The sequence below is a fragment of the Miscanthus floridulus genome, chromosome 19 (assembly GCF_019320115.1).
Source record: "Miscanthus floridulus cultivar M001 chromosome 19, ASM1932011v1, whole genome shotgun sequence".
Taxonomy (NCBI): Eukaryota; Viridiplantae; Streptophyta; class Magnoliopsida; order Poales; family Poaceae; genus Miscanthus; species Miscanthus floridulus.
The window spans coordinates 98,186,410-98,257,047 of NC_089598.1; the positions used below are offsets into that span (position 1 = coordinate 98,186,410).

General features: G+C 45.1%; 5 protein-coding genes and 3 pseudogenes across 8 annotated transcripts; 7 read left to right on the forward strand and 1 right to left on the reverse strand.

Moving 5' to 3' along the window:
* The first annotated feature begins 2,160 nt into the window (after positions 1–2,160).
* Positions 2,161–7,842, forward strand: LOC136527669 (EH domain-containing protein 1-like). The gene is made up of 16 exons (XM_066520458.1): positions 2,161–2,373; positions 2,475–2,554; positions 2,657–2,725; positions 2,824–2,881; positions 2,968–3,020; positions 3,113–3,155; positions 3,235–3,296; positions 3,814–3,927; positions 4,086–4,188; positions 4,278–4,327; positions 5,670–5,798; positions 5,877–6,128; positions 6,226–6,305; positions 6,555–6,681; positions 6,772–6,915; positions 7,336–7,842. The coding sequence occupies exons 1-16, from the start codon at positions 2,289–2,291 to the stop codon at positions 7,519–7,521; spliced, it is 1,635 nt and encodes a 544-aa protein (XP_066376555.1). The 5' UTR covers positions 2,161–2,288; the 3' UTR covers positions 7,522–7,842.
* Positions 7,843–10,998: 3,156 nt separating this feature from the next.
* Positions 10,999–15,669, forward strand: LOC136527077 (probable beta-1,4-xylosyltransferase IRX14). The gene is made up of 3 exons (XM_066519698.1): positions 10,999–12,101; positions 12,189–12,737; positions 15,240–15,669. Exons 1-3 carry the CDS (start codon positions 11,245–11,247, stop codon positions 15,652–15,654), a joined length of 1,821 nt encoding a protein of 606 aa, XP_066375795.1. The 5' UTR covers positions 10,999–11,244; the 3' UTR covers positions 15,655–15,669.
* A 579-nt stretch (positions 15,670–16,248) lies between these two features.
* LOC136528521 (oryzain alpha chain-like) lies at positions 16,249–19,090 on the forward strand. Of its 2 annotated transcripts, XM_066521498.1 has the most exons (4): positions 16,249–18,071; positions 18,174–18,406; positions 18,499–18,639; positions 18,730–19,090. In XM_066521498.1, exons 1-4 carry the CDS (start codon positions 17,609–17,611, stop codon positions 18,946–18,948), a joined length of 1,056 nt encoding a protein of 351 aa, XP_066377595.1. In that variant the 5' UTR covers positions 16,249–17,608; the 3' UTR covers positions 18,949–19,090. The 2 variants fall into 2 exon arrangements, with proteins under 2 accessions (XP_066377595.1, XP_066377594.1); XM_066521497.1 differs by having other exon boundaries at positions 18,499–19,090.
* Positions 19,091–26,637: 7,547 nt separating this feature from the next.
* On the forward strand, positions 26,638–27,441 carry LOC136526454 (oryzain alpha chain-like; annotated as a pseudogene).
* A 1,875-nt stretch (positions 27,442–29,316) lies between these two features.
* On the forward strand, positions 29,317–30,980 carry LOC136529034 (oryzain alpha chain-like; annotated as a pseudogene).
* Positions 30,981–44,478: 13,498 nt separating this feature from the next.
* Positions 44,479–44,968, reverse strand: LOC136529751 (polyubiquitin 11-like; annotated as a pseudogene).
* A 7,265-nt stretch (positions 44,969–52,233) lies between these two features.
* Positions 52,234–57,379, forward strand: LOC136526455 (zingipain-2-like). The gene is given in 5 exon segments (XM_066519118.1): positions 52,234–52,762; positions 52,893–53,083; positions 53,086–53,131; positions 56,812–56,954; positions 57,131–57,379. Coding segments are annotated over 5 exon segments (1,158 nt in total).
* Positions 57,380–59,372: 1,993 nt separating this feature from the next.
* LOC136527624 (uncharacterized) lies at positions 59,373–67,415 on the forward strand. Of its 3 annotated transcripts, none has more exons than XM_066520414.1 (16): positions 59,373–59,488; positions 59,570–59,716; positions 61,485–61,589; positions 61,685–61,756; positions 61,832–61,903; positions 61,991–62,227; positions 62,705–62,812; positions 62,894–63,007; positions 63,148–63,252; positions 64,898–64,966; positions 65,081–65,193; positions 65,614–65,697; positions 65,803–65,899; positions 66,046–66,165; positions 66,277–66,461; positions 66,777–67,415. In XM_066520414.1, the coding sequence occupies exons 2-16, from the start codon at positions 59,621–59,623 to the stop codon at positions 67,063–67,065; spliced, it is 1,866 nt and encodes a 621-aa protein (XP_066376511.1). In that variant the 5' UTR covers positions 59,373–59,488; positions 59,570–59,620; the 3' UTR covers positions 67,066–67,415. The 3 variants fall into 3 exon arrangements, with proteins under 3 accessions (XP_066376511.1, XP_066376513.1, XP_066376512.1); XM_066520415.1 differs by lacking the exon at positions 59,373–59,488 and adding an exon at positions 60,844–60,968 and having other exon boundaries at positions 59,577–59,716; XM_066520416.1 differs by lacking the exon at positions 66,277–66,461 and having other exon boundaries at positions 66,777–66,941.
* The last annotated feature ends 3,223 nt before the right edge of the window (positions 67,416–70,638 follow it).

Below are 70,638 nucleotides of genomic sequence, written 5' to 3' on the forward strand. Positions count from 1 at the left end.
TTAAAACCACATTTTATTTTGACCCCCATATCCCATCGCATCCGCGGTGTGGCGGACCACCCAAACAAGCAAAGAGTACAAAATCATGGCGGAGATCAAAGCACATCTGTGTCAGGTCCCATCTCCAAGAGACTGATAATATGAATTCGTATGGATAAGTCGGTCTCCGCTAACTGTATCTGCAATACGCCTATCATTGATGTTAGATTAGATTAGATGTACATATATCATTATATACTTTAGTACCAAAAATACGAGAGCACAACAAAAACAATTTGACATTTACATATAAATCTACTATTCGTCGACCGACACAACTATTTCACATATAAAACTAATTGCAACAAAAAAAAAATAAAAGAATTGTTCATCGACCGACACATTTATACATGATTTTTTTATACACCCTTCATCCAGTCATAGCTAGGTGCCTAGGTTAGGGTTACCTCTACCAAATGCCAGGGCTAGCCTCAGGCGGCTGGGTGTTATCCGATACGAAAGTTATATACGAGTTGGAGTTGGAGAGGAGTTTTAGAAACTTTTTTTTTAAAAAGGAATTGTTGTTTGAGAAAAAAAAAACCAAGGAATTGTTCTACCAAGATGTTGGATGGGTATTTTTTCCCTTTTTCTTGTAAAAATGTTAAATTGGGAGCTCATTTAGAGCATCTCCAATAGTTTCCAAAAAAATTGATAAATCAATGAGTTTTTCAAGTGCCTAAAAAGAGTTAGCCACATATTTGTTGGTTCTTCAACGGTTTTCAAAATTTGAATCCTAAAATATAGAAGATAATTTTGCATAAAAAATTTCAGACTATTTGTAAGTCGTCCTAACCATTTTGATACTTTTTTCTCTTACATATTTGCATCAGGAATCCTTTATTACTCTTTATTCTTCCCCACGTCCTTCCACCTTCGGATTGGTCCATGAATACACGCGTATATATCGTCCCAATCAGGTCGTTTTTCCCAAGTGCGGAAAGATTGAGAATTGAGATAGGGAGTTGTTGGAGAGCAGTTTTTTTAGATCTTGCCAAAGAATCAAGATTTTTTTAGACGAAAGAAGAATTGTATTAGATAATAGTTGAGTACATCAACACGTTACAAAAGCATTCTGAAAGTACACTACATATATCTAGAAACAGATTTTTGTCTAAATTGTATATACGCTGTGAATAGTTCAAAATCTCAAAACAAAACATGTATGACGCTTCGTATAAATGACCGCACAGGCAAACACTATGTAAAAGGCCTGAGAACATATGCCCAACGAATGACGACCAACATTCCTGCATGCGGAGTTGAGAAACTTCTTCTTTCTTGTATCTTCCTTCTTCTTCTTTCTGCCACCGAAGAATGAGGAAGACTGATCTAAAAATTATTCTCCCTAGTCCTGGCCAGATCTAATCACGACAAGATTATGAGTGGGTTTTGGAAACTCTTGGAGATGCTCCAACAAAGTTCATGGAGTTGCTCACTAAAAACGAAAAAAACGAGTAAAACCATTTTAAATTTGACAATGTTTATTAAAAATATTAATGTTTATTTCACACTAAATACATTAGATTTATTATAAGATATACTTTCATTGTATACGTATTTTGTATCACTATATACTCAAAATGGTATATGAGGGAGTGTATGTCAATATTTTTTATAAACTTGACCAACATATATATCTGATTTGACTTTGAAATTAGGATAGAACTAAAACGGTACTTCTTTCTTATATCAAATTATAAAATGTTTTGATTTTTTTGATATATTATTTTTACTATACATTTTTTTCACGAAGATAGCAGAATCTGTGCACAAAAAGTGGGCAATCACAATTCGACAGAGTTGGCACATCTGATTTTTTTTCGGATACTACTTTAGCACTACTTTTAATAATATTTTTCTCTTATAACAAATCAGTATAAACATCAACCTAAATCAAATTTTAGCGAAACAAACAGTCGAACAGGGCCACTACACCCGGGCTGATCGGTCCTCGGAAGAACAGGACACGTAGGATCCGGTCCACTCCCACATCCCATCCGGCCATCGTGCCACGAGCTGGCGCGGTAGCGTCAACGCTTGACGCGTTCGGCAGCCACCTCGCGTGGGTTCGAGCCAAACTCCACGGTCGCACCACCCCTGACCCCCCTCGAGTCGATGTTGAGCTCGCTCAGGTAAAAAGCCCATTTGAAAACTCTGCTCCTGTTTCCGCTCAGTGAGGCCACGTCGTAGGGTTTTGCTTGCTTCGCCCGGCGGTAAAGCGGAGCGCGGCCACCGCCGCGCGCCCGCCCATGGAGATCGGGCAGTACCCCGCGAGCAGCTGCTCCAAGGAGCACGAGAAGATCTACCAGGAGTGGTTCGCGCTCGCGGACGCAGGTCCGATTTCCCTCTGCTCTCTTCTGTTCCCCCTCGATCCCCAATCCCCTTCCCACTGTTGTGTGCCTGGATGTGTGGTCTTCTAATCGACGGTGTTGCAGATGGGGATGGTCGCATCACGGGCCCCGACGCGATCAAGTTTTTCGGCATGTCCAAGCTCTCCCGCCCCGACCTCAAGCAGGTGCTGGTTCTCGCTACTAATCCCCTTCCTGTTTTGTTCTGCTTGTGGAACTATTGGTTTTTATATATGTGCCATTTTTGTCTAACTGTGCTGCGATTCTAGGTCTGGGCTATCGTGGACACCAGACGGCAGGGGTACCTGGGTTTCCCCGAATTCGTCACGGCCATGCAGGTTTTCCCTCGTCTATTTGATGTTTCTGTTGTGCTCTCTGTCTCCACTAGGTGATTTGGGTTATTGTTCGTTACTAATGGGCTTGTTTCAATTGGCAGCTAGTCTCTCTGGCACAAGCAGGGAATGAGATTACTCAAGATAGCCTTAAACGCGATGGTTGTTGCTAGCCTCCAAATCAAGCCTACTTGATTGCATTATGCTTATTTATTTACTGCTAACAAGTTTAAGGTTATATCTGACAGATTTGGTCAGTTTGAATCCACCTGTGATGGAAGGTTTGGATGCCCTACTTGCGGTAATGCATTACTATGTCCTTACAGTTTTTCTTTATCGAATTTGTGCTTTATCTCAATGCCTTGTAGTAAATATGATGGCAACTGCTTTCAGAAATCTAAGCATTTGGTGAAGCGTGTTGATCCAGAAATGGATGGTAAGTAATGCACTCTTTAACAGGAAATTCATGCTTGGGGGAAATCTATGATACAAACCTTTTTTTTTTATCCATGCAGGATACCCTCAGGAACAATCCCATTTAACAAACAAATGGTTCAGCTCAAAGTCATCAAAGAACGTAATACTCATGTAGTCATGTCATCTTCACAACTTTCTTCTGTATGCTCCTAGAACATCGCTCTTGTGAATATCTATTGCATATCAGCACCAAAGGAACTTTTGAGGAAAATTCTGTTATATCCTCATTAGTGAGCATATGTTAATAGATCAGTTATCTGTCTTTTTACGTTAGCAAAAGGAAAAGGCAGCAAGTTTACTTGTTTAGCTTGTGTAAGCTTCTGTAGCTGGTTAACTATTTATTTTAATTGTATCTTGTCTGTTAACGAGCTTGGAAACAATATGATGCATGTAAGTTGTCTAAAAGGAAGCCCACAGTCCACCAAAATGTTTGTAAGACAACGTAGCTCTCAGTACTTGTGTTTCTATTATGCATTATTAAGCAACAGAGATATTTTTTGTGCCAATTTTAAGACCTTTCCCTATATAAACAAATGCTGTCAGTTGACCCTAGTTTTGTGAATGACACATTTATCATTATTGCTGATCTTTCCTTTTATGGTGTTATATGTAAACAGATACCTCTGACTGCTGTTACTTCTGTCATTGATGGCTTGAAAAAACTTTATATCGAAAAGTTAAAGCCTTTGGAAGTTACATACAAGTTCAATGATTTCGTCTCCCCTTTGCTGGTACATACTGTATTCCCATTTTCTGGATACTTTAGGAAACAGAAATGACTACTTTCCTGTGTGATCTATGCCATCATTATTGTTATTTCCTTCTCATTTTGTTCAAAATAACTCCCTTTCATGCAGATTATTGTTAATCCTTTTTTTTTGTGTTGCAGACAAGTAGTGATTTTGATGCAAAGCCAATGGTTATGCTCTTAGGTCAATATTCTACTGGTAAAACAACTTTTATCAAGCATCTGCTAAGAACAAGCTATCCAGGTTTTTTTACCTACCAGATGTACCTTCTATAGTTTCCCAGGTTTGTTCAAGTAACATGCTGTCTGACAGTTTATGTTTTGCATTTGCAGGTGCCCATATTGGACCAGAGCCAACAACAGATAGATTTGTAGTTGTCATGGTAAACTGAACAAAACTTAGGATTTCTCTTTGTAGGTATAATAGGTGCATCAAATGATTTAAACTTCTTATTATGATTTGTGAAGTAATTTTAGTTGAAATGATGAACGGATGAAGCAATCCAACATTTTTCTCAAAACTTTGGATAGGGAATTTACATCATTAGTTACCTATGGGATCCCTCCTAAGATGTTGGCTTTACAGATTTTAGAATCACATAGTAGTTGATAGACCTCCAGAGGCGGGCGTAGTGGAATCCTAAGCCAGGATAGTAACGTGAAGAGAGGTAAAGGAAGACCGAAGTTGACTTGGGTAGAGGCAATAAAAGGAGACTTGAAAGGATGGAATATACCCAAAGACTTAGCCTTAGATAGGAGTGCTTGGAAAACAGCTATTCACTTGCCTGAACCTTGATTGCTTCTGTTGGGTTTCAACTCTAGCCTACCCCAACTTGTTTGGGACTTAAAGGCTTTGTTGTTGTTGTTGATAGTAGTTGATAGATAATGACACAGATTGGAGTATGACGTTATGCCTTTGAATATCGTCACAGTTTTCTATATATAGTTTGTAAAATCCTCAAGAGCATGTAAAGAGTTTTCTACATAGTAAATAGAACTTTAAGGGTATAGGCTGATCTAGGTTCTCTATTTGGTAGAAGTATTAAAAGTATTAAAAAAATAGCGCTAGTGCTGATGCCATAATTTTCTTAGGTGCTACGGCTCGCAAAATTATCAGTCTGCCATTTCTTTTTTTTTTTTCGTTTTTTTTTTTGTGTGTGTGTGGGGGGGGGGGGGGGGGGGGTCTTCCTGTTGCCAACAAGAACTAAAATTAGTGCTTTTGGGATGCATTGCTTGTTCATTTCTATAAGATGTTTGGATCTGATTGTCTTTTTGTGCTTCGTGAAAACACTGTAAATTTTCTGGCTGACATCTGTTGCGTTGTGATTAGCAGCCTGTACCTTTTTCTCTAAATTTTCTATGAAATGCTGAGCTGCGATTATATCGCCAGCCATCATATTTATGATTGTTTCTGATTCCTTAGGGTTTGTTGGGAATGTTAGCTAATGTAAAAGAAGCATAATGCACACATCTCCAAATCAATATTAAAGTAAGTTCATCATTGCTAGATTTATGCAAATTCTTGCTTGTGAAACTGGCAATAGATACTAAGCACCTATTGGCACACTCTTTTTGTCCAATTTCAGTTTTTTCAACCTAGGCCAATGTAACTGCAGTATAAGCAGTATGAATTGCCTGTGTGCCACCTATTACATTACCACATGTTTTATACCTATAATACTTTCCCCTTTCTGTCGCTCCAGTTAACTTATGTATGCTTGCCAGTCAGGACCTGACGAAAGGACTATTCCTGGAAATACTATTGCTGTTCAAGCTGACATGCCTTTTAGCGGCCTTACAACATTTGGGACTGCATTTTTATCCAAGTTTGAGTGCTCTCAGATGCGACATCCAGTAAGATTTAATTTTGATGCAAGTGAAAACCTAAAAGGCATGTAATCTGGAAACTGATACCAAACATTTACCTTGAAGCTGCTAGAGCATATCACATTTGTTGACACACCTGGTGTTCTTTCTGGTGAAAAGCAACGCACGCAACGCAGCTATGATTTCACTGGCGTGACATCATGGTTTGCTGCGAAGTGTGATCTTATTCTTCTTCTGTTTGATCCTCATAAGCTTGATATCAGCGATGAGTTCAAACGTGTCATTGGATCATTACGTGGACATGATGACAAAATACGTGTAGTTTTGAACAAGGCAGATCAAATAGACACTCAACAGGTAGTATTTGTGGATCTTTTTGTGTCTTAATTCGTGATGGGACATTTTTCTTTGTTTTGCTCTACATATTAATAGTCCTTTTCTCATTGACATGCAGCTTATGAGAGTTTATGGTGCATTGATGTGGTCTCTTGGGAAAGTATTGAATACACCTGAGGTTTCACGTGTTTATATTGGGTAACTTCTGATACCCTGATCTTCTTTATTTCACTATTTGGTATTTTATGATAGATTACATAAGATCTTCAAATTGTAACTTCAAAATTACTAGTAGAGTATTGATGTATTTCATTTACTTTATTAAAGCTTGACTCGGGTATTACTGGATTTCTCCAACAATAGTATATTTGAATCTTGTTCTGGTATTGACCTTAGATCATTCAAGTGCCTGCAAATCATTCAAGTAACTTCCATGTTTGTTTGTAGATCATTCAATGACAAACCAGTAAATGAATCAGCTGTTGGTCCACTTGGAAAGGAACTATTTGAGAGAGAGCAAGATGATCTCCTTTCTGATCTCAAAGATATCCCCAAGAAAGCCTGTGATCGTCGGGTAATTTTTTTTTCTTTTTTCTTTCCATGTGTTTTTTGAGTCCTAACTAATTAGTTTTTGCATATTAACATCAGTATTCTGTGCCTGCAGATCAATGAATTTGTTAAACGTGCTAGAGCTGCCAAGATCCATGCTTATATAATAGGCCATCTAAAGAAGGAGATGCCTACAATGATGGGCAAAGCAAAAGCCCAACAACGACTCATAGACAATCTGCCCGATGAGTTTGCAAAGGTATGTATTTTGAGGTTCTGAACTTCTCTAGTCGATATAGGATCATTGTAGATTGAAGAGCCGCAGAGGTCCTTGCTTATGTTGGCAACTTAGGATGGAAGCTTTTGTCTGTCAGATGTCCTCTTACCACATATGTTTTTTTTTGTTTTGCTTTGTTGGCATATCGTGGCCTCGTGGCTTGTTTCACCTAACCAGCTTGCACCTTAAGTTTCGATTATTTTACTACTTTGCACATTCTGAAATAGTGACAGTAAGAACTGGTTGAGTTTGCCGATGGTGTGAATTCTGGTCTCTTCCTGTTTCATTTCAGTTACAGTGTCCTCTCTTTTCTTTTACTGGATGTCATGTGAAGCATTCACTTACATATCCTTTCCATATAATTTTCATGCTCTAAGCAACAACTGCTGTCTGGTGGAATAGGTGCAACGGGAATGCCATCTTCCGTCGGGAGATTTTCCTTATGTGGAGCACTTCAAAGAGGTCTTGAGCGGGTATAGCTTCGACAAGTTTGAGAAGGTCAAGCCCAAGATGATACAGGCCGTGGATGATATGCTTGGATATGACATTCCAGAACTTCTCAAGAACTTCAGGAACCCATACGAGTGAACCCATAGAGGCGGTTGAAGGATGACTTTGATCTTCACCAAAATGAGGGATTGAGTGGGGCATGGATTGATGCAGCCGTCCATAGCTTTGGAATTGTCAGGCGACGATGAATCATCGCGATCAAGGTCCCGTGGGGCGCTCATTGCCTTCCATGCTTCACCGTTGTTATATAACTTTATGCATAAGCATCATAGAACCATCGCTCAAACTTTCACCAGACATCTGGTCATGTAAAATCGACTAAATAGTGATCTTAGCATTAAAGAATATACTGCGATGCTCATTGTTTCCTCAAATGAGTATTTAATCGTTTGGAATAGCTGGATGATGCGGTCCTGTCAATTATCAGCCCATGAAGAATATTTGGACCACAGTGGGGTGTTGTCCTGAGCATGGCTCCTTGTTTTGCTTTTATGTGAACTAGTCCATGACGTCCGTCATCGCGCGTGTCAGCAAATCACCTGGTTAAGGCGTAGGTAAAAAATATGTTAAGTTTTTGTATGGAAACAATATTAGGAGTTTCATATAGCTTCAATCCAGTTATGTGAGGCTGAGATGTAGACATATTAAATAATAGTAGAATGTATGAAATATTTTTGGTACAAAAATCAGCAAGACAGACCATTCAATACCACAGGAGCCGTTCAAGGGTAGGCAAATAAGGTTGTGCTGGAGCACATCCAGGAAACTGCATCTGCATAGAAGCTGCCGCGAACACGAAATTACCTAACGCAAGGAAAGAAGCCTGTAAATAAGACAACACAAAGAGAAGGCATGTATGTAACAGATTCAGCACATAGACAAAAAAAACTGAGGTACCGAGCTGCAACAACAGGTCCAAATTCCATTTTGTTAAACCATGACATCATTTTAGGTGTGCAAATACAAACTAACCCATTCAGGTTTCGCACATATAAACCTTGAACTGTTTTGATGTGTGCATGGATAAATATAAATTAAGCCATATCTATTTTTTAAATACAACCTTAGAGACATTTCATGAAGCAATTTGTAGCTCATTCATGTCATTTATACTAATTTAATTTTTTAGCTGGAAACAAACAGAAGATGTGCACAGAGCAAATTGCAAAATGGCCCAAAGGAAAAGCTGAAGATAATTTTTGACGGTGCTAGAACGAAATCATCACAACTTTACCCCCACTGCGTGAAGTGGCCTATGTGGCAAGAAATCCAGTGTACTCCCCCGAAATGGCAAAGAGCAGATGGTTTGCAATGATAAGGTCTGCAATGATGTCCTCAGGAGGAATACCAAGCTCAAATGCTACAGGCTAGGAACAAGGCTGACATGAGAGCGATGATTGTGAACCACTAAATGATACCCCATTATATGCATATAGTAATACATATACTAATTTAACTTTGTAGCAGGAACAAACTGAAGATGACGTGATCGTCGCTGCTGATCTGGCTTGTCTAGACTTCTCAAGACTTTTGCACTGAACTTGCAGACTAGGTGCCAGCTGCATCTCTGACCCTGAGCGATTGTTCCAACACACTGGATGTAGTAGAACATCCGGAAAAAATAGAACAACACATAATACAAAAACAACTATTAGACGATTTTAGAGAAAATTGTCGGCCGGCAACTGATTCCTTCACAGCTTCTACCTGCTGCCAAACCTAGATTTAATTGAGCGATGCACTTGCTAGCAGAAGTGTGGTGGGGTTAGCTGGGTACCTTGCGTCCCATAAATCGACGAGGATACACGAGATCCTCTCATGACTCCGGGCTGGCCGTGCTGGGTGGTCTCGCGCCAGCGGGGGGCGGCCACGATGCCGACAAGCTCGGAGGCCGGCCGCTCCGGGTGCGCCGCCGGTGCCGGGGCCGGACCCGCAGCACCCGCGTCGGGGCACTGCCCGGACGGCGCGGTGGCCGCAGCACGGGGAACGGCGGGGGTCGGGGCGAGTAGCGAGGGGAGAGGGAGAGAGGAGGAGGAGGCGAGATATTTTGAAGGAGAAGCAGAAGCCAAGAAGAAGCTGGGTATATATTTGGTTGACTGGATTCGGACGAGAAGTCGGAGAAGGTAAAGAGAAGCAGAGGAGAAGCCGAAGAAGGTAAGAAGAAGCACGGGAAGGCGCTTCCAGTAGAATCCGATCCAACAAATCAGGGCCACACGATGGAGGATCGGACGGACGAAAAAATTCGGGGCAACATGGATAGCCGAGTTAGCGGCCAAACTCTCATGCTTTGATATATAGAAATTTGTTCACGAATGTCATGTATGTTGTGGTACTGCAAACTCCGATGTTGCAAATATATTTTTGAACGATGAACCTTTGAGAAATTAACTCAAAATAAATTTGTCCATCTGAGATTGGAGAATACTGTTGTTTTTCTGTCCTGTCTGATAAGCATTACAATAACAATGTAGATTCGCATGAACAAGTCACACAGACAACATGCCCCAATTAGGGTGGTCTTTCTTTTCCCGAATCAGATGTAGACACTCATAGATTACCCTTGTAAGTTGTAAATGCACGTACGCACAAAATATAAATCTCAAGATTGACGAAGTTAACTAAATACATCTTACTATTGACGGAAACTATATTTATGTATCTAAAATTGAACATAAATTATATTTATGTATCTACTCCGTCCATCCCTAAATATCTATCGTTTTTGCTTCGTGAGAAAGAACTTTGACTAAATATATATATATAAATATTAATATTTATGGTACATAACTAATATCACTAGATAGATATTTGAATTTAGTTTTTTTAATAAATTTATTTAGAGGTAGTACGTATTTTTTTATAAATCGAGTCAAACTTTCGACACGGAAACCAACCGATACCGTTAATTAGAGACCGAGGGAGTAAAATTGAACTTAAATTTGTGCAGTACCGTGATCGTGTAGGATTTAACGAACTAAATTTCTATGCAATTTGGGGATTAGATAGATCCTAAGAATCATGACCAAAGAGCCTGTACAAACATGACTTCTTTTGTCCTTCGGGACAAAAACCCTGAGCCGACGCTAAAGCTCGGAAGTCAAACGCAGCTGGCAGAAGCCTGAGTGCCGCCGACGCCGGCAGCTGCCTCTCTCAATCATTGAAAACGTGAGAAACACAAACCACTACCACACCTCTCTAAAAAACGAAGCAAAATTTATGTCTTTTGAACTAAAAAAACACAGAGCGACGACACGGGACACGGCGACACGCCGTCACCGAACGCGCAAGTGTCTCCGGCGACCGACCCGCGGCCTGGTCCAGTAGTACTCCAGTCCAGCCCCTCTCCCGCGCCACGCCGCGCCGCCGACCCCGTCCGCGCCCCGCGGGTTCGGCACCCCGCCCCCACCTCCTCACCAACTCCCCCAACCCGATACCCCCGTCCTCGCCTCGCGCGCCCCCACACCGCACCGCGCACGCGCTTGCGCCTTTGGCTTCTTCGCAGCTCCAGCGACCCCGTCCCCGTCGGGCACCAACCCAACCCAACGCTCCCCCCCCCCTCCTTGCTTCCCCTCCGCCCCCTCCTTTTCCTCCGCCCAACAATTGATAGCTCACCTCACCTCCGCACCCGCTGTTTCGTGCACCGCACTTCACCCCCCACCAACCTCTCCCCCTCAAAAACTATCCACCCAACCCCACCTCTACCCGCCGACGAGCGCGATCGATTGATTCCGTTCGAGCCGGGCGGAGGAGGAGGAGGAGGGAGCGCCGGGCGGCGGGGGGAGCCCACCAGATCCGGCGGCTATGATGAAGTCGCTGCTGCCGCAGAGCCAGCTGCGGCGGTCGGCGGCGGCGGCAGCGCGGTCGTCGGGCGGCGGCGCAGCGGGGGCAGACGGGGCTATGGCCGACGGCGGCGGGGCGGGGCCGCGGGCGCCCGCCTCCTCCACGTTCTGGTTCCTGCTCCACGCGCTCTTCTGCCTCATCTCTGTCTTCCTCGGCTTCCGCTTCTCGCGGCTTCTCTTCTTCCTGCTCTTCTCCACCACCGCGCTCTACCACTCCACCACCTCCTCCTCCTCGGCCGCCGTCCTGCGCGCCACCACCACCACCACCACGACCACGACAACGACCACCACCACCACCAACACCATCATGCTCTCCTTCGCCGCCGCCAACAATCCCCCTTCCGGCCCCGCTAACCGCACGGCGCGGGAGGCGGCCGCGGCGGCCGACAACAAGGGGGCGGTGGCGTCCGGGAACCCGCAGAGCCACGTCGTGGTGGGGAGGCACGGGATTCGGATCCGGCCGTGGCCGCACCCGGACCCCGTCGAGGTGATGCGCGCGCACCGGATCATGGAGCGCGTGCAGGAGGAGCAGCGCCGCTGGTACGGCGTCAAGGAGCCCAGGCAGGTGCTCGTCGTCACCCCGACCTACTCCCGCGCGTTCCAGGCGCTCCACCTCACCGGCCTCCTCCACTCCCTCCGCAACGTGCCGTACCCGCTCACCTGGATCGTCGTCGAGGCGGGCGGCACCACCAACGCCACGGCTTCGATGCTTGCGCGCTCTGGCCTTACTTTCGTCCACATCCCATTCCCTGACCGCATGCCCCACGACTGGGCCGACCGCCACGCCACTGAGAACCGGATGCGCCTCCACGCCCTACGGTATGTATGGTTTCCTACTGCTTCCTCAGCTAGCTAGTATAGTTATGGACAGAAGGTCGCTGATGAAGGATCGGTTTCCTTGTGCAGCGTGATCCGTGAGAGGAAGATGGATGGTGTAGTTGTTTTTGCGGACGACAGCAATGTTCATAGCATGGAGCTGTTCGATGAGGTGCAGAAGGTCCAGTGGATGGGTGCTGTATCCGTTGGAATCCTTGCGCATACTGGAAGGGCAGACCAACTACGGCTCAGCGAGGAGGACAAACAGAATATGCCTCTTCCAGTCCAGGGCCCTGCTTGCAACTCCTCAGGGCATCTGGCTGGATGGCACACGTTCAACTCATTGCCCTTCTCTGGGAAGACCGCCACAGTGGTTGGTGAGGCAGCCCCTGTTCTGCCCAGGGGTCTGGAGTGGGCTGGCTTTGTGTTGAACTCGAGAATGCTGTGGAAGGAGGCTGACGGCAAGCCTGACTGGGTGAAGGATCTTGATGCTGTGGGCGAGAATGGAGAGGAGATTGAGAACCCACTTACTCTGTTGAATGATCCATCCTCTGTTGAGCCACTGGGCAACTGTGGGAAGAAGGTCCTACTGTGGTGGCTCCGTGTTGAAGCACGGGCTGACAGCAAGTTTCCTCAGGGGTGAGTTTTTCGACATCCCATTATTCGACATTTTTATTACCCAGCTATGCTATTGGGAAAGTTTACAATGTTCTGTTAGCATCCAAGATTCAAACATCTAGAGTCATGGAAACTCCTTTTTTTTTTAACCTTGTTAAGTTAGTTAAGCCTTATCAGACTTATCTAGGTTCACTGGCTCACCATCTCCAATGGATATTTGTGGCAACTGGATATAAACCAACTGTCTAATAGCTACCCAGCAACTGAAACTTTGGCACTGTTTGGCTGAGCTCCATCTTCAATATATATCATGCGGACCACGCCAGGTTTGGAGTTTGTATGCTATAATAAATCTCCTTAAATAACTAGTTTTAGTCTTTAAATAAAATGAGACACCCCAACACTCCCGGTGCACACCAAACCTTAGCTCCACATGTCCTGCCAAACAGGCCCTTTGTTACATATGAATCTTTATATGGATTTTATCGTGTTGAATGTGATTGACTCATTGACTGATTGCACTGAGATAAGTATGTCACCAACAACTGCTTTACAGTAGTCCCTTAATACCTCAAGTAAAATAGTTTATGTTGTCCTGTCACTAAGCCAGTCTGGTCTGGTCATAGAGTTTCCATACTTGTCTAGGATGTGATAATACCGGCAAACACTGATTGAAAACTCTATAATATACTTCCTCTGAAGCTTTGTTTGTAAATATAAGCCCATCTATGTCTGTACTAAGCATGTGTTTGGATGGAGGGACCAACTGGGTCGGAGTGGGTCGGACCTAGTTTTCTGGGGTGTTTGGATGGGAGATTCTGGAACCTGGGTCGAACCCAGGAGGGCATATTCCCCATAGATGCGGGTTGCCCTGGCACCGCAAAATCGAGCGGACGGGGTTCGACCCACATCGAGCGCTCGCATCTCCGGCGAGCTCGTGCAGGGGAGAAGAAAGGCGCCGACGGAGGAGATGCGCCAAGCACGGAGGAGACCACCGAGCGCGGAGGAGACCGCCAGCGCGGAGGAGACTGTGCTGTGCAGGGGACCGAGCCGCACAAGGGACCGGCGGCCGCGGGGGCGGCGGCGAGCGAGCCGTGCAGGGGAGAAGAAAGGCAGGGAAAGGGAAGAGGAAGAGGATGACGTGTGGGGTCCATTTGTCAGGATCCTCAACCCACATCAGTTTATCTTCAAACCAAACACAAAATCTGGGACAACCTCATCCCACTAACCAAAACGTGAGATGGGTTGAACCCAACCCAAAAAACTGGGTTGGACCCAACCCAACCCACTTGGTCCCCAAACCAAACACATCCTATGTTAAATTTTTTCAACTTTGACAATCAATAACTAAAATTGTATGTATGTTGACAACAAAAGTAGATTCATTATGTAAAATTACTTTTACAACATATAACTCTTTTCATTTGATATAATTTTTTTATAGATATTACCTGTCAAAGTTTTTTGTATAAAGTTTGACTTAGGACAAATCTCATATTCATGATCTACGAAGTATGAAAATTGCTTTGTGCTACTGAAGACATCATGTTTAATTTTACTTTGTATAAGGGATTTGATTTTGATATGCAGCTTAAATATGCTTTCTTTGCTTTGCCTACATTATGTCCAATTCGTATGTGCTTTCTTGTTGTAAACTGATTTAGGCATGTAGCCTCTCCCAACTAGCTTTGGCACTAAAAGGTAGCGGTGCAAATATTACGGATATTTTCCGTTTGTATCTGGGTTCGAATTCGTTTAGAGTTCAGATCTGTCTGTATCCGAATACTCCAAATCGGATATATATGATGTTGATATCCATTCATAGCTTATCCGACACAACTGACGCTATTTGAATCTAAATTCGAGAAATACAGTAGGTCAGTAGCCGCCCATATCAGACCATTTGCACCTCTACTAAAAGGTTTTGTTGTTGATTTCAAGCTGCTGAACCTGTAAATTTGATGTTTGTAAGTGCTCGAAAAAAACTGGGTTCTTGAAAATTTTAGACAATCAAATCAGTGCTTATTTGATGCCTACTAGAGTGTAAGATTACATGCTACCGTAGCAATATGCCTCTTCCATTGACATGGTGCCACATGGCTAAGGCACGAGAGAGATTCCAATGTATCATTATTAACATTAGACAGAGTATTTAATTTTTTTGTGTTTTGTTTGGCATGAAATCTAGCATCTAGGCCGATCTCATGGTTGAACACCAGGTCCTCATCACTCTAAAAAAGAAATGAAAAAACTGGGTTCTCGTGACAAGAGTGTCTTTGGTAACCATGTGTGATACGTACCTTGTTCCTGAGTCTTTGGTTGGAGTCTTTGAAACCAAGGAAGAGTGAAAACTTGGGTTCGCTTAGGAAAACATTAGTTTCATTGAAACCAACAAAGAGTGAAAACATTGGATTCCCTTTAGAGTGCAGTTAGCTGTTTAATCATGTCTCTCTCTTGATTAATTCTTTTGCCCATTTAGCTTTCCTTTTCTTTCTTATGCACAACTAAATATGTTCTTTGCAGGTGGGTAATTGAGCCACCTTTGGAAGTCGTCGTCCCTGCAAAGCGCACTCCATGGCCTGAAACCACCACCGAGCTTCCATCCGAGTTGTTGGATGACAAGCAAGAGCAGGAGGATAGGCGGCTGTCAAGAGCCAACAAATCGTCTCGGCCCCGAGGCACCACGAAACGGAAGGGTGACCCCAAGGGCAAGATAACTGATGGGAGAACGTACTGGCATTGTAATGTATATCTCTACACCCTGCAAAAAACACAGTTGGAAGCGTATCCAGTTAATCTGGCGGTGGCTGTGTTTAATTTTTTTCTGATGTTTTTGCTCTTGTGGCGATGGTCCACGCTTGGGTATGTTATCTGTAGGGTGCACATTTTTAATGTAGCTTATCTGTTGTGTTGTAATGTACGCTGCATTGGAAACTGAAAAATGGTGGCTGAATTCTGGAAATATGTCTATGGTTGTGAAGAAAGGACTCAACACTTGCATTCTCGAGCATGGGCTGATGGCTGGGTGCGCATACGTGCATTCTCGAGCATCCATGTGTATTGAGATAAGCAGGGATGTTAAACCAAATCCGTTGGTTATTTTCTCCACCAATTCCAATCCGTAGAGAGGTCGTCACGTCACGTCACGTATTGAGCCAAAGCCGCCTTGATTGCCTGATTGAGAAATGGCCGTGGTTGGAGTTGGACTGATGGAGTCTTGTAGACTTGGAGTATAATACCTGTAGGCTGGAGCAAACCAATCGTTTTCTGAGGTCCTTGCTTGCTGTTGGGTGCAGCATGCTGCTGCATCTCCCATAGACAGTTGCTTAAGCATTTGGCTTTGGCGATTGATTGCTCGGAGTGTTGGATCTTACGATCGGGGCAATCGGAAGACGCCGCATCGGCGAGGGGCAGACCGGTTGTGCTGGTGCAGCCGCGGCGACTACCCGTCGAGTGTCGAACGGGACTGTCTGTCCTGGAAGCGGAGCGGCCACCCGTACTGCGTGATGCAACGCGATCACTTCCGCGAAGGCGAACTGCCAGCCAGCCTCGCGCCACGGCCCAAACGCCGTGAGCCCCCGCGCCGCGTCCGCGTGTGCACCCAGATCAGAAAAAGCAGCAGTTGCACGCAACAACAAAGGGCACGCGCGACACCCGGACGGCCGGACCTGACCGCTCCCTGCGCGGAACGGCGGAATCGCGCGCCTCGCTCCCCCGGTTTGTGTTTCTCTTCACCGCCGCGGCGGCGGCGGCGGCGGCGGCATGCATCGTGACTGCTCAACTCGCGTGCATGGTGGTGGTGGTGTAACACCCACCCAGACACCGTACCCTCCGTCAGGCGCGCGCACACAGCTCGCGACAAATCAGTTGCACGCTGCAGGGGGCGTTCGTTGGACCAACCGGGATCTCGTTTTCATTTGCCTCTGCTGCTGCTGGCGATTATATTATATGGAATCAAAACGCGTGCTCAACTTCGGATTTGGAGAAATAAAAGCAAACGGGGTTTGTTCCATTCCACTCCTCCGTCATGCTCGCGATACCACCGGCTGCGTGGTGGTCTAACCCGATCCTTGCCGAGGGCTCGCTCGTCCAATTCCGAACACTCTTGGGGATGTTGACGGGGCGACCTGGCGAGTATATATGATTTTCTTTTGACCGTCACGACTGATTGTTGTGCCGATTGGGATAATCTGATTCACTCTCTCTGTTCTAGTACCTGTTTGGTGGTTCTAATTGAATAATAGGATGATATGTCACCAACTTAATTTTTTCGAACCTCACGTCTAATATAAGATAAGATGTATGTTGACCTGTAAGACAGCCTCACATTTTGGCTTGAAAATTTTTAATTCCAACTTTACAACTCATCCTACTCTTAACGTAGAAGCTGCTGCGAACAAGTCATCGATCTTATGCTTTGTTCAACTCCCTTCCATATGTTGAAGTGGATTATTATTCCTGCCATTTGAAACTGCTTCAAGCAGCTGAATCAGAGACCGTGTCATAGCAAGGATCGTCGTAGTTCTCGATCGCTCTCTTGACACTTGACAGACAGAGTTGAATCCAATCCAACACACGTTAACAAGGTGACAGCCCTCTGTTTGAGAACCGAGACAGACAGGCATCATCAGGGCACGAGCTTTTTAGGTTGCGTGGTGGTGGGGTTGGCCGTGGGTCCGGTGGCGCCCAGTTCGTCGCCTCCGGTGGCTATAAATTTGATGAGCCACTGCGTGGGCAGGGCAGACACTGAGACACACCAGCAGTTCACAAATTGTACTCTTCGATCGTCGTCGATCACCTTCTCCTTCCGCTTCTCGTCATCTCTTGCTGCTCCGATCGATCGAGCCTGAGGCTTGAGGGGTCAATCCAAACCATTGCATCAGGGGATCCCCATGAGTCCACCACGCTCCCCGGTTGCCACCGTGGCGCTGCTCGCTCTCACGGTGGCACTGGCCGCCACGACCGTCGCCGCGGCGCGCGACTTGCGCTCGACGGCGCCGCTGGAGCGGGCGGACGAGGAGGTGCGGAGGCTCTACGAGGCGTGGAAGTCGGAGCACAGCCGGCCACGCGACGGCAGCTCCGACAGGCTGGAGGTGTTCCGCGACAACCTGCGGTACATCGACAGGCACAACGCGGAGGCGGACGCGGGGCTGCACACCTTCCGCCTCGGCCTCACCCCCTTCACCGACCTCACCCTGGAGGAGTTCCGAGCCCGAGCCTTCGGCTTCCTCAACTCCACTCTGCCCCGCGTCGCGAGCGACCGCTACCTGCCCCGCGCCGGCGATGACCTCCCCGGCGCCGTCGACTGGCGCCAGCAGGGCGCCGTAACCGGGGTCAAGAACCAGCTGGACTGCGGTTCGTACTGATCAATCTCCATGCTCGTTAATTACTTCGCCGGGTTAGTACAAGGATTTGCACTGATGATGATGTCTGGGTCGGTCGTGAGGGATGATGCAGGTGGGTGCTGGGCGTTCTCGGCGGTGGCAGCAATGGAGGGGATCAACAAGATCGTGACGAACAACCTCATATCGTTGTCGGAGCAGGAGCTGATTGACTGTGACAGTGAGGACTACGGCTGCCACGGTGGAGAGATGCAGAAGGCTTTTCAGTTCGTGATCGACAACGGCGGCATTGACACCGAGGCCGACTATCCCTTCATCGGAACTAATGGGACTTGCGATGCCATCAGGGTCGGTGCAACTTCTCACAAGTCTCATATATAAGCCTCTGCGCCTGCGGTGCATTGGCAGTGATGGAAAGTTTGCATTTTGCTCAAATGCAGGAGAAGAGAAAGGTTGTGTCCATAGATTCATACGAGAACGTGCCGACCAACGATGAGAAGGCGCTGCAGAAGGCGGTGGCGAACCAGCCGGTCAGTGTCGCCATTGACGCGAACGGTCCTGCATTCCAACACTACAGCTCGGTAAGCATGCATTTTGGGAGGATAGGAGCAGGAGCTGTTCTTTGTTCTGAACTGTTCTTCTCCATTGGTCAATCTCAATCATGTGTTCAGGGCATCTTCAACGGGCCATGCGGGTACATACTGGACCACGGCGTCACGGCGGTGGGCTACGGCAGCGAGGACGGCGAGGACTTCTGGATCGTGAAGAACTCGTGGGGTCCCGAGTGGGGCGAGGCCGGCTACATCCGCATGAAGCGCAACGTGCTTTTGCCCATGGGCAAGTGTGGCATCGCCATGTACGCGTCCTACCCCGTCAAGAACGGCCGCTAGTAGCTGACTGCCGACGGCTGGGCTGAGCCAGGGATCAAAAACTTCAAGATGGTTCTCGCTTTAGGCTGGCCGCTGACCGCTTGCCCCTTGCTGTGGTGTCTAAGAGTCTCTGTTTAGTGTTTATAAGCGTTTGTTGTATTGAGTTCAGATGCAAATGGTCTCATTATTGAATTTTATTTATTTATTTGTACCACGATAAATAAGTTATGAATAAAAGTTAATTATTATGTAACAAAATAAACTTTCCTGTGTGAAATTCTGGGAGTATTTGTCACAATGTAAGACATTTGTTAGTTTTCTTTACATAACAAGAACTTGAGTAGAAGTTGCTCCCACTTGTTGACGTGGTTCGATGCTTTATTTATGATAGATATGTGTGGGCTGTCCCTGGATAATTTCAAGCCCAGCAAAGCAGCCCATTTGTAGCTCATGAACCCAACTCTTTTAAGCCATTGATTTTGGTTGGAATCGACGGTGAAAGGAGAGAAGAGAAAACCTAGCCTCCTCTTTGCCTTATTTCTTCCTATTGAGAGAGAGAGAGAGAGAATGTGTGAAGAGAGGAACGAGGAGGAAAAGAAAACATGTCCACATCTAGTGGCTCTGAACCGATCATCTTCAAGCTTGTGATTGGAGGTTCAAATGTGATTGAATTGGCACAAAATTTGGTGAGCTTGTTGTACACTTAGAGTACTTTGGTCAATTCTGTTGATTTGAGGACTGATTGAGTAGAGCATTTGATTTGAGAGGGTTTTTGTCAGTTCTGGCACTACAATTTTAGTAGATGATTGATTTGGGTCATGAAACTATGTATTGAGCTGAAATTGGTCAGTGGTTAGGAAACTCATGGATCTACATGCCTACCAAAATTCATGCACACTGGAATTGTATTTTCTGAGATATGAACTCACTACCAAGGGGGACATAAATATGTAACTTTTATGTTTGCTTGTTCTCAATCCCCTTGTTAGTTGGTTGTGGTTGTAGTTGATGCCATGTTTGCAACTTGATGAATATATTGCATTTGTTGTATAATCCTCTAGATGCTCTAGAGAATACTTGTTGTACCCATTTATTGATTATAGTAGGAGCTTGTAGTGGACCGGTTGGTCAGTAGTTTTTACTCCTCCACTTGAGGAGGTTTTCCACGTGAATCGTTGTGTTTGTTGTGTTCTGTGGCTCTCATTGGTGGACTATGTACATATATTTGTGTTCCATGGCTCATTCTGAGCTCTTTGATCCATGTCTTGGATAGACACATCTTGGGAGTTGAGTTGCCATATGAGAGTATTTTGATCATTCACAAGTGTTTGGATTGAAGATTATGAAATTGCTAGTGTGAGTGAGTAGCAAATGTGCAACATTATTTGAAGGTCTTGACTTTAATTTATGCCTTTCTAGTGCCTAATTTCAACCCCTCTTAGGTCATTCGGTTCTTCAATGGGTAGAGTTACATCTAAATAGGCAGCAACCCCAATGAGCATGATGTGACGGCTATTGTAGGTTCTCGGTGATGTGGCGACTCGTTGGTGCGGATTCTTGCTACTTGTGATGATTTTCCATGATAACTATAGTTATATGGGAACTCAGATGTGCATAAAGGACATAACCGTGTTGAGGAGTAGTCTTGGTCATGTCGTGTGTCATTATCTTGAGGTGGAAGTACTAGAGAGGTCAAAAGCAAGATGGTGAATCCAAATTTGTAGGTGAGTCAACAATTTGGTGGGGCGACACACTACAAATAGTGAAAAGTTATTATGAAGATGACTGTTGAAAACACTAGTAGATCCCCCCCCCCCGATTTAAGGATCGGCGACATAAACTTAAACCCTAGAATATACTTTACAACCACGAGGACAGACATGAATGTCCCGTTTGGTGCAATGGAAGCTAGGGAATTGCAACAAAAGAGTAGGCACTGCCTCGAACGTCATGTGATAATATATTGGTGATTATAACATCAGAGTTCACAAAGCATGTTGGTCGTGATCAAAACCGATACTTCATGGGCTATTTAGGAAAATAGGGTCATCCGGTTTTCCAAACCGAGTCCTTGGCTTCGAAAATGACTTTCAACGAAAGAATGAGATTCACCGTTATGTAGCCCTCGCTAAGTGTCGGGTTCATAAACCTGGGGTCCCTCATGGACCTGCTTCCCAGCAAAAGCTCGGCCCAGCAGACGACGTAAGAACGACGCGCAACTCCTAGGCCGGCCCAAAAACCTAACGACAGGCCAGAAGGACGATTCAGTCTCCAACTGGAAGGCCTGGCCAAAGAGGAACGACGCTCGCCTCCAACTCTGGCCCGCCTCTCCGACCGGAAGGCCTGACCGAGAAGGACCGGCGCTCGCCTCCGACTCCGGCCTGCCTCTCCGACCGGAAGGCCTGGCCAAGAAGGGCGACGCTCACCTCCGACTCCGGCCCGCCTCGCCGACTAGAAGGCCTGGCCGAGGAGGACCGGCGCTCGCCTCCAACTCTAGCCCGCCTCTCCGACCGGAAGGCCTGGCCAAAGAGGAATGACGCTCACCTCCGACTCCGTCCCACTTCTCCGACTGGAAGGCCTGGCCGAGAAGAGAGGACGACGCTCGCTTCCGACTCTGACTCGCTTCTCCAACCGGGAGTACATCGAACCTCTGCTTATAACTCTTCTCCGATCGGGAGGCCGGAGCCGATTAGGGAACGACCGACCGGGGATGCCCGCTCGGTGAAGACCTAGGAAACAGATAGAGCAAGTAAGGCAGGGTGCTCCAGTCAACCGCAATATCAAGAGCCGTACCCTGCACACCTACAGAATAGTACTGTCAGGCCATGTCAAAAGGATGCACCGTAACCTTTCAGACATGTCAGAACATGATCAATGTTGTGGGCGCCGACATTTATCCTACAGTATAGTAGGCACCGACATCTGCCATACCAGAAGAAGACGATGGAACCTACCACATGCATCTAAACATCAATAGTGTTATGGACGCCGACAAACCGCCTTATACCCTACGGCGTGGCAACAAGACTAGATAGCGCACACACACCCTTTCTCTCACACTCTCTCTTGTAAAGCCGTCCCCTTCATCTATAAAAGGGGATGTACTCTCTCCAAAAGGGCGATCGATTCATAGAGTCGAACAACCAACGCTTCCAACGAACAACATACGGATCATTCCGATTCTCTCTGCTCGGCTCTAGAACTCTGAAGCCGAACGGAGCAACACTTAGCGCACGTCGGAGCTCCCGTCACTCTTGGCCCTTCGGTCCGGAGTCCGACCGGACCTCTGATACCCTCATCTTACTCCCTCTCGTTTGTAACCCCACAACAAACTTAGCATCTGGGCTCAGGAATAAAGTCACCGACCGACTCAAACTGGACGTAGAGTACGTTGCCTGAACCAGTATAAATCCTGTGTCATTGAGTGCTAGGCCACATCTGATCACAACGTACGGCAAAACTATAATATTTATGTGTTGGACACTTTCTGCACCGACACTAAGACAATAAAAAATACATATTTTGAATGTTTAATTTAAAATCCAGATGACATAATTAGGCATTCATAAGTTTCTTCTTATAAAGACCAGGTGATCTCTGGCCCCAAGAAGCCGGTCCCTGAGAGGTTGTTAGATTTGATTTTTTTTGCCTCTGGCTTTTTTTGGCCCGGCCGAAAAAATGGTCAGGGTCTTTGTGCACATGAATTAGTCGTGTCAGTGTGACAACACATTTTAGGGGTCAATATAGGCTCAACTTGGAGTAAAGTAAAATAATAGGGTTTGTTCGAGCCCATTATGTTCGCTAAGGTGTATTTGGTTTGAGGAATGAGGTGGTCCATCTTCTTTTCACTCCTCACTTTTCCTATTTGGTTTATGGAATGGAATGAGTTGATCCATCACCACCTCATTCCTCACCGGTGTAACACCCTAAAATTTTCACTCTTTTAAAATAGATAAATTGATTTATTTACGCAATTATGTGTGCATACAAATGTAGGAAAATAATAATTTTATAAAACTAAAATCAAATATAAGATTAGCTACAAGTGATGCATACATGCTGCTGCATATTATTTTGTGAATGTTTAGAATTTATTAAAGATTTCAAAGAGAATTGAAATTTAAATTTAAAAATGGATTTGGAAAATTGTTGAAAAAATAAATAAAAGAATCATTTTCCTCTTCCCCCCTTCTTGATTTTCGGCCCGCAGGCCTTTCCTTCCGCTGGCCCCGCACCTCCGTGGCCCAGCTCGCGCGTAGCACCCTGCCAGCCTAGCTCGGCCTCCCCCTTGCGCGCTGCGCGGCCCAGCCCCGCTCCGACCCAGCCCAGCCGAGCGGCCTTCCAACAACCGTCGCCGCGCCTCCCTTCCCCAGCCGCTGACGCCCGGGCCCCGCCTGTCGGCGCCGTCCCCTTCCTCCCGCGCGACTCGGAAACCGCCCGTGCGTGCGCCTGGGCAACCGCCGCCCACGCCTCCGATCGTGGGAGCGCCCCCCGCGCCCGGCCTCTTTATAAGCGAAGCCGAGCCTTCCCCGCGCGTCCCTCTGCTGTTCCTCGCTCCGTTTTCGCCTCGCGCTCGCCTCGGAAGCCCCAGCAACCGCTGCACGGAGGAGCTCCGCCGACCGCCGTTCGCCGTCCGCATCGGCCGTCTTCCCCGAGCCGACTCCGACCCTGATTTCCCCGCTGTGAGCCTCCCCTTGCTCTCCTCTTTCTCCCCGGCCTTTTTCTTTGACGTTAGGTGGTTTCTAGCGCCGTAGCCGCGAGCGCCGTTCGCTCTTGGACGCCGGCCATGGCGACCGCCGCCTCGGCCTTCCCCTCCGGCCACTTCTTTGGCCTGGCCGAGACCCCCTACTCCCCCCGCTTACCCCGGTGCTCTCAGTTCTTCGATTGGTGAACCCTAGCCCCCTAACCGCGCTCGCCGGAATGCTCCACGCCGCCGGCAATGGAGGGCCGCCGCGGCTGCCACTGTTCCGGCCGGCCATCCTTCTTCTCTCTCCCCCGGATTCGTTTCTGGCCGTTCATTTCTAATCCGACGGCTCTGATCGGCCGATACCCCTTCGGGGGTCAATTTGCTAAAGAGACCATGTAATTTTCTAAGTCCTAACCCGCAGTCCAAAGCGCATTTCCCCGATTACGCATTCTCGTTTTGAAAACGTAAAGATTACTGCTTTAGTCTAAAATACGTTTTCAGTATTTACAGGAATGCCATTTGAACTGTTTTGCTTATAAAATTGTCGTTTTAGCTCCGAATTGATCCGTTCAAATCGCGTTAGCTTCGTAATTTCATAATCTACATGTTAGAATCACTGTTAGTCAAGTTTGGAACATTTTAATTTCCTGGTTAGATTTAATTAAATATATTGTTATAGGAAATCCCGTGTAAATCATAATTTTCGTATTTTAGCTCCGTTTTTCGTGAACTTCGCGTTGACGTGATCGTAGCGAGACGTAGATCATTTTCACAAATATTTTATCTTGTTTTCTATACTGTTGGTGTACTGTTCTAATGATAGGAATGTTTGCTTTGCATGAATGCTTTCGGAATGTTGTATGTTGCCGTGTTGGTCGCGTTTAGACGGTGAGGAGAACGTTGGAGACCAAGAATTCTTCGACGACCAGCAGGACCAGCAAGAGTTTGTGAACCAAGGCAAGTATAGCATGGGCCTACCTTGATGTCCTATTTCACTTTAATCAATTACTCATTTGCATGTGTCTAATTTTGATACCCGTAAGGACATCCTAGTGATTGATTATCCTGTTCCTTGTCTCCTATGGGGTATTTGCATATGGGTAGATTGCTAGTGCTCTAACTGAACATGATCTATAAGATGATGAATGATTCTATGGAACTAAAGGTATAACATGAGTATAACAACTGATACATAGGGCGAAGGGGCAAATTACTGTTGATCGTATTGCTCCCGGCCCTCCATAAGGACTTATCTGTCGGCAAAAGCTAGGACTGACAGTGCAACCGGGAGAGTCATATGGCTCTGACTTTAGCTCAGTAATAGGACCTTTTCTAGCTAGTTAGAGGTTACCTTTTTGGCGCAAATGGGGCTTGCCACGTTGGGTATAGGGCTGCCTCTGTTCCTATGTGTATAGCCGCGATGGATATGTGCCATAGGAAAGGGGGTTCCTACATCTGCCTGCCGAGGAAACCTAGCGGCCCTAACTTGTTAGAGAAACATATGAAATGGCTTCATAGTGTACCCTGCCCGCTCACCTTGGCAGTGACATGGGAGTAATTAACCCGGGCATATGGGAATCACGACTCGCGGTGAATGTGCACCACCTCTGCAGAGGGTAACAAACTGTTATAACAGCCGTGCTCACGGTTACGAGCGGCCCGGAAAACTCACAGAATAACTAGATACTTGTTGTTGATCATTTAAGTTGTTTTATGATGATACGTGGTACACTTGACCCTGGTATGTGTTCTTATGGGATTAAATGGGAGCTTAAGCATAATTTGATAATACCTGAGAATAAAAGCTTGACTTATTAAAAATGCTAACTGCAGTAAACCAGAGTCAACCTTTTTGCGCTTCATAACCCCATGTTAACTTGTTAAGTACGGGATGTACTTACGCTTGTTTATTTTCTTTATTTGGATAAAAATTCCGGATGGGTAACAGATGACAACGGGTATGAGGAATTCCCGAAGGATTTTTAGGCTTGTGGTCAACCAGTTGACCTTCCCTGTGATGAATCCCACAAGAGTTTTATTATCTTTTTATTTTCCGTTGTGTGATATAAGACTAAGTTGTATTATGGATCTGATGTAAGGACACCGTGATGATACTTTATGTAATTTGTCAGCTTGTGTGTGTGATGGATCCCTGGGCACACACGAGTTTTGTGCATTCAATTTTATCCTTAAAATTGGGTGTGACAACCGGCTAATAATTAGTATATGCATGAGGGATGGGTTGACTCTACCAAAATTCATTGGATGAACTCACGATACATCACCTCATAAAGCATGAGATGACTTCACGAACCAAACACAGTATAAACGACTGGCTGCGTGCTCTAATCCTACACACGGCCATGGTCCTGCCTAGGGATCGTCCAAATCCGAGCACCCATCATTGGAGGTCTTGGTGCCGGCGTGCCGCCCTATCCACTACGCCATGTATTATTCATCCATCAATCTAAATGACAAAAACAAGTGTGGATCATCCTACTTTGCCACACTTGTAATAGAAGTGCAAATTAGAACGTAGAAGCTGCTACGAACAAGACATGCATCTTCTGCTTTGTTCAGCGACAGCTTTCTAATTAGAACGTAGAAGCCTTTGTTCAGCGACAGCTTTCTAATTAGAACGTAGAAGCCTGTTCGCTGGTTGGTTTTTGGGCTGGTTTGGGCTAGCTGGTGCTGGTTTGTTGTGAGAGAAAAATACTGTTGGCTGGCTGGTTTTGGCTGGCTGAAACCAACAAGCGAACCGGGTAACTTGAAGCTGAATCAGAAACAGTGTCACAAACAAGCATCTGCGTAGTTATCTCTTGGCACGCAGAGCTGAATCAAAATCAGCACCCTGCCATGGCGGCAGCCCTCTGTTTGAGACAGATCAACGGACGATCGAGCTTTTCAAAGTAGTATAAATTGATGAGCCACTGTTCGCTGACAGACACACCAGCAATTCAGAGATACTCTTCCGCCTTCTCCTTCCGCTTTCCGTCATCTCACGAGCTTGTTTGGGGGTCGCAATGAGTCCACCACAACGCTCCGCTGCACCCGCCGCGGCGCTGCTCGCGCTGACGGTGGCACTGGCCGCCGCGTGCGTCGCCGCTGGAGTGGGCAGACGAGGAGCTGCGGCGGCTTTACGAGGCGTGGAAGTCGAAGCACGGCCGGCCGCTCTGCGACGTCAGCTCCGACCGCCTGCGCCTGGAGGTGTTCCGCGACAACCTGCGGTACATTGACGCGCACAACGCGGAGGCGGACACGGGGCTGCACACCTTCCGCCTCGGCCTCACCCCGTTCGCCGACCTCACCCTGGAGGAGTTCCGCGCCCGCGCCCTCGGCTTCCGCAACTCCACTAATAAGCGCCGGGTCGCGAGCAACCGCTACCTGCCGCGCGACGACGACGACCTCGCCGACGCCGTCGACTGGCGCCTGCGTGGCGCTGTCACCGGGGTCAAGAACCAACAGAAATGCGGTTCGTAGTCGTACACCGGTCCATGCTGCGTGATACTTTACGTAGAATGCTTGTTACTGATGATCTCTGGTCATTGAGAGATGCATGCAGGTGGGTGTTGGGCGTTCTCGGCGGTGGCAGACATGGAAGGGATCAACAAGATCGTGACCGGCGACCTCGTGTCGCTGTCGGAGCAGGAGCTGATTGACTGCGACACCCAGGACAGCGGCTGCAACGGCGGGCAGATGGACAACGCTTTCCAGTTCGTCATCAACAACGGCAGCATTATATTGACACCGAGGCCGACTATCCCTTCATCGGAACTGACATGGCTTGTGATGCCATCCGGGTCAGCACTCTTATAAACTACTCCTGATTAAGGCGGCCTGCAATGCATGCATGCATTGGTGGTGACGGAGCAGGCTTGTTTTTATCCAACACAGGAAAAGAGAAAGGTTGTGTCCATAGATGCATTGGTATGGATGAAAACGGGTAGGATACGGACGGATATCACCGATATTATATTTGTTTTTATATTTCTGTCCGGATTCGGATTCGAATACGGATAGTGTCAACTATGTCGGATAGGATACGATTGGATATCGACATCATAAATATGCGATTTGAGTATTCGGATACGAATACGGTATTGGATATTGGATATCCGAACTCAAATACGGACATATCTCAACCCCTCTAAACGGATTCGGTTTCGAATACGGTCGAAAAATATCCGTTTTCATCCCTATGCATTGGTGGTTAGGTAAGTATAAAATAATTTTGAAACCACAACTTAAAGTATCTAACAATCTTAATTTTCTCTCTCTCTCTTTTTGAGGGAATCTTAATTATTTTTTCCTCTAATATATAGGATGTAGTCTATCATAACTTTAAGCACCTGTGTGTCGCACCTGCATGGCTACTAGTATTTCAAACAGGCCCTAGATATGCCGGTTATATCCCCCTCATGAATATTCTGTCTTTGAAGCATGCCTTGCACGTTGTGCATTACAAAAAAGGTGCAGGGGAAGCTAAGGCCTGGCGCTCTCGTAGAGAAGTAAAGGCGTCGGCCAAAGTGACACCGGACTGCTCCTCCGGGTTCTTGGCCGTTGGAGCCCGCGGCCGCCGCGCGGTGCCGTGGGCGCGTGGCGGCGTGACTGCCTGCACCTGCAGTGCATGGTTCCGGCGTCCGTCGCCCACGGTTCGGGACGAAAGCTGAAAGCATCGCACGTCCTGCTGCTGCTGGCGATTAAAAAATCTCAAAGCAAGCTCAACTTGGGGGTACTGAATGTGCCACTCAGACTCCGTGCCTTCACTGCGATCGGCTGCATGCGTGCGTGCTCTAATCCGATCACCCATCGTTGGAGGCCTGTTACCTAAGCGCTATCCGTCTTTCTAAACGCTAAACAACAAACACTCGAGTCGCTATCGTTTAGAGCACTTTAGCTCATTTTTATGTCTAAAGCTCTAACGTGTGGTGGGTTAAAGTTTAGAGCTAACTTTAGATCAGTTCTTTAGAGCCAAAACTGTCAATTAAACGGACTATGCGGTATTTAAACAAGCTAAATGATCATATAGACGAACAGTACATGCATGTCGAATCATGAGGGATGAAAACGGATCGGATACGGACGGATATCACCGATATTATATTTGTTTTCATATTTCTGTCCGGATTCGGATTCAAATACGGATAGTGTCAACTATGTCGGATATGATACGATTGGATATCGACATCATAAATATGCGATTTGAGTATTCGGATACGGATACGGTATCGGATGTTGGATATCCGGACTCGGATACGGACAGATCTCAACCCCTCTAAACGGATTCGGTTTCGAATACAGTCGGAAAATATCCGTACCGTTTTCATCCCATCATGCATGTCGCTGGATTGCCGCCCCTGATTTCAGTGAAAACAAAGTCCTGTTTGCCACGAGGAATAGTATTATCATCACAAGCCATGCAGTCCCCGTTTAATAACAAAGCCATCATCGTACTTTATCTCTAGACTAGATAGAGCACAATCAAATATCTTGGGCTCTTGGGATGCATGCATGGCGGCAGCCCTCCGTTTCAGACAAGTCTCAACTCTCAAAGCGACGAAGAAGTTTCTGAACTAGTGTTGGTGGTAGGCCCAGTACGTTGCCTCGCATGGCTATAAATTGATGCCTCGTTACACAGGCTGAGCCACACTGCACTGCACTGAGATACACATACTTCACATTTTCTCTTGTGACAATGTCTCGGCCCGCTCAACACCAACTCGAAGTCTCGGATCGCCATGCGTCCACCACGCTCCCCTGTGCACGCCTCGGCGCTGCTTGCGCTCGCCGTGGCACTTTCACTGGCCGCCGCCGCCGCGGCCCGCCACTCCTACACCATCGTTCCGGCGCCCGTGGAGCGGGCGGACGACGAGGTGCGGCGCATGTACGAGGCGTGGAAGTCGGAGCACCGCCACGGCCGGCCGCGCGACGTCGTCAGCTCCGACGCCCGGCTGCGGCTGGAGGTGTTCCGCGACAACCTGCGGTACATCGACGCGCACAACGCGGAGGCGGACGCGGGGCTCCACACCTTCCGCCTCGGTCTCACCCCCTTCGCTGACCTCGCCCTCGAGGAGTACCGCGGCCGCGTCCTCGGCTTCCGCGGCCGCCGCGGCGCGAGCGCGGCCAGGGTCGGGAGCGGCAGCACCCTCCCCCGCGGCGGCGACCTCCCCGACGCCATCGACTGGCGCGAGCTTGGCGCCGTCACCGGGGTCAAGAATACCAAGAACAATGCGGTGCGTACTCGGCGCCATTATGCAAGCTCGTTATTACTTCGCCCAACTACGTTTTTCTAGAGAGAATAGAATTTGCAGCTAGTTATCTGATGATCTCTGGACCGACGGCGACTGCCGTTGGGGCGGCATGCAGGTGGGTGCTGGGCATTCTCGGCGGTGGCAGCCATCGAGGGGATCAACGAGATCGTGACGGGCAACCTCGTGTCGCTGTCAGAGCAGGAGATCATTGACTGCGACACCCAGGACGGCGGCTGCAACGGCGGGGAGATGCAAAACGCTTCCCAGTTCGTCATCAACAACGGCGGGATCGACACCGAGGCCGACTACCCCTTCATCGGAACTGACGCCGCCTGCGATGCCAACCGGGTCGGTACTACTACTGCTGCCAAAAGTTGCTGCACTAGATTACAATACAGTTCAATGGGCTGGAACTGGAACTGAAGGCAATGGAGATTTTCATGCATTGTTCAATTGCAGGTGAATGAAAGGGTGGTGACCATTGACAGCTTCGTGAGCGTGGCCACCGAGAACGAGACAGCCCTGCAGGAGGCGGTGGCGAACCAGCCTGTGAGTGTCGCAATCGACGCAAGCGGGCGTAAATTCCAGCACTACACCTCGGTAAGCATCGATGACGAACCAGTGCCAACAAGATCAGATCGTCAGATCATGGAGGTGTTGTTTCTGGCCATGAATTGATTTTCCAATCGTACATTACATGCGTGCAGGGAATCTTCAACGGGCCATGCGGGACGCAGCTAGATCACGGCGTCACGGCGGTGGGCTACGGCAGCGAGAACGGCAAGGACTACTGGATCGTGAAGAACTCGTGGAGCGCCAACTGGGGCGAGGCTGGCTACATCCGCATCAGGCGCAACGTCGCCGCGGCCACGGGCAAGTGCGGCATCGCCATGGACGCGTCGTACCCGGTGAAGGGCAGCCCCAACCCGACGGCGACTGCTGGGGCAGCCATGGATGTGCTGAAGATGGCTCTTGCTTAGGCCTGACCGCCTGAGGCTGGCAGCCGACTGAACTGAAGTTACTCGATCGTTGTTTCCACTATAGTGCTGTTCTGAGTTGTGTGATGCACGACGCATGGTCTAGTTTAACTTTATATATGTACCACCGGAAATAAGTTACTCCTCATAATAAAGTTACGATGTGATAAGTCAATAACTTATTGTAATAAAAATTCTGTCTTTTGTAACCATGGATTCTCATTCCGTTTTGCATGGTTTTATCGATCTTTTTTTTTCAAAAGGGCAGCCCCAACCCGACGACGACGGCTGGGGCAGCCATGGATGTGCTGAAGATGGCTCTTGCTTAGGCCTGACCGCCTGAGGCTGGCAGCCGACTGAACTGAAGTTGCTCGATCGTTGTTTCCACTATGGTGCTGTTGCGAGGGCCTTTTAAATTCAGGGTGTAAAGTTTTGAGATATCATATCGAGTGTCATATGGGGGTGTCGCATGAGGTGTTCGGATACTAATAAAAAAAACAGTTACTGTAGCACCACATTATTAAATCATGAACTAATTAGGCTTAAAATATTTATCTCGTAAATTAGTCGCAAACTGTGCAATTAGTTATTTTTTAGTCTATATTTAATACTCCATGCATGTGTCCAAATATTCGATGGGATAGAGAATAAACTTTAGGGGATGAACTAAACAAGGCCTAAATTGTGTGATACACGATGCATGGTCTAGTTTAACTTTATATATGTACCACCGGAAATAAGTTACTCCTCATAATAAAGTTGTGATGTGATGCACGATGTTTTAGAGGTATGTTGTAAGTGTTTCATATAGATGTTGCAAAAGTAGATCGAGATGTTGCACATGTTACAATGGCTATACACGTATGTTTCAAATGTATGTTCCTAATGTTTCATCTATTTCAAACGCATGGTTCAAGTGTTTTAAAAAATGTTACAAAAGTATATTTGGATGTTGCATATATATGCAAGTGTTTCATGTATTTTCATATGTATGTTTGTAAGTATTTTCATCTGGATGTTCCAATGTTTTGTAATGGCTATACACATGCTTTCAAGTTTTAGACCTATGTTGCAAGTGTTTCAGCTGTTTTGGACGTATGCTGCAAGTGTTTCATCTGGATGTTGCAAAAGTAGATCAAATATTGCACATGTTGAATATGACCTACTTGTCGCGCCACCTGCTACAGCTGCTGGTGGGCGCTGCCGAGCGGTGGGAGAAGTCTGGGCGGTGCAGGCTCCGCCTGGGCACGCAAAACGATCAGACGCGGGAAATGAGGTGTAGGGAAACAGACCAGCAGGCACGCGCTCCGTAGCTAGAAACACCACCCATCGTGAGTAACAACTTCTTTTATCATGAAGGCCACCTCCTCTGGTTGCTTTTCCAAATTCTAAAGGTCCTCCGATATATCTCATTGCATAAATTCCACCAATAACTAATAACAATTTCATCAATAAGCTTTCTTTGGCTCTTGTCAAATTTAGCTCTTACTCGCTGCCACCATTTATAAATTGAACAACTATGACAAATATTGTTTAGAAGATTTGATAGAATCTCCCATTGGGCCTCTTTTGTTCGAAACTTGTATTGCATATGGATAGTTCTTGCAGAGGTGTCAGGGACTTTCTGGGTGTTGGTTACATACACCACATATCTGGTTGTTAGGCCATCCCTTTTCTGAAGATTATCGTCTGTCATAATTTTGGTGTGAAGTAGTGTCTAAGCAAAAAAAAACGACATTTTGGCCCTATCCTTGCCTTCTAGATTGAATTGATCTTTAGTTTACATGTCATTCCTACATATTGTATTTGGTAGGCACCACTGGTTTTGTACTCTCCATTATGAGTCCATCTCCAGCCAATTTGGTCCTCTTCCTCCATGTTTCTATTGATATCCTTGATCGTTTCCCATAGCTTTACAAATTTCGTTAACTACGGGGAACGGGGCACACGGCAAATAAGCTAAAACACTCGGCGAAGAGTTTGCCGAGTGTAACACTCGGCGAAGGGCACACGGCAAAAATTTATCGGCAAACTCACTTTGCCGAGTGTTTTTCGTCGGACACTCGGCAAAGACGTTGCCGAGTGCAAAAAAAAAAACACTCGGCAAACATTTTTCGCAAGAAATAAAAAAAAACAAATTGCCACTGGCCGCCGGCCACCACGGCCACCACGCCATGCCAGCCTGCTTCGCCTCCGAGCGCTGAGGGCGCGGCGTCCCGCACCGCCGCCCACCACGGCCACCACGCCACGCCAGCCTGCTTCGCCTCCGAGCGCTGAGGGTGCAGCGTCCCGCACCACCTCCAAGCGGCAAGGCCACGGCAGCCCGCGTTGCCTTCTCACGGCATCCGTGTGTCAGGACTGCGATGACCCACGCTGTCTTCGAGTGCCATGACTGTGGCTATGCCACCTCCGCGGGTCGAGAATGCAACGCGCTGCGCCATGGCCTCCATCTCTGCCAGGATAGGAAGATGAACTATGGTTGAGTCTAGAGAGAGAACAGAAGGCTGAGAAGGTGAGGAATGAAAAAGATAGCGAAGAGAGAGAACGGTAGATGAGGCCACGTTTAGTTTCAAAAAGTTTTCCCAAAAAGTGCTACAGTAGTCATCACATCGAATCTTGCGATACATGCATGGAGCATTAAATGTAGACGAAAAAAACTAATTGCACAGTTTGGTTGGAAATCGCGAGACGAACGTTTTGAGCCTAATTAGTCCATGATTGAATACTAATTGCCAAATAAAAACAAAATTGCTACATTGGCCAAATTCCCAAATTTCACCCAACTCAACACAGCCTGAGAAAGAAATAAGGATGCATTGAACGGATGTAGCTTTATTGGGCTGCGAGTTGGTGGGTATTGATGCCCGCACAGGTGCACAGCGCGCTCTTCAGTTCAAAATATTCACGCCACGCCACGCACCACTCCTTTGCCGAGTGTCCTCGATTTGGACACTTGGCAAAGTTTTTTTATTTTTTTCTCTTCTTTTTCAGAAAAAAATATTTTTTCCTTTGCCGAGTGTCCTAGATCTGGGCATTCGGCAAAGTTTTTTTTATTTTTTTTTCTTCTCCTTCTTTCCCAGAAAAAAAAATTTCTTTCTTTGCCGAGTGTCCTGGATTTGGGCACTCGGCAAAGTTTTTTTATTTTTTTTCTTCTCCTTCTTTTCCAGAAAAAAGATTTTTACTTCTTTGTCGAGTGTCAAAAAAAAAAAACACTCGGCAAACCCCATCTTTGCCGAGTGTTTTTTTGACACTCGGCAAACCTCCTCTTTACCGAGTGTTTTTTTTGCTGAGTATTTTTAGCGCAGCACTCAGCAAAGATCTTGTTTGCCGAGTGCCCGAGAGAATACACTCGGCAAACATAAAAACACTCGGCAAAATTGACGTTTCCGGTAGTGTAATTTTGTGAGTTGATCGAAAAATATGCCTAACCCATGTGTGATCATTTAAGGCCTCATGTGCAAATCTTTTTTTTCCTTCAAGTGTTTTGATATAGGGATGGTGCAATGTTCCTTGCTTCTTCTTCATTTATCCAACTTTACAACCAAAATTTGGTCATGTCACCTTTGCTAATGGTAACCACGGTTGATTCATGGATTAGGTCTATGCCAGTTCTATCGATTATGTTAGGCAGTGTTTGGTTGGAGGGATAAGGTTGGATGGGATGGAAAGAACCCAGTTCTAATGGTGTTTGGTTCAAAATCAAGCCAGAGTGAGGGATATCCCACTAGAGAATATTCCTCTAGAAGTGGGATGATTTTGCCCCTAAAACTGAGGGACGGAGTCATCCGAGATGAGATGGGAGTGTAGGCTTATCTTATCTGACAACTGGGTCCCGCACGCCATTGTCTCAAACCACTTTTTTGTGTCTTTATACCAAATAAAAAATGAGTCGGTCCAGTTCCTTCTCAACCAAACACAAAATGAGTACCTCCCGTCTCATAAATCAGAGATAGGACCATATACCACCTTGTCTCCCAACCATATGCTACTTGATTGCACAACGGATATAGTGCAACTTGTTATACCCATGAGCTAGTGCCACACTAGACACAGATCCAACAGAGTCTATAACAAACAAAGGCATCAGGCCTAACTCAGTCTAAAAGACTAGTCTGATGGGTGGTTGCCTCACCTTTTATGTTGTGCTCCCCACCATCATTTCCCAATGTATAACTAAACCTAGCAACAAGTTTCTTTCTAGAATAAAAATCAAGCACTTGCGCCATGTCGAAGATTTAACATGGGTGAATAAGTTCGACCACGAGAAACTTAACCAGCTGAGTCACTATACTTATTTCACACTTTATCTGATTTACCATGTCGTTTCAACATAGAAAAAAAAGAAGTGGAGAAGCCAGCACCATGGAAACAAGTCTTGAGCATGGAGCTCTCGAGAGTGCATACATGCAACAAAGCGATTTACTCATTTACATATCACACCACATGCTTATCTATCGTTAGTTATATTAACCTCAAAGTGGAATCTTCGGTTCACCATATTTTACTTTTAATAATGCTTTGCACACCTTTCTTTCTGACCTAGACCCATGATCTTTGTTCATATGATCTTTGTCTAGCCAAGGTACACAGTACTTAAATTCTAAGACATATTGGAATAGCTGATAACACGACCATCATATAAATCTCTGAGTCACAAGTTATCTATGTGACCGCGTAACAAATTATGTATTTTGCTGCAACGTGTGAACATGTTTTCTAGTACTAGTTAAACCAAAATTTAAAAAAATATCACATTATCACCACGTGCAGGCGTGAAGCATCCGATTTAATTTTCCGTGGAATCGGCGTCCACAGCCACGACGCAAACGTCAAGAGCTGCGTGCCCAAATGTGAGACAGGGTCAGATGGGCAAGGAAAAGCACCCTGTTTCCTGCCCGGAACGCCCGCCATTGATGGCCCCTCGTGGCCTTTTAATTTCGTCGTTTGTTATCTATCCCTCAACAAGATGCTTTAATTACTGCACGTTTCTACATATGAAAGAGAGAGCTCTTCTTGCGCAAAAAAGAAACAAATCAAGAGGGAGCTCGTAGAAAGGCGTTGCCCAACAAAGCGTCGCCGCGGGACGGGCTTTCGAGCTCCCTGCTGCGCTCCACAGTCGGAGCACGCCGGCGGCGGCGGCGGCCGCCGCGGCAAGTACAAGCGGTCTACCGTACCGTCGGCGCACAAGGTATAGGACGCAGGCAGTTGCACGCCTGAGCGTGTAATCGAGTGGTGAGAGAACACGGTGCCAATCAGGATCGCGCTTGCCATTAGTGGTGCCGTTTAGAATAATGGCAAAAGGATGCTCAACTTGGGGTAAATGGTGTGCCCCAGGCCTCCTTGAGTATTAGTGATCGCTAAACGAGCGGCTGCTGTAGTACTAATCCTACCCACGGCGGCCATGTCAAAGGGATCGTCCAAATCCGAGTACCAAAGCACCCATCATTAGAGGCCTTTACCGGCCACTAAAATAAGCATGTTGATGGTGAGTATTTTTTAACTGATTGACTGGTGATTGCAGTCCAGACAGGTAGTGCTAGGTTCAAACAATGGGACGCCGAACAGGGGATAACCTGACTCGAGCTCCCTAATCCACCTGCTTGCAGTGGTCTCGAGAATGGGATAATCATATCTATGAACTATCACTTGAGTCACTGACGGTGGGCCTCTATGGTTGCAAATTTTATGCCGCACACCCCTCATAATAATGGCAACTTAATTTTTTTTAAAAAAGAAGAAGAAAGAATTTTTGAGGAATAGTTGTGTCGCCGATATATCTCGTGAGAAGAACTAGATGTGCTTCAAACAATCACAACCAAACAACATAATAGTTGACGACGGTGTAGTGAGGGTTTCTTATGCAGATTTCGCAGAAGATGCTGATCGGCAAAATTAGATTTTGGCTGCTCAAATCTTAAGACTTTACTCTCTCCATTTCAAAACACAAGTTATTTCAGTTTCATCCCAAGTCCAGTTTTTTCTAAGTCAGAAAAAATATAATCTTGTTGAGTAGTGCTTACAAAATATAATCTTGCTAAGCGAAAATAGTAAAGTACTCCATCGGTTTTAAATTATAAGACTTTCTGGCGTACATGGTTTTTGCTACATATCTAGATACAAATTATGTCTAGATACGTAGTAAAAGATATGTATTTAGAAAAAGCTAGAATATCTTATAATTTGTAATGGAGGGAGTAGTAAAACTTGTTGTTTTTGTGATTAAGATGGAGACAATTAGGCTTGTTTTTTTCCATATATGCATGTATTTCAGGCAGCTTTGGATCTACCCAAATCTCCGTAACATGTCAACATATTTGGCAATTAGTTAGGAGACTTTAGTAAAGAATTAAAACTGATAATCCTGTTAGGGAGGCCGGCCGCTATGTGTTGGCCTGTTGGGCACTTTGGTTAACCAGAAATTATTTAAGGAGTAAAAAATCAATCGGCAGTTCTCAAACTTGTTTCGCTATATCATTCCGGTCCCTAAACTCGAAAAATTGTCCCTTTAGGTCCTTAAACTTATTTGCCCATGTCATCATAGTCCCTAATAAACTCACAAATCACTTGTGTAGGTATTCAAACTTGTTCAATTATGTCATTCTGCTCACTAAATTCGCAAATCACCTGTTTATATCCTCGATGTATGTCCGAGTCTTAGAGCTAGTGAGACGCGAACAGAGATTCAGTACCTAAATAGGTGATTAGCGAGTAGCAAATTTAGAGACCGGGTTGACATAGTCAAACAAGTTTGAGGACCTAAACATGTGATTTGTGATTTTAGGAACTGGAATGACACGACAAACAAGTTAAAGGACATAAACGATGGATTTATAAGTTTAGGGACCAGGATAATACAACTCAACAGGTTTGAGACCGTCAGAGGAATTTATTCATATTTTAGTATTTCAAGGAGGTATTCTTCTTTTTTGCAGTTTTTATTCTCGGTTACCTGATGCTCCCTACTTGGTTTATTCTTGAGAAAACGTACTTTTTTATCACTCGAGAAATCGTACTTGGAGTTGCAACAGTTGGTGAAAGTGGTCAATTGCTTCTTCTTTTTCTAGACACGTAGGTCTCGCAATCTAATGTACTAATTAATATTCACTAGATTGTGTGTGTTTTATTACACCCACGTCAAAAACTACCTTTTAAAAAAAAAAATCTTTACAACACTTGGTGGTTCGGTGGTTAAGAGATGTTGCACGAACCTCGTCCACACAATTGGACACCACAAGAACCTACCCACAAGTGAGGTAACTCAACGACACGAGCAATCCACTAGAGTTACCTTTCGGCGCTCCGCCGGAGAAGGTACAAACCCCCTCACAATCACCGGAGATGGCCACGGACAATCACCAACTCGTGCCAATCCTCCTCCGCTGCTCCAAGCCGTCTTGGTGGTGGCAACCACCAAAAGCAACAAGCGAATCCCGCAGCAAAACACGAACACCAAGTGCCTCTAGATGCAATCACTCAAGCAATGCACTTGGATTCTCTCCCAATCTCATAAAGATGATGAATCAATGATGGAGATGAGTGGGAGGGCTTTGACTAAGCTCACAAAGTTGCTATGTCAATGCAAATGGTCAAGAGAGTGAGCTTGAGCCGGCCATAGGGCTTAAACAGAAGCCTCCACGAAATAGAGCCGTTGGACTCCTCACTACTCTGAACATGGGCCGACCGGACGCTCCGGTCAGATTGACTGGACGCTAGACCTCAGCGTCCGGTCGCGTGATGCACGCCACGTGTCTCCTCTCTTCAAATACTGAGCGCCTGATCCCAACGGTTAAGTGATGACCGGACGCACTGCTGCGAAGTGACCGGACGCTGAACCTCAGCGTCCGGTCGTTTCTAGTAAGATTCCAAACGCGAAATTTCACGACCGGACGCGTCCGGTCATGCTCGATCGGACACACCCGGCGTCCGGTCACTCAACGTTTTCTCTGTGCACCTCACGTTAGCGTACGTCAGCACTGACCGGACGCACCCTACCAGCGTCCGGTAACTCTTCGAGCCAGCGTCCGGTCACTCTACGGGTGGACACTCCGCCGGTGAAGTTTCTAACCCTTGCTGAAATGTGTCAACCACCAAGTATATCATCTTGTGCACATGTATTAGCATATTTTCACAAGCATTTTCAAGGGTGTTAGCACTCCACTAGATCCTAAATGCATATGCAATGAGTTAGAGCATCTAGTGGCACTTTAATAACCGCATTTCAATACGAGTTTCACCTCTCTTAATAGTACGGCTATCTAACCTAAATGTAATCACACTCTTTAAGTGTCTTGATCACCGAAACAAAATGGCTCCTACTATTAATACCTTTGCCTTGAGCCTTTTGTTTTTCTCTTTCTTCTTTTCAAGTTCAAGCATTTGATCATCACCATGCCATCACCATCGTCATGATCTTCGACATTGCTTCATCACTTGGAGTAGTGCTACCTATCTCATAATCACTTTGATAAACTAGGTTAGCACTTAGGGTTTCATCAATTAACCAAAACTAAACTAGAGCTTTCAGCCGGTGAGGAGTGTACTCACTCAACATTGATATTGCCATGTCAATCAAAGTTTTATTTTTCCTTTTAACTAAGCCATTTGATTGAGGAGTGTACTTGGCCAAGAATTGATGTCTAATTCCAAATTCATTACACAACTCATCAATTCTAGTGTTCTTGAATTCACTACCATTGTCACTTCTAACTTTCTTGATGGTTGTTTCAAACTTATTGTGAATGCCATTGACAAATGATTTGAATGTTGCAAACACGTCACTCTTGTCAACAAGAAAGAATACCCATGTGTATCTAGTGAAATCATCCACAATCACAAATCCATATTTATTTCCACCAATGCTTGTGTATGTGGTTGGTCCAAATAAGTCCATGTGCATCAACTCAAATGCCTTAGATGTGCTCATCATGCTCTTCTTAGGATGTGTGTTACCAAGTTGTTTTCCGGCTTGACATGCACTACATAGTTTATCCTTCTCAAGTATGACATCTTTCAAGCCTCTAACTAAGTCATGCTTAATCAACTTGTTCAATTGTTTCATTCCAACATAACCAAGCCTTCTATGCCATAACCAACCTATGCTAGACTTAGTGATCAAACATGTTGTCAATTGAGCTTCTCTAGCATTGAAATCAACCAAGTATAGATTTTTATATCTAAATCCTTTGAATATCAAGTTAGAACCATCTACACTTATAATCTCTACATCATCCACACCAAATATGCACTTGAAACCAAGATCACACAATTGAGCCACCGACAAAAGGTTGAAGTTCAAGCTCTCTACTAGTAGCACATTGGAAATGCTCAAGTCATTGGATATTGTAATCTTACCAAGCCCTTTGACCTTGCCTTTGCCATTGTCACCAAATGTGATACTATCAATCCCATTGCTCTTGTTTTCATTGATTGAATTGAACATTCTTGGATCACCGGTCATGTGTTGTGTGCACCCACTATCAAGCACCCAATGCCTTCATCCGACTTTATAATTGACCTACAAAAGAAGATCAATTCTTTTTAGGTACCCAAACTTGCTTGGGTCCGTGAAGGTTAGTTACCAAGGTCTTTGGTACCCAAATAGCCTTCTTCTTTGGGTCCACAATTGGTGTACCAATGAACTTAGCCTTCACACCATTGGCATCCTTAACAAGTATGTAACAAGAATCAAATTTAATTGAGGATACAATAGGTAGCTTGTTCTTGTTAATCTTGCAATATTGCTCTACATGCCCAACTTGCTTGCATCTATTGTAAAACCGATCATTGCCCTTCATAAAGTTAACTTTGGGAGTGACAAAGGCCGCCTTGCCTTTCTTGGGGGTATAGCCTAATCTCTCTTTATTGAGAGAAAACCTTTGGCTACCCAAGCACTTTAGCAAACGGGCATCTCCACCATAGGTATTGCCTAAAGCACAAGTGAGCTCATTCACCTCCTTCTTGAGGGTCTCATTTTCCACCATTAATGAGGCATCACATGTGAGACCATCACTCAAAGGTGAAGTAGAGGTAGTAGTGCTACAAGAAGTGTTAGTGGGAGCAACTATAATGGGCTTATAAAAAGATTCATCAATAAGATCACACGTTAGTCTCACATCACATGATACAATCACTTGCTCCTTCTTGGCTTCCTCTTTGACTTGCTCGATGAGAGAGGAGTGAACTTTTTCAAGCTTAGAGTGAGCTTTGCCAAGCTTCTCATGGGCTTCCATTAGCCTCTCATGAGTGGTATTGAGCTCATCAAGGGATTGCTCAAGAAATTTGACTTTCTTGTTCAATTCCTTGCACTTCTTTCTCTTCATCTCAAAGCAAGTATGCACTTGCTCAAACATGTTCATGAGCTCCTCCTTGGAGTATTCCTCCTCCTCATCATCACTCCTACAAGCATCACTTTCACATTCATCATCATCACTCACATCATATTTTACCTTGGTAGGTTTTGCCATGAGGCATGTCGAAGGAGTGTCGAAGATGGAGGGCTTGTTGTTGATGGCGATGCTTGCTAATGCTTTCTTGATAGATTTCTTGCCATCATCACTAGAGTCATCACTATCCAAAGAGCCATCACTATCCCAAGTGACCACATAGCCTCCACCCTTCTTCTTTTTTTGGAAGGTCATTCTCTTCTCCTTTTTCTCCTTCTTTTCTTTCTTATCCTTCTTGTGCTTCTTCTTCTCATCCTCATCATAGTCACTATTGTAGGGACAATTTGCTACAACGTGATCGGGACTCTTGTAATTGTAGCATCTTCTCATATATTTTTGCTTTTGGTGTGATCTCTTCTCTTTCTTGCACCATAGCCCTTCTTCTTCATGAATTTTCCCATCTTGCGTACAAAGAGGGCCATAGCTTCATCATCAATATCACTAAGATCATCATCATCACTCGATTCTTTCTTGGACTTGCCCTTGTTCTTGGATGATGATGAGCTAGCCTTGAATGCTATACTCTTCTTCTTCTTGTTGTCTTCTTCTTCCTTCTTGTCATCCTTGTCATTCCCCTCCCTTTCCACACGGTATGTCTCTTGGGTCATGACATCACCTAGTACTTGGTTAGGGGTAATCTCCTTCAATCCTCCTCTTATGATAAGCAATCTCAATATCTCAAATTTTGGAGGTAAGCACATAAAGAACCGATGAGAGACATCATCATCCTTGATCTTCTCTCACAAGGCATTCAAGTCATTTACAATCACTTGCAACCGATGGAACATTTCTGGAATGCTCTCATCTTCCTTCATCTTGAAGCTTGTCAACTTATCCTTGAGAATGTACAACTTAGCACTCTTCACCGCCGATGTGCCCTCATATGTTTCCTTCAATCTTCTCCACACCTCATTTGCTCTTTCACAATCCTTGATTTGCTCAAACACCTTGGAATCAATGGCATTGTATATGGTGTTGAGAGCCATTGTATTGCATTGCTTGTTGGTCTTGTCTTGGTTGGTGGGGTCATCGGGATCAATGATGGCATAGTCATTCTCGGTCACCTCCCATACTTGATCATTGATTGAACCAAGATACATCATCATCTTTCTCTTCCAATAATCATAGCATGTGCCATCAAAGAATGATGGTTTACCTCCCACATGGTTGAACACAACTTGAGCCATAATTTGACACCGAGGTTGTTAAGCCTTCAATCAAACGGTGACCACGGCTCTGATACCACTTGAAAGGTCCTAATATGGCTAGAGGGGGGGTGAATAGCCTATTTAAAAAATCTATAAACCGACTAGAGCAATTTGATTAGTATAACAAATAGCGAAATACAAACTTGCTCTAGCTCTTCAAGGGTTGCAAGCCACCTTTCCAATAATTCTAGTTATTATGATCACTAGGCATATAATTTACTAGGTCACTACTCACTAAGAGCTCTCACAATTGCTACACTAAAGAGCTCCACTAGATGAACCTAATCCACAAAGCAAGCTCTCAATTCTATCTACACTAAAGAGCATGTTATAGCTAGTTTGCGAAAATATAAATGAGTAAGTGAGGTGATTATACCGCCATGTAGAGGAGTAAACCAATAACTAGATGAATACTTTATCAATCACCGGGAGAATACCAAAGGGCAAGAGGCAATCAATTTTCTCCTGAGGTTCACGTGCTTGCCAACACGCTACGTCCCCGTTGTGTCGACCAACACTTGGTGGTTCGGTGGCTAAGAGGTGTTGCACGAACCTCGTCTACACAATTGGACACCGCAAGAACCTACCCACAAGTGAGGTAACTCAATGACATGAGCAATCCACTAGAGTTACCTTTCGGCGCTCCACCGGGGAAGGTACAAACCCCCTCACAATCACCGGAGATGGCCACGAACAATCACCAACTTGTGCCAATCCTCCTCCGCTGCTCCAAGCCGTCTAGGTGGTAGCAACCACCAAAAGCAACAAGTGAATCCCGCAGCAAAACACGAACACCAAGTGCCTCTAGATGCAATCACTCAAGCAATACACTTAGATTCTCTCCCAATCTCACAAAGATGATGAATCAATGATGGAGATGAGTGAGAGGGATTTGGCTAAGCTCACAAGGTTGCTATGTCAATGTAAATGGCCAAGAGAGTGAGCTTGAGCCGGCTATAGGGCTTAAATAGAAGCTCCCACGAAATAGAGCCGTTGGGCTCCTCACTACTCTGAACACGGGCCGACCAGACGCTAGACCTCAGCGTCCGGTCGCACGATGCACGCCACGTGTCTCCTCTCTTCAAATACTGAGCGTCTGATCCCAACGGTTAAGTGATGACCGGACGCACTGCTGCGAAGTGACCGGACGCTGAACCTCAGCGTCCGGTCATTTCTAGTAAGGTTCCAAACACGAAATTTCACGACCGGACGCGTCCGGTCATGCTCGACCGGACACACCCGGCGTCCGGTCACTCAACGTTTTCTCTGTGCGCCTCACGTCAACGTACGTCAGCACTGACCGAACGCACCCTACCAGCGTCCGGTCACTCTTAGAGCCAGCGTTCGGTCACAAGACCAAGACGCGTGCTCACTGCTGCTACTGACCGGACTCAGGACCCCAGCGTCCGGTCACTGCGCCACCAGCGTCCAGTCACTCTGTGAACCCCTGTCTTTTCTGTATAGGGCGTCGGTGGCACCGTCGGACTGTCCGCACTCTACGGGCGGACACTCCACCGGTGAAGTTTCTAACCCTTGCTGAAATGTGCCAACCACCAAGTGTATCATCTTGTGCACATGTGTTAGCATATTTTCACAAGTATTTTCAAGGGTGTTAGCACTCTACTAGATCCTAAATGCATATGCAATGAGTTAGAGCATCTAGTGGCACTTTGATAACCGCATTTCAATACGAGTTTTACCCCTCTTAATAGTATGGCTATCTAACCTAAATGTGATCACACTCGCTAAGTGTCTTGATCACCGAAACAAAATGGCTCCTACTATTTATACCTTTGCCTTGAGCCTTTTGTTTTTCTCTTTCTTCTTTTCAAGTTCAAGCATTTGATCATCACCATGCCATCACCATCGTCATGATCTTCGCCATTGCTTCATCACTTAGAGTAGTGCTACCTATCTCATAATCACTTTGATAAACTAGGTTAGCACTTAGGGTTTCATCAATTAACCAAAACCAAACTAGAGCTTTCAGCCGGTGATGGTCTTGACAAAGATCTGCATACCACCCCTGAGCCTGAGCACAAGGTGGAGTGTCGACTCTTTCTGGATGTTGTAGTCGGTGAGGGTACGGCCATCCTCAAGCTGCTTGCCAGCGAAGATGAGGCGCTGCAAGTCCGGGGGGATGCCTTCCTTGTCCTGGATCTTGGCCTTCACGTTGTCGATCGTGTCAGAAGATTCGACCTCAAGCGTGATGGTCTTGCCAATGAGGGTCTTGACGAAGATCTGCATGCCTCCCCTGAGCATGAGGACAAGGTGGAGGGTTGACTCATTTCTGAATGTTGTAGTCAGCAAGGGTGCGACCATCCTCAAGCTGCTTGACAGCAAAGATGAGCCTCTGCTGGTCCAGAGGAATGCCTTCCTTGTCCTGGATCTTAGCCTTGACGTTGTCAATGGTGTCCGAGGACTCAACCTCAAGGGTGATGGTCTTGCCGGTGAGGGTCTTAACGAAGATCTGCATCTGCAAAAATGAAGGAACAGAAGTGAGGTAAGCATAAACAGTACCTCTAAGGACACATAAAATTACTATGTGGAGACCGATTAAATGTGAACAGAAAAGAATCAATGAAAATCCCATGAGTATTAACAACTACACATCCAATGTTGTAGAATAGACAACTAAATTTGAAGCAAATCATACTAGCAAGTATCAGAACTATAATATTTAGCTTTCAAGTACCATAAAAAAATAGGAACGCATATACATGAGGATACAACAATTTAGCAAAATCTGAACAGAAAAGAATCAATGAAAATCCCATGAGTATTAACTACGCATCCAATGTTGTAGAATAGACAACTAAATTTGAAGCAAATCATACTAGCAGGTATCAGAACTACAATATTTAGCTTTCAAGTACCTTAAAAAAAATTCGAAACCACATGGGGATACAACAATTTAGCAAAAAGAGCTACATGAGTGACATATAGGAGGATCCAATTAAGCAATTGTGCAGCTGTGCAGCAGTAACAACATACACGAATGACATAGAATACATAATAATGAAACTATTTAATACCACAACAATCAGTGATCATCATAGGAGGCCTGGGGATGCTCTGGTTAGCAACCAAACAAGCTCAAAATTATATGAATAGCAACCAGCAATCAGGAAGCATCCCTCTGAACAGCAGGATCTAGAATTCTAGATAAATCTTAGAAAAACAATAGAAAATTTCCTTAACCATAGAAAATTATGAAACTAGTTAAAGATATTTTCTAAAACCGTGCTCTATCTTATGGTATCAACTAATTGTAATAGATAATGGGAGCTTGAAACAATGGCAAGTAGTTGATACTCGCTCCCTATAAGAAAAAGGTCCAATTTATCTCTCTCAAATTGTTTAAATATTTATGAAACTTATTTTGATGCTTATTTGCTAGTAGAAGCTCTCGTTATCTAATATAACTAATCGATGTTGACCATTCGGACCACATAGAAGCGCTCGTTATCTAATATAACTAATCGTTATTTATTAGGGTGATTTAGTTAGTTAAATCGTTATTTCCGTACCTTTTCAAACGACCAAAATTGTGAAAATTTCTACAGACTATCATAGGAATCCAGAAATTTAAGATGGAACATTGAGAACTTTTTATGCGCTGTTTTTTCCTTCTAAAATTTAGTTTTTTATGCATACTGTGGAAAAATCCAAAATCAGGAAAAAACAGGTAACACTCCAGGTTAGTACTTGCCTTTTATGGAAATATATTAAGCTCGCATCTTGTTGTTGTGAAATGAAGAAAAAATAAACACAAAACAAAAAAAAAAAGCTTTACACTGTCTCCAACAACCGTGACCCAAAATACAAGACACATTCGTCCTTTGGGTAGCGCTACAGTCAAATGGTTCAATACATATTTTTTATCTTCTCCAACAACAAGACTCAAAAGACAACCCTTTATACAAATGAGTCTCCAGAAGACCTATTTTGAGTTATGCCTCTCCTGGCACCTAAAATGAGTCTTCAATACAGGTACTATGTTAGAGACTATAGGTATTGTGTTGAAGACCTATTTTGAGTTTGAATTCCGCAGCCTAAGAGTTTTGAAATGCATTCAGCTCTCTCATAAGACAACCAAAAGGAAACTCTGCTCTACTCTGCCTAGCCAGAGAGTACAACTAAACAATTTTTTTAGTTCCACCTTCCACGACTGTTTCCAATTAGATTAGATTGTGTGTATGTGCACGCACAAAAAAAAAAAGAATGTGAAAATGCAACCAATCAGCCATGAGCCCATGACGCCCTGCCCTCGCTGAACTAGCTCATCTGCGGTGCGGACTGCGGAGAGATGGTCTCCTCTCGGGTAGCTTCTCCAACAGAACAACACTGGGTCAGAGAGAGGTGGACAAATCGCCGTCAGACTTGAAGCCAACCGGCATGTACCGCCGCTGGATCGACTGAACCCAAACAACGTTCGGATCACGCATGCACGTGTGTACTCGCCTACTCCTAGCTTGCTCCTTCAAAAAAGTGTAAGGTGTTTTAACTTAAATTTTGTTTAACTTTATAACTAAAAAATCCATCAACTTGGATTCTTGGACACCACCAAATTAGTTTCATTAAATCACTATGAAATATTTCTCAATAGTGCGTTTGTTTGACATAGTGCACGCCAGTATTTTTTAATAGACTCTGTCAAAGTTAGAACAAATTTGTTATAAATATGATATATGATAAAACTAAAATACACTTAATATTTTTGCAATGGAGTGGGCGTACACTTCTCATTCAAGCAGTCGCAAACAAGCAACAAAACTTTGGATCGATGTAGATTGATGCTAGATTGCTGGCTGGCGTTCAAGAATGAAATTGGAATTAAAGGAGATGGTTTGGATTGCTTCTGCGGTTCAACTGTTCAAGGAATTCCATAAATTAGAGATTTTTATCGGTGTGTGCGCGCGTGTGTATATATATATATATATATATATATATATATATATATATATATATATATATATATATATATATATATATATATAACAAACTAGAAGCATAACCCGCTCGTTGCTGCATGAATTATGAAAAATTTAGAATAAACTATTACTACGTCACACAGGGTTTGTAGGGGCGGCTCAAGAACATTTATAGGGGCGGTTTGATCAGCCGCTCCTACCAAACCGTCTCTACAAATATACAAAGGAATAAACTATCACTACGTCACACAGGGTTTGTAGGGGCGGCTCAAGAACATTTATAGGGGCGGTTTGATCAGCCGCTCCTACCAAACCGTCTCTACAAATCATGTATTTATAGGGGCGGTTCCCAGACCGCCCTTACAAATCGATTTGTAGGGACGACTGTAGTACCAGCCGCCCCTATAATATATGTTTGTAGGGGCGGTTCAGTCTAGAACCACCCCTACAGTACATTTTCCGCTAAAAATTTTAAATTTACAATTCAAATTCGACCAGAACATACATATGGCCCTGTTTGTTTCCGCGTATTCCCGCGTTCGTGTTGCGAGTGAGCAAAGAAAGCGAGATAATCCCGCCGAACGCCCCGCGACCAACGCGCGACCAGGAATCGCCCGCGGCATGGAACGCGCGAAACTTGACTACGACCCGCGATTCGCAAAATGCAGCCTAAGGCCTCCCCACTAATTAGAGTTTCTATATTCCTAACATCTTATATATCTTCAAGATTGTACAATTCTGAAATGTGCAAAGCATAAGTTATAAATAGGGTAATTCGTCATCCATTCTACGGCCATATATGACTACAAATAATTGACACGTGGGGCACAATGTTTTAAATAGCGAGCTATGATATTTAGCGGCGACCTTCTCCAAAAGCTATAGCGGGCTATAGTGGAAGCTATTCCTTTTTTTGGTTTTATAGAAAACATGAAAATTCTTAATGAATTGTGGGCATAAACATTTAAGTAGACAAAATTTATGAACAAAAATACTCATACATGTCGAATATCTACGAGAATATGTTTCCCAGTCCATTATGTTGGAACTAGCGGTTCTGAACAAGAGTGAGAGATAGAGGGAGAGAGAGGGAGGGAGGAAAGAGCTCGGCGGTAGAGAGGGGACACACTAGAGTGTTGAACAGGTGAAAATGAGTGGAAGGTGAGGTCCCTTGCCCTTAGTGACCAAGCAATGGCTATTTACAAGTGACCCCATGGAGGGGTTGAACTTCACGTGACACTACTCTCTAGCTACCAGTTGGGCCTCTTCCAGGGGATACTTGGCCCATATACCTCATGGGCTCCCCCAACAACGCTCTCAGCAAACACTTCAGCAAGAGGGGGGCTTCGACAACACTTCAGCGACTATAATGACTCACCCACGCCAACACTTACATGCAAGGGGCCTCACCATCATCTTCGGCGACTGCAATGACTAACCTGTTTGTAGGGGCGGCTGTAGTACCAGCCGCCCCTATAATACCTGTTTGTAGGGGCGGTTCGGTCTAGAACTGCCCCTACAGTACATTTCCCCGTAAAAAAAAATAAATTTACAATTCAAATTCGACCAGAACATACATATGGCCCTGTTTGTTTCTGCGTATTCCCGCGTTTGTGTTGCGAGTGAGCGAGGAAAGCGAGGTAATCCCGCCGAACGCCCCGTGACCAATGCGCGACCGGGAATTGCCAGCGGCATGAAACACGCAAAACTTAACTACGACCCGCGATTCGCAAAACGTAGCCTATTAATCATTACTCCGATCCCGAAGGCCAACACAATATGACCGAAATCCTATGGTGTTATCCCATGCTAATGTATCCAGAGCGATGGCTTGCTTTGAGCACTCTAATTTCTTCAAAGTAACAGCGCTGGAGGCACGATCCGGCCAATTAAGGCCAGGAGTGCATCGTCGGTAGAAGGGTCGAGTAGGTCGGTTCTCGCCGTGAAGCACCATAGAAGAGAGAGAAAAGCAAAACTCTAATTACTCACTAACCAACCATTAAAACTTCAAAAAAAGTGGAATAGCATTTTCTTACCTTCTACAACCTCTCCACCAAAGGATTTGAGACCAAAATCTTCCCCTCTTAGTAGAGCAATTTTTGGAAGGTGCCTAAGGCCTCCCCACCTTTCTTTCATGGGTTGGAGTGAGTGACCCGAGGAGAAAGAAGGTGCTGTAGTTTTTTTATATGTGGGTCATTTGTAGGGGCGGCTGGTGATTGAGCCGCCCCTACAAATCGTAGGTATTTATACGTGGGGCATTTGTAGGGGCGGCTCAATCACCAGCCGCCCCTACAAATAGCAACACCGGGGGCGACTGGTGAGTGAGCCGCCCCTACAAATTCGCCCCATTTGTAGGGGCGGCTCGTATCACCAGCCGCCCTTGCTGTTCCATTTGTAGGGGCGGCTGGTCTCGTGGGTCCCGAGCACGCCATTGTAGGGGCGGCTTCATCACCAGCCGCCCCTACAAAAAAATTTATCCCGTTGCTACAAACTGTTTTTCACATAGTGTATTATAAATTAATGTTAGTGGATTGCGTGGCATGTTGACATGGACAATAAAATGCTTTGTATGCCTTGCTGACGTAGATATCACAATTCCATATGTTAGTGGATTTTAATTGCATGTGATAGTGCATTGCTGAAGTGAACAACTTGCATATTGAGATATGGAGTTTAGAATTGTAAGAGATATATATTAGAGATTTTGGCTATATGCACGTCTTAGAAGGAATGCGATACTGGCTTGTTGATCGCCTCACCTCCTTAATCTTCTCCAATAAGCAAACATGCAAATGCATAATACAAAAGTTGAAGATTACATCACCGATCCCATTAACATATCTTGCAATCCAGTTCCATCCAATCGAAGATGTTTGATTTCTGAAAGCAAAAAGGCTTAAATTCACCATTATATATGCTTTCATCATTTGGCCACCTTTTGTTTTTGCACAAAGTCAGCTCCTATATATATAATCACACTTTTATGCAACTACGACAATGACGGTACTTCACTTAAACAAAATGTAGCAGAAGCCGGGGTCAAAACAATTACACTATGTCAAATTCCAGAAGAAGCAAAACAACTCATCCGCTTCTCAGTTATCCAGTTATATCTTCTATATAAACATTCTTTAAGTTGACGTAGATCCCTGTCTTTTCTCTATTGCAACTAAAATTAAGAATAAATTACACCGGTGGTGCCTAAAGTATTACACGATTCTCATCCAGGTCCTCAAACCATGAAATTGCAGATAAGGTTCCTAAACTATATAAGTATGTCATCCCGGTGCAAAATAGCCACGTCATAGTTCATTAGCCGACGTGGCGCTCCAGCATGAAACCGACATGTGGGTCCATAGCTCATAATTATAGGAACCGTCTAAACTGTCATGTGATTCTCATGTAGGTCCTAAACTATAAAATTACTCATTTGAGCCATTTATTTAAAAAATGCATTTTGCAAATCTCATTCAAACAGTCTAAGAACTCCCCCCCCCCCCCCCCCCTTCATTTGTACCCTCACACACACAACAGAGTGTCTTCGACAACATATGCGGGACGAAGCTAGACAGCGGCGTCATAGCGGTGGGCTATACTATAGCGAGAACGAAAAGGACTACTGGATCATGAAGAACTCGTGGAGCGCTAGCTGGGGTGAGGCTGGCTACATCTGCATGAGATGCAACGTGCCCGTGGCCACGGGCAAGTGCGGCATCACCATGGATGCGTACTACCTGATCAAGAATCGCCCCAGGGCGAACAGGACCGCACAGGGTCAATCTGTACTGGAGCTATATATGTGGTTCTGGCATAGACATGTAGGCCATCCGCATCATATATGGATTCCCTCTTGCTATTGATAGCCTGCTACACTAGTTGACGCTAGTGTTGATTGTGGAATATCAAGTTTAGACTCTGCACCTTTTATCCCGCGTGTGATGTGTACAGATGTAAATAAGATGTCCGTAAGGCTTTGTGTAAAACAGCCATGTCACGAGGCCAAAAAAAACAGCCATGTCACAATCCGTTAGCTGACATGGCGCTCCAACGTGGAATCTACATGTGGGTCCATAACTCATAATTATAGGGATGGTGTAAACTATCATGTGATTCTCACCTAGATCCCAAACTATAAAATTACTCATTTGGGTCCTTGATAATCTATTAAAGTAACGTAATCCTTGTCTAAAGCAACCTCTTCACGCTTCATTCATCATCGTGTGGATTGCCAGCCTTTGCTTGCCATTGAACTTCTTATTGTCTGCTTTTCATCTTATCTTGGAGAGAAATGTATTGATGCCATCTGCCAATATGGTTGGACCGGGCGACATACTGACACGCACTATAGTTTAGGCACCGTCCCTATAATTATAGCTATGGACCCACATGTCAATTTCATGTTGTAGCGTCACGTTAATTAATGGACCGTGACGTGACTGTTTTGGACTTGAATGACATACTTAAATAATTCAGGACATAGATATGCAATTTTATAATTTGGGGATCTAGATAAGAATTGTGTAATATTTTAGAAAACAATAGTGTAATTTATTTACTTAAAAAACTAACTAGAAACCGTGCCAAAACAAGCATCGGCGTAGACTCGTAGTTCTAGTGGTGCTTATCTCTACAATCGCGTCAACGGTTGTTGGTTGGCGCCGTGGGTGTGCCCGGATGGTCCACTTGGCGTCCCGCGTGGCTATAAATTGACCCTTTCGCTTCACAGGCTGAGGCACCGAGATGACCCACGCGACCGTACGACAGCACTTGTCTTGAGACTTGAGACCAGTCCGGCTCTCGAGCGCCCATGCATCCAGCACGCTCCCCTGCGCCCACGGCGATGGCGGACACAATGCTCGCGGTGGCATTGGCCGTGGCACTGGCCGCCGTCGACGTCTCCGCTGCGCCCCGCAGCATCCACTCGGCGGCGCCGTGGGAGCGGGTGGACGAGGAGGTGCGGCAGCTGTACGAGGCGTTGAAGTCAAAGCACCCGCCGAGGCCGCCGCGCGGCAACGACGACGACGACCTCCTGCGGCTGGAGGTGTCCCGCGACAACCTCCGCTACATCGACGCCCGCAACGCCGAGGCCGACCTGGGGCTCCACGGCTTCCGCCTCGGCCTCACCCCTTTCGCCGACCTCACCCTGGAGGAGTTCCGCGGCCGCGTCCTCGGCTTCCAGCAGAGCCGCCACAACGACACGACGGCAGACGACGCCGCCGATGGGCGGAGCACCCGCTTCGACCTGCACAGCGCTGGCGAGCCGCAGGCCGTCCCAGCCGCCGTCGACTGGCGCAAGAGCGGCGCTGTCACCAGCGTCAGGAACCAAGGCGCATGCGGTCCGTAAACTCGATCGTCGGTGCTCCATAGATCGATCGAGCTATGAAGTTCTCATCTCCGGTAAGAATATGGAGCTAGGTATGTATCTGACTGATGGATGATCTTTGCGCCCGTGAGAGACGCGTGCAGGTGGGTGCTGGGCATTCTCGGCGGTGGCCGCATTGGAGGGCATCAACAAGATCGTGACAGGTAAGCTCGTGGAGTTGTCGGAGAAGGAGCTGATCGACTGCGACCACAACAGCCATGGCTGCAACGGCGGACGCATGGATTACGCTTTCCAGTGGGTTATCAGCAATGGCGGGATCGACACCGAGGCCGACTATACCCCTTCACCGGACGTGACGGCACTTGTGATGCCAACAAGGTCGGTACGGTACTGTCATGATATAAGTAATTAAGTTTCTGTTTCTGCAGTAAATTTGCATGAACACCTAACCTGCCACTACTACAGGAATCAATTTGCGCAGCGTGGCCAAAACACGCTCCGTGGCGGGCACCTTTTTTGCCCGCCACGGTTAACCGGTGGCCGGCCAGCGAGGCCGGCCACCGGGGCGCCCGCTGCGGGAAATTGGTTTACCGCGGCGGGCAACCTTACCTGCCCGCCGCAGGAAATCGTTATTTACCGCGGCGGGCGGTATGAATAGCCCGCCGCGGTTAATACGGTTTACCATAGCGGGCTCTTTAAACTGCCCGCCGCGGTAAAGACTTGATTTACCGAGGCGGGCGTTTTATGTTGCCCGCCGCGGTAAAGCCTGTACAAATACAGACCTCAGACCCTCCTTCTTCTCCACGGGTCTTCCTCTCTCAAAACTCATGGGGGAGGCTTTGCCCTAAAATTTGAGAAAACTTTTGATTTGAGTTGAAGGGCTTGGATTTGAGGGAGGAGGACATCATAAGAGGTTCATAAAGGCTCTCCCTCTCTCCTTCCATCCTCTCTCTCTATTTCCATCACCTAGAGTTCTTTTTAGATCTAGATCTAGATCTAGATCAATTTTAATGGAAAAAATGATGTCATGTATTTCTTTAACTTTAGATTCATCATAGATGCATGCTTCATCTTTCACATCGTCATTTCCTCTCTTTTTCATGATTTTTGACGTAAAAATCATCAATTTCTCCTAATTCTTCTTTATTTAATGTTGATTGTGATGGATAATGTTCGCAGATACGATGGATAGATCGGAATGGATGTACCAGATCGATAGAGTGAATGATCCGCGGTACCTCTTTGAATTAAGGAAGTTTATTGCGGCTGGTAAAGCTCACCGTGAGAGACTGAAGCGGATGACAACCATATGTCCATGTTCTCGTTGCAAGAACCTGAAAGCCCACCGAGACAGCGAGGTGCAAACTCATTTGATCATGTATGGTTTCATCGAGGGCTACACAGTCTGGACATTTCACGGCGAAAGAGTTGATGCGAGTGGCGCTGCATCTGGAGTTACCTCTTCGACGCCGACGACGACAGCACCACCGGTGAATAAAGATCCTTCCGCAGCAGCTGCGCCAGCCGACAGTGACAACAGTTGTCGTGATTACATCACGGTGGATGATGTAATGCAAGACATGGCCGACGAAGCCGGCGACGGTGGTGATGGTCAGGATACTGTGAGCCAACCCGAGGATGTGCAGCTTGTTGAAGATCTAGTCAAACACTTCGATGAAGACGACGTTGTGTTGGGTTGCCCAAAGTGGTTGGAGAATTTCAGAGAGTTGAAACAGGCGGCAGTTGATCCTCTCTATAAGGACGGCGGCGATTGTCCAAAGGAGTGCACGGCGCTCCGTTTTAACCTCCATATGTTGATGTTGAAGGCTCGTCATGGTTGGTCTGACACTAGCTTCAATGAGTTGTTAAGCTACCTTGCCACCACGTACCCAACGGCTAACAAGGTGCCCGCCAATACTTATCGGGCCAAGAAGCTGATCCGGCCAGTGGCGATGAAGCTTAGAAAGTTTGATGCATGCCCTAACCACTGCATCCTGTATCGGGGCAATGAGTATGAGAATTTGACGAGTTGTCCGCACTGCGGCTTTAGTCGGTACAAGAAAAATGATGGTTGTCGCGTGGATACAGAAGACGAGGGAGGCTTGCGGGGTGGTCGGAAGAAGAACAAGAAGGGGGCAAAGAAGAGCAGTGTGGCCAAACAGATCTCGGCTCAGCAGGACGATGAAGAAGAGGGTTACACGCACAGGAAAAGTCCAGCACTGTCGGTACATGGAAGCGGCAAAAGCTGGCCTACATGGTTTTCTAGTCAAGGTTGTGGCGGAGTACTTCCACTTGCCCGGCAACGATGTAGAACTCCCCGTGGACTTCCACGACATGTACAGACTACTACGGGAACAAGACCTTGACATCGCCCAAGTCACCTTGTTCTCTATGTAAGTGATGAATTGCGAGTTTCACATATCACCTGCCTTTGAATCGGTCAAGACTACTTATATATGCCATGATGGCTTGTCCTTGCAGGTTGATGGCCTATATATCCAAGGAACTAAAACTTGATGTTATCTATCTATCTCCAATGCATATTGCTCAAAGAGTCATCATTGGTTACCACCTAGATGACAATCATCCAACCATGAAAGACTTGACCAAGCGACAGAGAGAGGCGCACAGGAAGAAACTGATGGACAATGAGAAGTTGAACATTTCAAGGTACATACTAGGAGCAATGAAGAAGATCAGGAAAAATGGGTGTATCGTAGCTGCCTACCACTTTGGGTAAGTCGAAGACATGCCTGTAGAGATAAATGGGTAGCTAGCTAGTATTATTATTTCTCATTGTAACCTGTATTTTGTTTCAATGGCGCAGCCAAGGCCTCGAGGGTCACTGGGTTGCATTTATCATCTACCCTCAGGATGGCAGGGCCTGCGTATTTGATTCGTTGAGAATGCCAAACTTAAAAGGGTACAAGGCCTTTGAAGATTGCCTCAGAGTGTAAGTGACTGAACTGTCTTCTCATATGCGTTCTAATGCCCTGCCTAATACTAGTACATTTCGTATAGCGCTTATAAGGAGTACGTGAAGGATCCTGAATGCTATGATCGAAGAACAGAGAATTTTAAGGCTAAGCATAAGAACCGCATCAAAATCAGACGCAACTTTCCGGTAAGTATTTAAAAGGTTTAATTGTGCTTTCTGTTCATAAGCGTTCTAATGCCTGTATTCTAATGCTTGTGTATCGATCATGCAGTGTGCCAAACAACCGGTAGGATCACAAACCTGTGGCTTCTACGTCTGTGAGTACCTGAGGGAGTGCAAGCAGTACAGCAGCAGTTGGAGGGTGCTCAAGAATGGATTGAACTGGTGGAGAGACGTGCAGAGCACCCAACACTCCTTCAAGCAGACAAAGGCGGACATATGTAAGTTTGTCTTAGACAAATGCGTGCTTGAAGGGAGCACGTTCTTCAATGAGAACAGCCAGCTAGCGATTTTACCGGAGTACGAGAGGCTGAGGAAATGGCCCACGATGATGCGTCCGCAAGATTACTCCTTAGGGCATGTATAACGACTTTAATATGTAAATGTAATGAATTAACGATGACAAGAACGACTAAGTGAATGTATATATATGTATATTATCTCATGTGTAATGCCTGCATACTTTTTAAGTTTAATCTGTGAAATCTGGATGTGATTTGAATTTGAATTTGAATTTGAATTTAATTATATGCCTGCTGTATTTTTTTTAATTCAGGAAATAATTTACCGAGGCGGGCAAATAATAATGCCCGCCACGGCTAACGAACATAACCGCGGCGGGCGGTGTACCGTGTCCGCCGCGGTAAAATAATTTACCGCGGTGGGCGGTTCAACGTGACCGCCGTGGTAAAAGTATATTTACCGCGGCGGGCACGTTACACCGCCCGCCGTGGTAAATCGATTAACCGCGGCGGTTAAGCCACGATTTACCGTGGCCTCTAGGCCGCGGCGGACGGCTTTGCCCGCCGCGGAAAATCAAAAACGCCCGCCTCCATTAAAGTTTGTGTAGAAGTGTGCTCGCTGCTTCGATGGTGATGGATATTTGTACATGTTTTGTTATGTAGATAAAAAGAAGGTTGTGTCCATAAATTCGTACAAGAGGGTGTTGCCAGCCAACAATGAGAAGGCGTTACAGGCGGCGGTGCCCAATCAGCCTGTTAGCGTCGCCATCGAGGCAGGCGGCCGTTCCTTCCGGCTCTATAAATCGGTAAAAATAAAAAACGTCGCTTATAATGCACGCCACGACTAGGGAAACAACATGCATATAGGCCATCTGTTTGTTTATTTAGAGAATGTATTTTGGGAAACTCATTCGAAACAGCATAGCAACTTTGCGCCTCCCCCTGCCCTCAACTTTATTTCTACTCCCCCCACACACAACAGGGTGTCTTCGACGGCATATGCGGGGCGAAGCTAGACGATGGCGTCACAGCGGTGGGCTATGGCAACGAGAATGACAAGGATTACTGGATCGTGAAGAACTCGTGGGGCGCTAGCTGGGGCGAGGCCGGCTACATCCGCATGAGGCGCAACATGGCCGCGCCCACGGGCAAGTGCGGCATCGCCATGGATACCGGCCTACTACCCAGTAGAATCGCCCCAGGGCGGATAGGACCGCACAGTCTGTGCTAGAGCTAGAGATGGTTCTGGTGTAAACATGCAGGTCATCCACATCATATGTGAAAATGCCCCCCTTGCTATTGATTGCCTGATACACTAGTTGATGCTGGTGTTGAATTGTTGATCGTAGAATATCAAATCTACACTTGGCATCTTTTGCCCCACGTGTACATGGTGTGTACGTATACGAACATAAAAAAGATATCAATAAGGCTTCTATTTTGTGAGTGAGATAATACCATATGTAACATAAATTAAATAAATAAACTTAGCTCATTTGCGAGGGGTAATGCAAGTAACGGTTATGTACTAAGTAGTTGTTTGAGCTTTTGACTATACATCAATCATCTGTGGGGTTTCTCTCTCTTTTTAACGTGAGTACGTGTTAGTCCATCTTCATCATTTTCCCACTCATTTTTTATTTATACAATGAAATGAGTTTTGATTCATTACCATTGTATTCCTAACAAGCTAATAATTAATATTAGTATAAGGAACGGAGTACGTAGTCTCACCAAATTCTAGGCTCATCACAAGTTAGCATACATATTCCCTCCATCTAAAAAATACAAATCTTGTTTTCCGAGTAGTAAATCAATCTCAAGTTATACTAAGTTTATTGAAACCAATTTCAACATATGTATCCCCAAAATAGGTTTATTAAAGAAATATACATTTCATAATTAATCTAATAATACTTATTACACATCGTAAATGTTAGTGTTCAGTATATATTTGATGAAACATAAGATTGATTAAATCCTCGACCGTATTTATGTTTTGTTGATCCATGACTACAAATCATCATCAATTACATATGTTCTTTTGTTGGGAGCGCTACATCTACATCTTTATGTCCTGCCCTTGTTTTTTTGAGGGAAATTATGTCTTGTCCTTGTTATTGTGATGCTTTAGCTTCTAATCTATTTTATGTGGGATGCAGTTGTAAGCTCTCAATGAATATTCTTTTATACCTTTAATCTTTATTTTTTTTAAATAAAGCAAATTTTATGTGCGATGCACTTGTAAGCTCTCAATGAATATCCTTTTGTATCTCTAATCTTTATTTTTTTTTAAATAAAGCAAACGAGCTAGACGTGGGTTGAATCAGAAGTAGGGATGTAAGTGGGATAGCCCACAAATCCGTATATAGGTTTAATTTTGTGGATTGTCGTGCAAAATTATATATCCATTCTTGATTGTGACTGAGCTGAGTGAGGATGATGGTGACTCTTGTAATAATTTTATTCTAATTATGCGATGAAAAACGATATTTTTCCATTATCTTAAAAAAGTACGAGCCTCTACGTGGCGTGGGTCCACTTGGCATTGGCATGCTAGGATATTTATCACCTCCAGCGAGGTGGCGAACTAACCCAACTCGCTCGAGTCAAACAAGTTCAGACTTCAGAGATCGTCGACAACCTCACCGGTCCACAACCACCAAATGCACAAGTGTGGCTAATTCACGAGACAAATCTATTAAGCCTAATTAATCCACGATTAACCCATGCGATGCCACAATAAACATATGTTAATCAATGCTTAATTAGGCTTAATAGATTCGTCTCGCGAATTAGCCACAACTTATGTAATTAGTTTTATAATTAGCTCATATTTAATCCTCCTAATTGATATCTAAACATATGATGTGACAAGGACAAAGTTTAGTCGTGTGATCGAGCACCCCCTAAGTCAGGAACAATCTTCGCCGTGTTCGGCTGGGGCTGGCTGGCTGGGCTGGCCCCCCTCACATGGACACTATTCCAACGAACTAGCTAGCAGTACTTCTCTCTCACATAAACGAACCAGCGACGATACAAACCAACCAACCGAACAGGCTTGTTTCTTTCTGATGGAGGCCGGTTTGGTCCGGACCGCTGTTCGCCCGGCCCATAAGCAAATCGGGTCAGGGATCACGGGCAATTATCCGTAACCCGTCCAGGATCCGCTAGGCGGAACCGCGCCCGAGCCCCGACGCGGCGTTTCACTGGCCGCGAATAAACTTTGCGTCCCCTTCCACACGCGCTCCCCCTCTCACTCGCTCCGACAAAAAACCCTAGACCTCCCGCCACGCCGCCGCCAGCCGCCAGCCGCCGCCTCCCTCCTCACAGACAGCCGGTGGGTGTCCCCGATCGCCTCCTCCCGAATTTCCTCACTCCTTCCCCGGATTCGTCTTGATTCGGTCTGTGTTTTCTGTAGGTTCCATCGCTGAGATTCTTCCTGTGAGGAGGTGTTGGGGGGTAGCTGGTGATGGGGGCGGAGCAAGGCTACGACGATATGGAGGTGACCATCAGCGACTCTGAGGCGTTCCAGTATGTCGGGGAGGTGCTGCAGTCCGTGCGGATGGTACGGACCTTCCATCCTTAGCTCTTCGCCGTGCAATATGACAGGACATTGATTTCGGTGGCTTATTTGCTTTGGATGATGATATAGTATTCTCGTTGGGCTTGGAAGTTGGAAGTACTTAAGACTCTGTAGCTTCAATCTTTCTATACTTTACTTCATTGCTTCAATTATTGAGCATTCATTTTGGAGCTTGGCAAGTAAATTGGTGCACCTGCACCCCCTGAACTTGGACTATAAATTCAAATGCAATATGCTAGCTCTGCTTGTACTCCCACCAAGGTTTCTTAGGATTTAGGACGTTAGAATGTGATATAGAGAAGTGCAGTATCCAAACCTTGTATTGAGAAAGCACCCCCAAAAAAACTACTGATGCAGTTTCTGACTCCATTGTATCTCCTGCAAATTTGAAAGGAGGGCATGATCTTCAGAATTTCTAAGCATCCCCTGGATAACCACACTAAAGCAGAACCAAGTGAGGATTTGGTATGTTTGTTATCAAGTCCAGAAATTCACCAATTGTTGCCCTCTGGCTCTGCTTTTGTTTTGTATCAGCAGTGGCGGAGGGTGACCAAAAGCAAGGAGGGGCAATTACAAAAGCTACTACTGTATTACCTATCAAATTTCTCAAATCATGACTATAGGTGCAGTCCTACAAAGCATCCATGAGGATTATAGGATGTTATAGTTAATGTCAGAGTTACTGCCCTCCCAGAGGAGGGAGGGGAGGCCCAGTTTCCCCTCCATGAGCCTCCGCCCCTGTGTATCAGTTCTGTAGATAAAAAAAGGACAGACCCAGTGCTGGAGGCTCCCACATGAGTGGGGTCTGGGGAAGGGAAAAACCGAGGCAAGCCTTCCCCCCGCAAATCTGCGGAGAGGCTGCTTCGAACCCACGACCTGGTGACTCAGTGAGACAGCTCTCACCACTGCACCAGGCCTGCCCTTCATATCAGTTCTGTAGATCTCTGGTCTAAATTGCTCCTATCTGCTAGAAGTTAACAACTAATTAAATGACATACATCTTTTGCCAGTTTCTGTTGATAGATTTGTTAAACATTAAAGTTTTGCGGTCTGAATAACAAGAGCAATAATGCATTCACTTATCTTGTTATGGAAAACATATTCTCCAGAACAAAGCCGAGACCTGCAGTGAACTTTATATTCCTGCTTTCAAGTTTGAAACTAAAGCTTGCTGGTGAAGACATGGCCAAATTCGCCAGATGCATGTGAGGTGTGGAGTTAGGGAAATTGAAAGGTGATCATTTTCAAATTGCGGGTGTTTAATTAGCAAATGCAGGATTCTTCTGCTTTTTACACCTCAAAACCACTATATTAAGGAAGCTTGTACACAATACATGTTTTAACAGGTGGACAAATGAAAGTACCTGCAGTGTTTATTTGCCTTTCTTAGAGAGTAGGTAATAGTCGTGTTCTTTTTGCTTCTTGTAGCTATGTACTTCATGGAGACTGGAGTAATGCCTTGTCATTTAAAAAAATAGAACCCAAAATACATAAATTATTTAGCAACAGTGTATGTCGTGTAAAATTTTCCTTTCTTGTCTGAGCTCAGTCTGCTGATTTGAGTACACTGCCTTTACTCAGTCCCCTACATTAAGGAATTCATTCCATTTCTCATTTTGCTATTGATGTCATCCAAACAAGGATTTATGAGAACTTCAGAGCAAAATTCTATTGTCTACTTTAATAAATTCCTGAGTTACTTATAGAATAGTACAATGTAAAGGTATTAACATGTCGATCTATCATTTAGGATCCATTTTTAATTGACCTAAGGGACAAAGATCAATATGATATCCTGCTAGGCCTTGTAGACCCTACCAAGAAAAGGAGTAGTGATGACGAGGCTATGTTTGTTGTAAGTTCTTAACTCTTAACCCTATTTTAGCTTGTCCACCTTTCCACACTTGATTCGTTAGTTCTGTTTCATGCTTATGCCCTACTTTTTTCCAGACTACTTTGAAGGCACTATCAGAAGCAGTATCCAAGATAGACACCATGTATCATCACGCACTTCTACACAATGTAATGTAATCCATAGTGCTCATTCCTTTATTTTTGTCGAGTGAGTGAAATGTTACTAAAATTATTCTTTTTCAGATATTTACCATGTGCGTCTGGTACTTAAACAGCTACACAAGGGTTGCGCTTTTGGATTTAATAACCAGATTGGTATACTTCCTCAGTTGTATATCCAGAGTTTTCTGCATTTGTGTGTGTGTGTGTGTGTGTGTTTCTGATTGATCTGTGTTTGTGTAGGCTGCTGTGGCAGACCAGTACCTCAGAGAATGTTTGCAGATGCTTGTGAATAATTTCACTCCACCTGGACCACTTATTCGTTACATTGAGGAGCCAAGGTGGCTTGCAAAGAAGGAAGAAATCTACTCTCAGTTGCAAGCGAGTTTGAAAAAGATTTCTGACACTGTGCCCTTAGCACCAAGGATGTTAAAGGATATAATAGATAGGAGTATGCCAAAGTTGTTTGATAACAAAGCTGTAAGTGTTATTTCTGTAGGCTATTCTAATTTTTCATTAGCTGCTGTGTCTGTTTACAGATAGTCCCAACTTACTTGAATTCTTGATAGGACATGTGTATGGTTCAGAAAAACTATAACCTCTCTCCATGTCTCTGTTTTTGTCCTTGGCTCCTTTCTTTCCTCTGATTCTTTATTGGGTTGGGGGGGGGGGGGGGGGGGGGGTGTTAACTAAAAGATTGGATGCAAACTAAAGTCGCCCGGTTTGAACATAGTGTAAAGTTATGTGCTGTTATAGCTATTTGATTTGATGCCTTTATGCAGTTTTTAGTACTTAACATGTTTTCTTCAGTCCACTATCTTACAAACTTGTCTTCTTGCTGAGGGCCTGTATGTTTAATAATACCATGTCCATACACTCCTGCTGTGCAGTTTTTACACATGCACCACTGACACTGGTCATGAGAATCAATCTTACCTTCTGGGATTGTCTTTGCAGAAGATGGTATCATTTGTCGAGTGCATGTTGGGCCTTGATGCTGACGTTTGGGACATCATTGGACCGTCATTGTTGGAGAAAGTTGTTTATCTACTTACGGAATTGGATGTATGCTCCTTTCCTTTTGTATGGCTAGGTAATCTATCTTGGAACTGGTTTTTCTCATATTGATTGATTGGAATTATGCAGGTTAATATAACATGGGAAGATATTCTTCAAGATGAACACAACAAAGGTATATTTGACATGGAGCTTGAGGATTTGGATGAGGATGAAGATAACCTTGGTCAAGAAGGAACAAAGGTTTGTCATATTTAGAATGTTCTTTGCGTTACTAATTGAGTACTTCTAATAGGAAATGTCTACCCCAACTTGTTTGGGACTTAAAGGCTTTGTTGTTGTTGTTGTTGTTGTGTAATAGGAAATGTCTGCACTTTGGTTAGGTCCTTTTTGGAGGAAATGTGTGTGCCGAGAAACTTGATGGTTTAATGGTGGTTGTGTGCGAGCACCTCAAGTCACGCGCAGAAGAACCTGATCGCCTAATTAAGGTGAGCACATGGCTGGAATCTTAACTCAAAAACTGAACCTTCATTTGTCATCTTTTTTTTGGTATAACTTATGCTATTTGAGAATATGAAAACATAATTATAGTACTGATAGATACATCGCTACAAAAAGTTAATAAGGGCTACAGTCATTTATTAATGGCAATTTTAGTTAAATATATGTGAATATGCCCATGTAGGTATGCATGGTTTCTTTGTTTCCCCCCTTGTAAATTTTAAAAAGGGCGTACCCAGTGCAGAGAGCTCCCGCTCTGTGTGGGGTCTGGGGAAGGGTGTCAGTGGCTAGCCTTACCCTCGCCTGTGCAATGCGAGGAGACGGCGCCCCCTTGTAAATTTTGCCACAAAATATTTTGTACGACTGTTCATGGCTCAGGACCTCAGGTTAACCTGGCTACCCTCACCAAACCCAAACCAAACTAACATGCGTATGCAGTTACAACACAGGGCTGATCCATTTTGAGAAAGAGATGCTATGATTTATTTAGATGTGGTTATAAACCGCCGAACCCATCTGAGGAGTCCAGTGGAACTCAGAGACCCTCGATCCCATATAAAGTGTTATTGGAGAAAGAAATTGGGACATCAGCTACTTTGTGGCATGTACTGCACTGGCGGCGGCTTCTTCAGGTTTTGTTCAGTGTCGCCCTCAACCCCCTTCAATCCCCTCCAATCCCCCCCACCAAACCAAACAAGGCCTCAAGGGTATGGCTGGTAGCTTCTCCTTCAGGGGTATTAGATGTTGGCTTCCTGGATGGTTGTCTTCTTCGACAATGGCCAGTAGCTTCATGACATCTCAGGATGTGCTTCTCTGACAGCTTGAAGCTTAACACAGTGGCTATCCTGTAACCGGCAACAGCCATCACCTTGTTGACGAGATGTATTTCATAACCGTTCAAAGTTTTGTTTAGCTTTCTCTCCTTTCTAGCTTATTGATGCATCGTGTTTTGTGCTCAAGCTTCTCTTACCTTTGCTGCCTTTGTTTGTTGACCCAAAGCTTCTTTCACTAAGGATTATTAGTGTTAATATGGTGTGATCCAAGGTCTTTAAGCTTTGGATTCTTAAAAGTTAGCTGTAGATGTGGGTTGTTAAAAGTTGTAAGCTGGTGGGATGCACTTGTGGATTGTGGTGTAAATGTGGTTGGATTCTAACATCTGCTTTTAGAAAGCACCCATTTATTTAGCTTCAGCTTTTTGAACCAGAATCCTCAATATAAAGCAGAAACAAACAGGCCCTGAGGAATTTGATCTTTGTCTTGGTCCTGTATTTGACTTAACCTGGCTAGTAGAAACTGTCAGGACCACCAGACCAACCCAACCCCACAAGATAATCCAAGAGGCACCATCCTGAGTGGACCCAAGACCCTAACCAGGTAAAGGTATGCAGATTGGGATGCAAAACAAAGGCACGCTGTAGAGCTGAGCTGTGTACAGCCATTTAACTTTGTGCTCTATCCTTAGGGTTGATTCTTTCGAGATTGTGTTTTTATAATTGTCAATTGCAACTCATCTAATGCTGTCTGAGAAATGTTCTATTTTGTGGTAGTTCATGACTTACGAGTGAATGATAAGTAAACACATATAAGCACTTCTGTTTTGATATTGCTCATGTTTTGTCTTGACTTGGACAGGAATTTAACACTTTGAAGGCTATATTTAAATCACATGTGCTAAGGGTGCACAAATCCAAATTTGCACAGGTTAAGGATTAACCTTCTGTAAAGTAGATTCACAATGTTTAGTACCCAACTTTTATTTTCAGTTGCTTTCTGCCTTGCCCTCTTGGATTGACACATTTATTTTGACTTTTGCAGTTTATCATGTTTTATGCTTGTTCCCTGTATCCAGAGATCTGCGGTGATGGGTTTGCTGTTTTTCTTGCCGATATTTTTATTGACAAGGACAAAAAGGAGGATGCAATAACTAGGTAAGCCTCTTGTTTGCTATGCAAGGAGTAGATCCAGTAGGGAAACTTTCTGTCGTGTATCTAGGTGATTGGAGGCACCAGTGTTTGAACCTTACCTCTATAATGACCATTGCATGTTGTAAACTTGTAATCATGCCTTGACTATTTGCTCTGTTTTGACACTTTGCCTTACAGAGTTAGGAGATTTTGGCATCGTAGCTGTGTGAATAATTTATTATAGACATACTGTCTTCACTAAAGTTTACTGCACTTGTGGTAAAAAGGTCTGGGCTTACAAATATAATCATTGGAGGAGATTCAGTGATCGAAATAACTAGCATATTTTGTTCTGAGATCGATTTGTTGCTAACCTAATACACAACCTGTGTGAATTGACGATTAAAGAAATGCCAATGATCACATTTGTTTCTCTAAGTGCAGAATGTCTGCAGTTTCATATGTTGGAAGCTATCTGTCTCGGGCAAGGTTCATTTCCGTAAATACAGTTGTTGCTATACTCAAAAGGTGGCTACACTCTGAACTTGCAAAATATTAGTTTTGAACACCTCACACAGTATCTACATTTTATGCTTTTGTACATCTGAGATTTATGTTACGTTATGTGCTTAGGTTAGTGGAGTGGTGTGGGGACTATTGTGGCTGTCAGCTGGACAAAGGGGTGACAGCCAATCCTATAAAACATCAATTATTTTATGTTAGCTGCCAGGTTTGTTATGCCATATTCTCTATGTATATTTAACTAAGCAAGAGAAGAAGTTGGTCAAATGCATGTTATTACTCAATCACCCCTGTTCCTGTTCTAGCATCATATGCTTTCTGAATGTTTTATCTGCCATGTTTCTTAACCTGCAGGCTGTGATGTATGTCCTATGCTTTCGGTTAAGATCTATTATGGACTACCCAAATCTTAAACTACAACTTTTTCAAATGCGAATCCAGAATATCTTGGCCCACCCATTGGAGCCATTAAAGGTCTGTATCACACTCCCTACCACTTTCACTGTATCTTTTAGCAGCCACGCACTTGTGTTTTGCCTTTATATAAATACATAGTGGTAAATGGCATGCCTTTTGATGCTATAGGTGTGCTTGCCTTCAATAGTGAATGAGTTCTTGAGACAAGCTAGGGCTGCAAGTCTGTTCCATGCATCTGTGAATTCAACACATGAAGATGCAGTTGAATCTGATCTATCGAAGGCATTTGGAGGACTTAATAGGCTTGACATGTTCTTCCCATTTGACCCATATCTGCTTAAAGAGTCTGACAGGTTTGAATATCAATAAGAGTGCCTTTTTAGCCAGTTGTAGTGTCATTATGTTCTACTTATATTGCGTGCTCTTGGAGGATAGTTATTTGCATATCATTCAATCCTGAACTTTATAAAACTGTTGTCATACCATTGCTATAACATCTATACCAGAAATTGATAGGAATTTTAATTCCTATTGCTGGGTCCTCTTTTTTCTACTTATTATGAGCTCAACCAGCATCGTCTGAGCGGTGTTTTAATTCAGAAGCTAATTATCCTTGTAATTAGTGTATATTAGTGTTTCCTGCCTGATGATCCATTGTATCCTTGCAGATATATACGCCCAAATTTTGAGTTCTGGTCCTTCGTCAAGACGACATACAGTAACAACAACAGCGACGAGGACGACGACGAGCTTGCCGACATTGACGCACCCGGAATGAATGTGGGCAGCTTGGATGATCACTTTGAAATAGATTTTAACAATGACGATGACATTGAGTATTCGATGAATAAGATGTCCATAACACCGCACCGCACTTTCTACCATCCACTGGCTACAAACAGTGAGTTCAGCAGCATGCCTGCGAGGATCAGACCTTCCGTGAGCCCTCCACCATAGCTGGCCATCACTATTCTATTCTAGTCAGCTCTTTACTTGACTGATGATGACAAAGCCAGATGCTATGAAGTTGCACGTGCCAAGAAGGAACCAGGGGATGACGATCAAACAGATACCGGAGCTTTCGATTGTAGTTGTTAGTAGGGTCAAAACCCATTATTCTGCAGTTTGTAGGGTACCATTTGGGGTGAAATGCAGAGTGTATATGTGTTTCAGGGCACATTGTGGAAAATGGTTTTGTGATTGTATACTTGGTTGGCACCCCTCAGGGATGTGTATTAAAGACTGTGTTATGACGTGAAATCTACAGTTTGGTTTGGCCGATGCTAAGGCCATCCACGGTAGCAAAATTATTTTGGTCCGTTATCGTAGCTTGGACGTCCAGATCCCTTGTTACCTCCTGTACGTCACCTTTGTACATGTGCGGCTAAAAATATCTACCGAGGCCACCGTCTTCTTGCCCCTTACTCTCCCTCTCCCCTGCCTCTCTGTTTCTCTCCCTCCCTCCAGATCTGGCAGCGCACCGGCCGGATAGGCGTGGCGGCCGTCCTCTGGCGTATCGGCGCGGCCAGGCCTTAGCGCTAGGCGCAGCCACTGTCCTCTCTCGCGCGGCGCGAGCATCTCTCTCTCTCGCCTTCGCTCCCGACATGGCGGCGTGCCACCCGGCAGCGAGCGCCGGTGGATCCCCGCGCTGTGACCGGCCGTGGAGACTGCGCCCCCCACCCCTGTGCGGCACAGCGGCGCGAGCACGCCCGGCGGTAGGTGCCCCCCCGCAAGGGACCTCCGCACAACACGGCGCCGGCGGCGCAGCATGGCCACTTACGTGGGCCACGGCTCCTCCCCACCCCCGCCCCGTGCGGCCTGGTGCAGGTGCCTCACGTGGCTCCGCTGTTCCTCGTGTCATCGGCTCGTCGGTTCGCTCCACTTACCCTTCTCTCTCTCCTTACCTCAGTGCGGTGATGTTGCTCCCTTGCATTATTTTTCACTGCATGTGACATTTGGAGGGGGAATCTTGGTGAAAGGAGGCAAACGAACAAGGCAAGGTCAGTTTCACCATAGATCTATTGTTGTTCTCACCAAACGATATATGTTAATACAAATTGTTTTGTGTTGTGTAGGGAGTGGCCTACTCGGTTCGGCGGGTCTTGAGAGCAGGCAACTGTTGTGCCATGGATCTGAGCATGTGACGCTGTCGATGGTATTTGTTTCAGGTCTCAGTGTACGATAAAAAATGACACTATCTATACTGCATTCCTGGTGATTTCTGGTTTACTCTTTGCATTTTGGTCACTTGCAATGATGAATACACTTTTCTCTTCCTGTAACATTTTACTTTGAGGGAATGTGCTGTTGCTGTGATGATTACACCATAAATTATGTTTAGTATTTGATACAATGATTGCTCTTCCTTTCTTTTATACATGACGTATGAGCCAATGATCATGAGCTCTAAATTCTATTTTTGTCATCTCTTTTTACCTGTTCCATGATAGTTGGGGTGATGGTCAATTGGTTGTTCCTTTTTTTGGCGTTTCCTCTTATCTATTCTAAGTTTGGAGGTACTAGTGAGAGTGATGATTTCCTCCTTTCTGTGCTCTCATGATTTCCTTTGGTTTTCCACCCACACTTGCTTATGATCATTGCCTATGATGTCAATAAACACATAATTGCGTTGACTGAGCTTGTGTTTATTGCCCGAGAAGTGATAGATATATTCTTTGTTCATTCTGGCCTTGTGATCATTGTCTATGATCGTTGGTTGTGACGACAGATTATATATTGTTAGTTCTGAGCGCATGCCCTATTCCCAACAATTATGTTCTTAGGCTTTTGGCTCTTCTGTTTGTTTGAGTTTTCGGTTCAATTATGTGCATTGGTCCTCTTTCAACTCAATTAATTGGAGTACCTGTAGCTGCAAGCCTGAGGAAGAAATACAACAAAGGTCAGTGTTTTCTTGCTTTGGAAGTTTATCTAATCTTAGGTTTATTGTATGTGGTTGGTAATGTCCTTCGTTCCTCATTTCGAATAGGAGCAACCAGACTACTACTCATGAGAGTTCGTTATTGCATATAGAGGTTGATGATGAAGCAAGTGATGTATCCAAATTCACTCAGCCGGTTAGCCCATCTTGAAGCTATTGGCACATGTTAAAGTAGACATGCTCAGATGGTCTCTCCATAATACAAACAGGTACTCAGTCAAATAAAGGAATATGCAACAAAATGCCTAAATTTACTTGATATTCTATAATATGTATATTGTTTATGCCATCTACTTCTATGCATGTAGTACTACCTGCTATTATGGGTTATTCCTTTTGATGGCCATATCTATTGTGCCTGTCCTACAGCTATAGATACATATTCGTCTGCACATGTATGTCCATCTTCCTTCTGTTATTTAGCTACAGATTTGCTCATCCTCCAGAGCTCATTACTATTTCTTCTCTAATAAATTACACGGTGCTAACCTTACATGCTGCTCTAGGTCATTTGTTAGGATGCTAAACCATACATGCTAGCTTCTAAACCTGAACTTGAACATGAATCTGAGTGTTAGTTTTTCCTTATATGTCAAGGGCCTCTTTTTACAATCTGTATTGGTTTCAAGCGTCAATGCTTCAGCCTAGGTTTTTTGGGCGTTTGAGAATGCCTTATGACTAGACTTTTGAATTATTAGTTGATACCTCTACCATTAATTTGGTGTATTGCTTCCAAAATATTTTGTGGTTGCATTGAAAGGCTTACGAGAGTATGTTAGTTTCCTTCAAAGTTTTGCATCTTGTGCTTATAGGCCGCTACAATTCAGATACTTTGTCTCTAATTGCCTTGGTGTGCTACCTTTGCGTGGCTATTTACATTCATGGAGGTCTGTGTGTACGGGCTGCTGAAGCATTGCCATTTTCATAGCTCATGTTGCCGCTTGTCTTATGCAACAGAACATGCTCTTCCTACGTTCTGCTAAAGTTTTAAGCTATATCGCCATTCCTGTTACCAAAACTGGACTAAAACCTCAGCTATATGATTAGCAGTGCCATTTAACCCTACAAAGCGGTTGGAGTTACCGGCTTTTGAGGCTATCCAAATAGAAACTGGGTGTATATAAACTGTTGTCTCACATGTGAAAGGTCCTAATGGCTAGAGGGGGGGTGAATAGCCTAATAAAATTTCTACAACAACACTTAACAAAATAGTTAGACAATTATGAGGCGAAGCAAGTGTTGCGCTAGCCTACTCAAAATGCAAGCCACCTACCACAATTCTAGTTTAGATAGTGTCGATTCACACAAGAGCTATGACACTACTCTATGTTAGTGTGCTCTCAAAGACTAACTAAAGAGCCACACCAACCAAGCAAGCAAGCTCTCACAACTAGCTACACTAAAGAGCTTGTCAACTAGTTTGCGGTAAAGTAAAGAGAGTGATTAAGAGGGTTATACCGCCGTGTAGATGGAAGAACTAATCAATCACAAGGATGAATAACAATGGAGACCAATCACCTCGGAATCAATGATGAACACAATGATTTTTACCGAGGTTCACTTGCTTGCTGGCAAGCTAGTCCTCGTTGTGG

Bases quoted from the DNA above. Each gene is read 5' to 3' on its own strand.
- LOC136528521 (XM_066521497.1), top strand. From the start codon at position 17,609: ATGAGTCCACCACGCTCCCCGGTTGCCACCGTGGCGCTGCTCGCTCTC. The intron at 18,072-18,173 runs GTTCGTACTGAT...GGGATGATGCAG, and splicing joins CAAGAACCAGCTGGACTGCG to GTGGGTGCTGGGCGTTCTCG. The intron at 18,407-18,498 runs GTCGGTGCAACT...GCTCAAATGCAG, and splicing joins GGACTTGCGATGCCATCAGG to GAGAAGAGAAAGGTTGTGTC.
- LOC136527669 (XM_066520458.1), top strand. From the start codon at position 2,289: ATGGAGATCGGGCAGTACCCCGCGAGCAGCTGCTCCAAGGAGCACGAG. The intron at 2,555-2,656 runs GTGCTGGTTCTC...CTGCGATTCTAG, and splicing joins CCCGCCCCGACCTCAAGCAG to GTCTGGGCTATCGTGGACAC. The intron at 6,306-6,554 runs GTAACTTCTGAT...GTTTGTTTGTAG, and splicing joins GTTTCACGTGTTTATATTGG to ATCATTCAATGACAAACCAG.
- LOC136527624 (XM_066520414.1), top strand. From the start codon at position 59,621: ATGGGGGCGGAGCAAGGCTACGACGATATGGAGGTGACCATCAGCGAC. The intron at 61,590-61,684 runs GTAAGTTCTTAA...ACTTTTTTCCAG, and splicing joins ATGACGAGGCTATGTTTGTT to ACTACTTTGAAGGCACTATC. The intron at 64,967-65,080 runs GTTAAGGATTAA...TGACTTTTGCAG, and splicing joins ACAAATCCAAATTTGCACAG to TTTATCATGTTTTATGCTTG.
- LOC136527077 (XM_066519698.1), top strand. From the start codon at position 11,245: ATGATGAAGTCGCTGCTGCCGCAGAGCCAGCTGCGGCGGTCGGCGGCG. The intron at 12,102-12,188 runs GTATGTATGGTT...TTCCTTGTGCAG, and splicing joins ATGCGCCTCCACGCCCTACG to CGTGATCCGTGAGAGGAAGA. The intron at 12,738-15,239 runs GTGAGTTTTTCG...TGTTCTTTGCAG, and splicing joins GACAGCAAGTTTCCTCAGGG to GTGGGTAATTGAGCCACCTT.